Genomic DNA, 72,089 nt, shown 5'->3' on the forward strand with positions numbered 1-72,089 from the left:
AATCTATCAATCAAACTAGAATCATTAAATACATTTAAAATCTGTAATTAGTATGTGTTTTGTAATTATTCTTAGATGTCTTGACGTCTTAGACCCTTATTTATGACCAAAAAGGAATTTTTTAAATGCGATAACATTTTACATTCTAGTGTTAAATTTACAATCTACAATATTTTGTAATCTCATTTATATGTGAACAAGTAACTTATTTTCATAAATATATTAGACAACATGATACATAAATGGCAAAATGACGATTAGAGATGGAGTACACAAAGTTTTAGAAAGGGCTCCGTCCCGGTCAACAATTTGGCCCCAGGGCGAAATTATGGCACTGAGTGTGGAGTTCGAGGGAATTCGATGTTAACGTTTTTGGTTCAAAAATAGAGTTCTATACGGATCACAACCTTCTACCATTTCTAACCAAAAGTGCACTGCAAACTATATGACTCCAAAGATGGGTATTCCCCTTACAAAGATATGACATAACTATCAAACATCGCCCTGGAGCTAAAATGCCCGCAGATGTTCTAACATTGTCTATTTTAGTGTTTCTACAAATTTTTTTTTTTTAGCTGTACATAATGAACAATTTTAGAGCTTAAAGAACATTACCTTTACGCATTTAAATATATTAATTTTGGTTCATGGTTAAGATATTTATTGATAAGATATAGATACTGATTATAGAAATATTCAGTGTTCATTTTAATCTTAATTATCAGATAAAAAAATAAAAGTAATATCTCTATCTTGGTTGGGGTGTAATGATTGGCTCACCTTTAGAGGACGAGTTAATCACGTACCTAATTAAAGAATTAAGAGAGAGTAGATGAAGAGGAGCCGGCGCGTTACTCTGGCCCTTCCTCTATTAGAGTATATTTTTATATTTCTTTATTTTGATCGCTGAGGGCCCTTATAATCTAAGAATTGTTTCGTTTAGTGTTTTAAGTGTTAATTAATAAATATTTTTGCTGCTGTTTACCTTATTGGATTTATTTCAAAGGCAATAATGCTCGTCACACGATGTTTGGCCTATTCGGGTCAAAATTAACGAGCTTGAACCTCTTGAAAGAAAAAGAAACATTATGTTATGTGGTTTGGTAGAAACTTTCTACTAGAAAGAAACCTATTATGAATGAAAATCTAGTGTCATTTGTCGATGAACTTTATAAATTACAAAAGAAAGGCCTAAAATGGATAGATTCTAAACATGGGGAGAAAAAGCGTCAAATCACATTATTTACATTAATATGTAGTAGTGATGCGCCAGCTCGTTGTGCTATGCAAAATTTTAAGCAATATAACGGACAATTTGGTTGTGGATTTTGTGAAGAGGAAGTAGAGAGGGTGAAGGTCATTGCAGAATCTATCCTTTTAATGGAGAATTAACTGCAAAAAGAACCTTCGAAAACTGTATTGAAAATGCTGAAAAAGCATTATCTATCGGTAACGCTGTTAAAGACAAACTTTTAAAGATTCAATTTATATTTCAACAAGGAATCTTACCTTGTTTCAGTTCCAATCTATCAGTCTTCACCAATTATTCTCTTCCGGATCTTTGGTTGTAGATAACTAAATGAACACCTATACTGAAAAATACTTTGAACAAAGACGTTTAAGAACGATATTTAATAATCATAATAAAATAAAAATAAAAGCTATTTACAGATGAAAAAAGTTGTAAGCTGTTCTCAACAAATGCTAGGCTACACCACACTGGAGGAGAAAAAGTTCGCAAGTGAATGTTTCAATATTTGTCCACTAAGGGAAGATTTTCAACAGTATTAAAGGTGCGTCTATTTTTTTTTCGATGCTCGACTGAACCGAGAGTAGGTCGTTCATCTTAGCTGCTCCTGATCACGTACCGAAGCTGAGAGTAGGGCGTGATCAGAGACCCCTTACAGGCGTTCCTGTGCCGCATACATGCGGTAGCTGTTATCGCTGCTGATCCTGAGTTCCTGTTACATGTAGTCGCTCCGAATTGAGAGTAAGACGCTACATTGTATTCCAGTTATATGTAATTTGTCCCGAATTGAGAGTAGGGCGTTACATTTTATTTCAGCTTTATGTAATTTGTCCCGAATTGAGAGTAGGGCGCTACATTTTATTTCAGCTTTATGTAATTTGTCCCGAATTGAGAGTAGGGCATTACATAGTTCTCATTTTTTATATTTCTTTTTTATTTGATGTCTCCTCTGGTAAGTATTGACCGACTCGTGGTGGAAACCTAGAGCCCTCCATAGCTTACCGGTGTCAACTAAGTCACGAGTTCGGTGTTTGTTTTTCTTCGTCGATCAGACCAGAGATACGGCTCCAACTCGTGAGATAGCATTACCGAAAGGCCCTTTTAAGGGCCATAAAATTATGGCTACTTCCGAGGCTCCTATGGACGCGGAAATTGTTAGTGATAAAAATAGCGATCAAATGCCCGAGATTATAGAGATCCCCCAACCCGTAAATATTATCCCAGGGTTAACTATCGTTAAAGCAATCAAAAAGAAAAAGTGAAAAAATCGCAAAACTAAACAAACGCAGTCCACCGACGATGACTGCACAGATTTGGAATCGGATTCACCGATAGACCAAAACCACGAACACGAAGACTCCGCTATTATCAATTTAGCCCAACGCTTCGATGATGTGATTTTTCACACTTTACTTTTATTAAAGAATGCCGCCTCATTTGCTGATAACGGCGAGAAAATGAACGAAAACATAAACCATATTAAGACTAGTTTCAATAACTTTCAACAAGAGCACCGTGCACTAAAAAACCAAATTGTTAATGAATCCAGACTTTTTAGTGAATTATCAAATGCAACTGCTAAAAAACTAGATAACTATGCTAGGGACCATCCAGAGCAATTCCACTCTTTTATATTAGAAGATGAAAGTAAAACTTATGATAACATTATGGATACAGAGTTCCCAGATACTCTTAATCAAAATAGCAGAGATAATAATTTCCCCAAGTTCAAAATCAAAAAGATTCAAGGACACCCCACCTTCTCCCACTAGGGCAGCCCAAAACCACAACGTTTCCCCCGACCCAGAGAACGGGTTCACCACCCAACACAAAAAATCAAATAAAATCCCCCCCCCCATCGTCATTAAAGACGAAAATTTTGATTGGAAAGAATTTCATGAACTTCTGAAAGAAAAGAACATCAATGAATATTCAGCAAAAAACAATGGTGACTATTTCACCCTAAAAACCAACCATCTAGCAGATCGATGCACAATTGTTGGCTTGTTAAAAGACAGAAATATAGCTTATCACACCTACAGCGTCTCCGATGAGCGCACCTTCAGAGTTGATCTAAAAGGAGTCCCAAAAACCTTTGCCGGAGATGATGTTAAAACAGCGAATTTTGCAAGAAGGCATACCAGTCGAAAATGTCACACAAATGTTCAGATGGAACAACGGCAATAAAACACCAATGCCCACATTCGTTGTGACCCTTAATAAAAACAGCGAAAAATGCAAAGAAATATATGGTATCCGTTTCCTATTCAGGATGACCGTAAAAATTGAAGAGTATCGTAAGTCTGACCGCCCTTCGCAGTGTCACCGCTGCCAGGATTTCTTCCATAGCCAGCGGCTCTGCAACCACCCCCCTCGGTGCGTGAAGTGTGCGGGCACCCATAACACTAGTGAATGCACAAAAGAACAAAACGAACCAGCTAAATGCTGTAACTGTGGGGGCGAGCACCCCGCAAACTATTCAGGATGTCCTGCATATGAAAAAGTTCTCGATAAGATGCACAATAAATTCGATAAAAAGAAAATCATTCAACAACAATAACAGAAGAAACTACAATAACAATACCACCAGACCAGGGATGAGTTACGCTAATGCCGTTCAAAACCATAACATTATAGCAACTGTAAATCTAATTCCAGCATTACTGCTACAATAGGCAGTTGAAGCCAGCAATAACTTAGCTAAATGTATAAATATCTTTCAACAACAGCTCTTAAACAACCAAGGAACCAACAACCTCAGCTATGAATAGAAATTACTCCTCTACCCCCCTAACCATAGCTCTTTGGAATGCGAACAATTTACTTCTCAAGTTCGCAGAATTCTTAGATTTCATCGCAAATTATAACCCCGACATCATCGCAGTTACTGAAAAGCACACTAAGCCAAGTAATAGACTCAAAGTACCCAACTACAACACCTTCAAATGTGATAGGATCGTACGTACAGGCGGCGGGTTCATCCACAAAAAATACAATGCTTCAATATATAACATTAGTACCTCAGAAAATAGAGAAGAAACTTCTATCATACTGCAAATAAATAATAATAAAATAAAACTTTCCTGCATCTACAATCCACCATTTCAAATAAGTTCATGAAAAACCTATTCCCAGTCAACCTCCCAACTATTGCTCTAGGAGATTTTAATTCCAAACATGAGATCTGGGGGTGCAGAAAAACAAATAAACTCGGCAGGAAACTTCGTGAACTCGTTAAAGAATATGGTTTAACGGTTTTCACCCCCGAACAACCAACATTCTTCCACCGCAGCGGTACTCATCCACCAGATATCCTAGACTTCTTAATCACTAACATGAGCTCACCATTCGCCATGGCAACCTTAAATGAACTTAGCAGCGACCATTACCCGGTCCTGATAACCACAAACTTAAATAAGCTTTCAAATGACCAATACAGAAGAAAAACCGATTGGATCCTCTACCATAATATCCTTCACCTGACAGACTCCAACGATGATTCAATTCCCTATACTAACGAAGATATTGACTCCTCTATTGAGAAACTAACTACTGTAATGAACTATGCATTTAACGAGGCAACAGTACTCACCCCCACTAATCTGAATAATTTTAAACTACCAGGGGATATCAGGAACATCATTAAGGAAAAGAACAAGCTAAGGAAAATACTACAACGAAGTTTCAATCCAGCCCTCAAAACCAACATCAACAGACTAAATAAAATCATCAAAGAAATCAACTTTGGAACGAAAAACTAGAAAATCTAAACACCACAAACAACTCTATCTGGAAAATGACCAAGTCGCTAAAAAAATCCTCCCTTGAATAAATTGCCCTTAAAAGGACCAAACAGTATTGCATACACATCTGATGATAAAACCTCGATTTTCGCTAATACAATGGAAAACCAATTCAGTAATAATAACGAAAATATTTGCTTCAACAATGAAAATGATATTAATAACTCTTACGACCATATTTTGGACCAAAGTAACACTGAAAACAATATAGAGTTGACCTCAGAAGAAGAGTTGACAAGTATCATCAAAATCCTCCCAAATAAGAAGGCACTGGGACACAATAACATCTCTAACATGATGGTCAAGAAACTATCAAAAAATAAAACCTCACAGCTCATAAACATCTATAACGCCTCTATCAAAAGTCTCTACTTCCCAGCCGAATGGAAAAAATCGGACGTAATCCTTATCCCAAAACCAGGAAAATCAGCCTCAAATCCAGAAAACTACAGACCGATAAGTCTCCTACCCACCCTCTCTAAGGTTTTTGAAAAAATCATTCAGAAAAGATTATATGCCTATAACCACCTCCTACCTGACCAACAATATGGTTTTAGGAAACATTTATCAACGACTAAGCAACTAGTCAATATCCTCGAATTTATAAGCAAAGTGAAATTCAAACGAGAAACAGCCCTTATGCTCATGCTCGACGTGGCCAAGGCCTTCGACCGAGTATGGCATAAGGGATAAATTGTCAAACTTCACCGAATGAACATCTCTCTCGATCTCATCATACTCATTAACTCCTTTATCACAAACAGAATGTTCAGAATCAAGTTTGAAAAATCCTACTCTGACTACAAAAATATAAACGCCGGAGTACCCGCAGGGCAGCATCCTTGGGCCACTACTTTATATCCTTTACACGGCCGACTTCCCTATGGACAACAATAACACGAATGAATTCACCGCACTATATGCCGACGATACCGCGGTCATTACCAAGTCAATTAGCCACAAACAAGCTTTCACCTAAATGAACAATAAAATTAGAGATATAGTGCTCCCTGTGGAAAATCAAACTCCACCCAGATAAATGCCAACTACTCGTTTTTAATAGAAACAAAAAAGTAAAGAAAATCCCTGAGATCACTCTCTATCAACAAACCATTAAACCATCCACTTCAGCAAAATATCTCGGCGTAACCATCGCCCCATCACTTAAATGGAATCTTCATATAAACAATATCATAAAGAAAGCGAATGGCGCATTTTGGGCCCTAAATTCTATTTTGAACTATAAATCCTCACTTGATATTAAATGCAAAAGAACAATCTATCTCATGGCTATTAGGCCAATCCTCACTTATACTTGCCCAGTCATTACAATCCTGAGCAATAATCAGAAACAAAAACTCTCCTCAGCTGAAGGAAAATTCCTCAGAGGGCTTTTAGGCGCACCCAGGTGCATAAGCAACAGAAGTATCAAAAAAGATCTAAAAATAGAAGACATAAACGAATTCATTCATACCCTAAGCAAAAACTTTTATAAGGATGCACAAACATGTACTACTAGTAATTTTAAAGCACTATTAGATATCGACCTTATTGAAGACAACGCAAATTTCAGCCCTATCACAGCTTTTTTTCTTAAGGACGCAACCCTTTTTTAAATTTTCAACTACTAAAAATTTTAACATTACTCCAGCCCAACATGTTAATGTTTTACGCAGCATTTCACAAATATTACATGGACCGAAGAGTCGAGCAACTCCCCCGGGGGTCGTCTCCTAGGAAAATGCAATACTTAAACTTAGTGTAGTGAGCAACCCAGAAAACGAGTGGTTTTACCAGGACGCCTGGGTCACTACTTCCTGAATACTATTTTCTCCCTACTCAAATTCATGTGTACTGCTCTTGTAGCGGGATTATTAGCGTGTGATTTCCTATTACCCTGACAATCCTATTGTAAATATCTTTATTACTTTTATTATCGTTATTCATTCCATTTTACTTCTCATGCCCGTACTTAGTTATTTCACTCATGTACTTTACTCTAGAATTATTATTACGATTGCACTCTTACGTCATGCAATTAATTAACACGCGATAATTTTATCTTTGCGATTTACTTTGTTTTTGTATATATGTAAATAACTTATATAATCAAGTACTTTTATTATTGCGCTTTTATTATTATTAACCTGTTTTCTTTATAGTGCTCATTACACTTTCGTACTACCTTATTACTGTCTAGCATTAACTTATGACTGACTATTTAAATTTTTTCATGTTCTCCTGGCCGCTTTACTTGTGCTATGCACCACCCCCACCCAATTCTTCCCTCCTACCCACCCCGAATATCTAACTTACAAATTCGATGAATGGGTTAAAGCCGCTTCGTGGCTGTGTACCCAGGTTCTAGTTATTTCTACCAATGAACTTATATCCCAACTTTTAACATGGTCGAAGGCTTTATTCCGGACTATATGCAGTGTGTGCTTCGTGGTGTACCACGTCAACTCGTGTGTCTTTTCATCGAGAGTTCAGGCTATCAGTATTCTATAAGTGCCAAGAAGATTCGAATACTAGATGCACGTAAAAAAGATCTGAAACTCCCACATGAATCTTCACGTAGATTACGTAAGACTAAAGATAGTTCCTTCTGGAAAGCTTCAAAACGGCGAAAATTATTTTTACCATAGCCAGTACTTCTAAAAAATCTTTTGAACAATGTTATATAAAAGCATTGGCTTCACTTTGTTCATGCCATAACTCTTGGACACAAATATCACAGCTAATGACATCACGAAAGCAGATGATTGTTTAAGAAGATTTGTGTCAAATGTGAAAAATATTTATGGTGCAACAGAACAATCGTATAACATTCATCTTTTACTGCACCTGCCTGATACTGGCTTGGGGTCCTCAGTGGGACAATTCATGTTTGAAGATAGCATTGGAAAACTAAAAGACCTACATCACGGTACAAAGAGTTTACCTCTGCGAATTACTTCAGGTTACACCAGTAAATCACTACTAGCAGTTCTCATATCTAAATAAGAGATAAGAAACCATCAGGTATTAAAATTTGTTGATGAGATGCAAACAAACAAAACTGTAACCAAACAAGACATGGATGCACGTTATTTGGAAAACCAATATATCAAATTTTGTTTAGACCATAAGAAAAAGCATTTAAAGAAGTAATATTATCCAACGTACAATTTTATAAAAGGATAAGTTATTCAGGTCACACTTTTAGTTGCAAGGAGTATTGCTCAAAAATTTATTCACGCGGATTATGCTGTAGCATTGTGAAACAAAAACTGTGTAGAAATTCATCCACCAAAAACTGTTCGCAGTTTTTATTGAATTGAATTGAATGTTGGGTTTAATGGCACAAAGTCCACAGAAGGACATGCTGCGCCAAACAAACGGTTTTAAAATAAAATCCTACTTAGATGTATACTACAAGTTTTTCCCATCAAAATCACACGGAATTTATAAAACTGAATACAACGAAACCAACGCATTCAAGAGTGAGTAAAACAAGATAAAATTTAAATGTAGTTAAGTATCATAAAACAGTTACATTCAAAGCTGAATAAAATCACATAAAATTCTAAATAGGATAAAAACAGTTATATACAGTATAAGAGACCAACTGCGCGTAGAAACGCAAAAATGTTAGGATGATGGCAGTCACCTAACAAATCCTGCAGTGTTAAAATGGAACTACCATAAAATTGTCACAGGAACCAAAAAAGGTTAAACGATGACGGAAACATGGGCAATAAATTAAAATGTGATGGATTGTGAGTAAAACGTTGCAAGTATTGCAGTGAGGAGAAGGTTCATCAAACAGCAAGTGAAGGTGGGTCAATCGAGTGTGGCCAATTCGAAGACGAGTAAGTTTGACGTCTGCCCTACGATTACGTAGCACAGGCAATGGATCTAAATCAATTTTTATAGCACGCAATTTATTATTAATTTGGAGGTCCCACTGCTGCAACCATAGTTCGCAGTTTTTAAGCCTGGCTTCACATTTTGTAGAGATCTTTATGTTAGATTTACCAAGAACAAGAGAACATACACAAAGATTTTAAAGTACTTATGAACTATCTTGCAACCAGAGCTAACATTTTTTTTTTTTTTTTGAATATCTGGATTTAACAAAAATGTGCCACTTTTCATGGAATTTTCGAGCTAAAACGTGTTTAAAACTTGAAATTACAGATGATTCTGATAACATAAAATACAAGTTTAGTGTAACAAAATAATAATAAACGCTGACCATATATTTTTAACACAGTTTTTCATACTTATAACCACAAATATTAATATTTAGTATAGATAGAAACACAACACATTTCACAACAATTAGGTTCATATATTGAAGAAATCTGTTAAGTTCAACAAATTATTGCCCATATACAAATATATTCATATTTTGAATATATTTGTTGAATGGTATATTCAATAGTGATACTGATTGCCTACAATAATTGTTTAATATTGATTGCCTACATACAAATTATTGTACTAGTTTTATGCATGAGTTTTTCATTATCGATTGTTACGAATAAATGTCAAAAACATAATCATGTGCATCTCATTCCCCTAAAAAAAGAACACGTTTTTATTGTTGTGTCACTTTATGTAAACATTTCAATATATTTGAAAGAAGTCGAACTGGCGAAAAGTGATCAATAACAAAGTAAAAGTTAAATTTTATTGAATACACTAAAATACAAGGTATAATTTAGAATATGTTAACGGACTTCCTAATGTATTATTTGACAATGGGAAGGTTTGTGTGGTATTAAACAAACCGATAAACCACAATTTGAAATTGCTCAGAAGAGTGCTTTTATTAAAGACGATTTCCATGTACGCGAAATCAAAAAGGCGGAAGCGGATTTATTGATACTTAGGTTGTGTCTTCTTTCTACAAAGAATAAACCAAACTTTTTATTAGGAATTAGTATTATTGTTAGGCGACGAACGATTAAATTTCAAAGTGGCCGGATTATGCTATTAGTCGAAAATGACATCACACTTTTGGGAAGGGAGATTGTTTGCAATATGAAAAAAATTAGTTATTGCATGCAGGCCTGTGTTACTTCTCAATCTTTTTTCATAAACTAAGTGGCAGCTATGTATACCTGCATTATTTCTATCACTTTATTATTATCTTTTAATGATGTATTAATTGTTATTTATTTTACCTAATATTTTCAGCAGCAGTTAATTTTTTTACGAAATTATTTTATATTACGATGTATCGAAGCAGGTGTCGACTATTTCAAAATCGGACTGAAAAATGTAATTTTATTCACTTACAACTTACAGAAGAATTTTTATGATGTTAAAAAACTTACTTTTCGGACAAAACTGGTATATAATGTATAAAAAAAGTATATTTCTCTGGAAAAGTTATAGATGAGGCATTATCTAAGATCAAACCAGCTTTAAAAATGTGGGCTAAATATATTTAACTGTTTTGAAATTCAGCGAAATATTCTGTTTTATATTTTAAATTGTATTTTATGATTTTTTAAAGAAAAAGATAAATTAGCAACAACTTTATATACACTCTACTCACTCTTAAGCTGGTTTAAAATTGGCAACGAATATCATTACATGGAAAAAGCGAATTATTAGTTATAAATTGCACGAATCGATTTCGAAAGCTCTACTTTTTCTTAAAAAATGAATGTTAAAAAAAATAAGCAGATAAAATTTTTTTTTCTTTGTGATTAAACTTAATCCAGTTTTGCATTCAACTGTAATTGATTACGAAAGAATCCATTATTTACTCGTAACAATCGTTATAGACACATTTATCTAAGAATTCAAAAAGCTTAAATGAGCAGTAAAATATTATGTTTAATGCATAGTATATAAACTCATGCGTAAAACTCGATTTTGACTTCGATGTAGCAATAATTTGTTGAATATAACTAACTAATTTCTGAATTTACATAACATGAATCAATTTTTTGTGAAACTGTTAATATTTTTGTCGATTCTAAATATCATTGTTAGTGATTCCAGGTTTACAGAGGAATGGGAAACATATAAGGTAATGTATCTGTATGTTGCTCAAAATATTTACATAGTACTTCTTACGATAGTTCAAATTTCCTCGTTAAATTTCTCAATTTTCACCCTATATTGGGTAAAGATATTCTGTACAAAACTATAAATCATAAATAATGAATATTATAAAAAAAAAATTCTTGCTACTTCAAAAATGTAACTAATGGATCAGCCTCTAGGTCGTGAACGAATTTAGGAGAGTTCTGACTTACGTGAATCCCGGGGGGGGGGGGGATATCAGAAAAAAAAAGCCCTTCGTTGGCCATAATTTAAATTAAACGTCCAAAGGTTATTTAAAAAATATTTGAGTGGATATAGATATTTTTTAATAATTATTATTAAAAAAAATTACCAAATTTTTTTCTTGCTACTTCAAACATGTAACTAATTCGGTAGGCGGAAAAAAAGGTCCCGGTAAAAAGGTTCCTGGAAAAAAAAGATCCCGGTAAAAAAGGTACCTCCATAGGGAAAATCTGTAGGGATATTTCCCCTCTCGCTTTCTGGGCAGCATGAATGTTTCTCGCTGTTTCAATGAATATTCTTTTTATCTGTAATAATTCAGATTAGATCATTGAGGTAAGGAGAAGGGTAAGGGGGGGGGGACTTATGGGCTGGTTGTATTACGCTTTTTTTTTTAAATTTTATTTCATTTATTTATTCTTCTTTGATTATTTTTTAAAGCGGGAAGATACTATTTAAATTTTTCAATAATGTTTTACTTTTTTTTTGTTAATTTTTTTAAGTGAAAAATGTGTTATTTTCTATTTTAAATTATATTTTGTGAAGAAGTTGCTAATGTGAGGCTTAAAGTAGCCAATCGGGGAAGTTGGTTGATTGATTGATTGAATGTAGAGTTTAATGGCACAAAATCCAAATGTGGACATGCTGCGCCAAACAATATGTTTATACATGTCAAAATATGCATACTTATTTTCCTAAATATAATTAAAAATTGATAAAATCATATACAAACAATCAACGGTAATATTGGAATAAAATCACGTCAAAGTTAAAACACAGTAAAATAGTATAAAAGTAAGAATATCCTTCTAAAAATGAATAAATTCACGAATAAAATAAAACTTATATACAATTTAAAATGCCAATAGCACGTAAAAATGCAAAAATGTTCGGATGATGAGAGTCACCTAACAAATCTCCCATAGATAAAATAGAACTGCCAAAAAAGGCAAGACGATGTCTGTTAAATCTGTTAACCCGATTCGCAGACGGGTAAGCTTAACATCTGCACTACGTAGTCGCAATACAGGGAAGGGTTCCAAATTTGACTTACGAGCGTGCAACTTATTATTCACTTGGTTATCCCACTGCTGCTGCCATAAAGATTTTATATACTTTTTAATATGTATTTTTACATCTGAGAATGGTATAGAAAAATTTAAAGTAGTAGTAGCAGATCGCGCTGCTGTATCGGATATATCTGGATACGGATATATCTGGAGTGTAGCCAATGCAGCCTGTTTATTTAAACAAGAGTTTTACAGTCAGCGGATATTATTTGATTGTTTTCAATAGAATGGAAAATTTCATGTAATTTGTTATCATTTTGTGTATTCCATGTGCTTTTTATGAACTGATGATTTACAAATTTCCTTGATGTTCAATGAATGTTTGAAAGTATTCATCAGTATGATTATAATTATTTTAAATTTATTTTGGAACAAATACATTTTAGGTTTAATACATATAAATTTTCTGTTGCATTATTGGTTCAAAAACTCAAACTTTGAACTTAGTCATTTAAAAATTTTATATACAACTCTTTAAATTTTTCATAAACCTACTCGAAAAAATCAGGGAAATTTTTAAATCCCTTAAATGATCTCTGATGTAGCGTTTAATCATAATCTGAGAAACGCGCCAAAAATATGAATAGTTTTTTTAATAATTTAGAATTTTTGAAAAGGGGACGCATATTTTCTATAGAGACCAATGGATCTTGAGCCATAAAAAACCAACATTCAATCCATCAATCTATAGAGACCACTATTAAAAGTGTTACTACTAGCCATTGTCCCGCAACAAAATTTCTTTATTCTGCCCTATATTTATTTTGCTCAGACATAGTATACAGCTTGTTTGATGCGGTATAGGCGATTCTCCTGCCATTTAACTCTACATTGAATATTTGATTCTTTTTTAAATTCAAATTTATTAGGAAATATTGTTTTATAGAAATTCTGATTTATGGTAATTGGATTTTTAGACAGAATTTGATAAGTTTTATGATCCTGATGAAGAGAACTTTCGAAGAGAAATATGGGAACGGAATCATTTAGATATAAGTCAACACAATAAAGATTTCAAAAAAGGTATTTACCTCTACAGAAAATCTCACAACCACAAGTCTGACATGGTAAGCATGTTCTTTACACATATGTTAATAGATGCTATAGTTATGGTAAAGCTGGGCGATATGTTGTGAAATATTGATTTTTTTTTTAATTATCGCTATCACGATATTTTAAATGCATTCTCTCGATATATTGTGAATACGATACACATCGACAATGACTATATCGTGATCCAATAAGTAAATCCTCCCTCTAAGACAAAAACCTTTTAATTTGCCAAACGTTCTAGAACAGAAGTACTTACACGAACTATTATCCAACTTGCATGAAGCCGGGGGCCGCAATTAAAAACACCAGTCAAATGGTAGGCAGTAACTTTATCAAAATCTTATATACAGTGGCAGTCAAAAGTATTCGTACACTTAAATTACTAACTTCAAAAGTGAATAAAAATTGAAATTGCGTAAAAATTAATTGAAATTTTCAAAAAATCTTAATGTTTTTCAAGTTGTTGCATGAATGATTTGGGAGGAAATTTTTAAATTTGGTCATAAAGAGCTCCTCGATAGAGTGAGAATTTGAATCTCACCACTGAACCTCGTGCTTCAAAAGTATTCGTACATCCACATTTCAAGTTGTAAAATAATAAAATTAAGACAATTTGTGCGCCAAATATCGTTTGTGGGAATATATTTGGCGAGATTTTATATTATTCTTACCGCTTTATCTGTTTCATTCTTTGAAACTCGTATTTTTTGTTGTCAGCTTTAAATTGAGATGGCTCGGAAGGGAAAAGAAAGAAAACTGATAATGAAACTCCATAATAACTCTTTAAGAAAGATATCACTTGCTATTGGAAGATCTACAGAGCAGAGTGTTATAGATCGACATTGCCAACGCAATACTGTTGAAAATATTCCACGAAGTGGACGCCCAAAAATTCTCAGCATTAAGCTTACTCGTAAGATTGATTAAGAAAAATCCAAAATTGAGTGCAGTAAAAGCAGAACTCCTCAAACAGGGAATTTCGATCTCGGTAAGTACTATACGCCGCACTTTTAACGAATCAGGATTCCATGGTCGAGTATCTCGAAAAAAGTTTTTTGTATCGGAAGTTAATAGAAAGAAACGAATGTCTTTCGCCAAACAGCCTTGTTAATAAAAATCCTGATTTCTGGAACAGGGTTATATTCTCGGATGAGAGCAAGTTTAACGTGTTTGGATCTGATGGCAGACAAATTGTGTGGCGTAAAAAGAATACAGAGCTACAACCAAAAAATTTGAGTGCGACAGTAAAGCATGGCGGTGGTAACATTCTAGTTTGGGGATGTATGAGCGCACATGGAGTGGGTAAATTGCACATCATTGATGGGATTATGGATCACAAAAAGTACATTGACATTCTAAAAAGTAATTTAAATTCTAGCGCTTCACAAATGGGTCTTCAAACTAACTATATATTTCAACAAGACAGCATTATAAGCTGTATGCTTAGGGTCGTTAAGCTCTGGGTATTATATAACACTCCCGAAAGACTCAACACACCTCCACAATCACCAGACATGAATCCTATTGAGCATTTGTGGAGTATTTTAGACGACAAAATCAGAAATCGAGGAGTAAAAAATAAAAATCAGCTGAAAACCGCCATATTGGAAGAATGGGCATCAATTACACAAGATATTACAAAGAAGTTGGTAGATTCAATGCCAAGTCGAATGAAAGCAATAATTAAGACGAAAGGGTATCCTTCTAAGTATTAAACTGTGATATACTATATAATTTTAGGGAAATTTCTTAAGTGTACGAATACTTTTGACACAAAAGTTTTGATAATTAATTTCTATTTTTTATATTTTTTTTCTGTAATTGTTTTACAAGAAAACTTCTTTTGATTAAATTGCTCAAAAATAAAGGATACAAGGCCTGGTATCTGTGTTTAATGACGTAGTATAATTAATAAAATACTATGAAGCGATGAGCACTTCAAAATTCATTGTACGAATACTTTTGACTGCCACTGTAGGAATCTTTAATGCTTGAAGGAACATTAAATATTACTGTCAGACTTTTATCAAGTTGTACAAAACAAAAGTATTGAATTACAAATTAAAATAATAAGTAGATTTTTACCCGATAAATTTTTTTTTTACACCGTTGGCATTTTAAATTTCACAGAAACGAAGAAATGAGATTCTTTTTTGACGAAAGAAAAGTACTTTAAACTCATATAGATTTTTTACGAGAATAGTTCGCTAAAAAAATGACAACTAATATATTTTAGTGCACGAGCCGTGGCCAGCCGACCGCCAGTTGGTAACCACTGGTCTAGAACATATCGCTGGTTCAAAACTAAAACGACACATCTGCAGGCATAATACGTTTGCAGATGTGTCGGTTTAGTTTTGAACCAGCGATATGTGCTGAGCTCTGCTTTTCTAGATGCTATTTCACTTGGTGGAGTTGACAATAAGCTATTTTAAGCCAAGACCGTCAAGTAATCAATTCTCTTAAGTGACACATTCTAAATTCTTTCACTCTTATGTTTACAAAAAGACCTAACACAAAGTTGCCAGGTACACAAAACAAAAAAAATATCACGGTTACAATAAAATACATAAACAATACATTTACGTTACTATACAGCTGTATAATTTTCACTCGGATGAAACAGGTTTGCATTTGTTTACGCACCTGTATCAATGGGTTAACATTGTAATGCAAGGCGTTAACTGCAGTGAGTCTAATAATTTGATCTAATTATTATGTAATATAATGCTTGATATAATAAATATTCTATTTATATATAATATATCGTCTCTCTAAATTATACTATCGTCAAATTTATATTATATATCGTCTAATTTAACCAATTAATACACTAACGTAAGCAAGTGCAAACCGGTTTCAGTCACATGAAAACAATAAAGCTGTATAGTATCACCTGATAATTAAGATTTTACATAGAATTTAGAGTGCGTTTAATAATTTGGCCAGGAGAGTAACTTAGAAGAGTATAAACTTATGTAGCTCAACTTTAATACGTCATTTTACTGATAAAGATTAGATGGCGTTGACGTAATAGATTACACGTGTGGGGTATTGTGATCTTCTTCTTCGTAAAGTACCCTATTTTATTGTTTAATGATAATGTGTATTGAAATGAGCGTTTGTTGCAGACAGAGGGAGAGCTTAAACGTCACCATCATTGTGCATTCATGTCTAGGCCACAGGAAAGCGATTACGTTGAATTTAAGAGCGATTGCGACAGAAAATGTAGACGAAATATTCCAAAAAAACATGATTGGAGAAAAAAAAATATAATTACATCGGTAAAAAACCAAGTAAGTAAAAGTATTTATTTCATAATATTAAATTTTTTTATAACAACAATTTCTAAAAGGTGTTACAGGGGTGCGTAAGTGAGAACTATATTTTTAATCAGTAATGATTTTTTTAAACCTGTAATAGGCTGGTATCCAACCAGTAATGCATTATTTAAGTAAAATTAATATAGGGAATTTAAAAAAATATTTTTTTTCCATTAACGATATATTGAATAAATTGCTAAAAGATATGCATTTATAAATTAGTGCATCAGTATTTTTCATCGAAGTTGAAATTCAAAATAAAATAATCAAATTCAAGAATAAAGAAATATTTTTCTTTGATAACCTTTCTTACAATTTATAATAGTTATTTTTCAAAAATTGCCGACCAGTTTACCGGTTCGAATCCCGCTCAGGGCATGGATGTTTCTCTGTCCTCTGTTGTGTGGCGTGGGTAATGTTGCTCGCCTCCGTGACTTTAGGTGCTCAAGGTGGTAACGATAGTTTAGGTGGTAACGATAGGGTTTAGGTGGGTAACGATAAATGAGCAGCTCTTCCGGCATCTTCTAAGGAACGAAAGTTCAGTGCCTGCCGTTATTTAAAAAAAAAAAAAATCAATTCAGCTTATTTTACACAATGTTCAATTTAAATGGCAAAAATTACTAGACCTAATATATACAGAAGAAACTCTCTGCAGGATCGGATTGGATTGAATGTACGGTTTAGTGGCACAAAGTCCAAAAGAGGACATGCTGCGCAAACAATACGGTAAAAACAGTTCAAAAGACATAATGCGTGCAACACTTAGTTATTTGTATAATTATAACTGATAAAACTGTATAAGTTGATGAATAAAATCAGGTAAAAGGCACGATTAAAATCAGATAAAAGGTGTGAATACGAATTGAATGTAGGGTTTAGTGGCACAAAGTCCAAAAGAGGACATGCTGCGCCATACAGTACGGTAAAACAGTTAAAAAGGCAAAGTACATGCACCACTTTATTTGTCGTACAATTATAACTGATAAAATGGTATAAGTTTGTAAATAGAATCAGATAAAAGGTATGAATAAAATCAGGTAAAAGGCATGAATAAAATCAGATAAAAGGTGTGAATACGATATAAAATACATGAAGTAAGTAAAGTGTTTGCGAAAGTGAATAAAATTGCAAATGTATTAAAACATTTATATACAGTTAAAAATACCAAGAGCACGTAAATACGCAAAAATGTTTGGATGATGAATGTTATCTAACAAATCTTGCATGCATAAAATAGAAGTTCTAAAATACGTTAAACTGGTTAAAACATGGGCATGTTATTAAAATATGATGAATTGTGAGAGGAACGTTACAACCATGGCATTGAGGAGCGGGTTCTCCTAGCAACAAATGGAGGTGTGTCAACCGGGTATGACCAATTCGAAGACGGGTTAGTTTTACATCTGCTCTACGCAACCGCAGTACTGGGAAATGGTCTATATCAGATTTGATGCTGTGGAGTTTATTAAAAACTTTGAGGTCCCATTGTTGTTGCCATAATGATTTTACAATTTTTCGAACATGTAGTTTCATGTCAGAGAAGGGTACGGACAATGGTAAAACAGATGTGGCAGATCGTGCAGCTAGTTCATTACCTGGAATACCAACATGACTCATTACCCAGCAAAATAAAATCTCAAATCCCTTCTTTTGAAGAGTAGTTAACAAATGGAAACTCTCTGCAGACTTAAGAATTCAATTGCCTAACACAAAACTTAATTTTAAGGCTTGTTTATGAAAACATTTCATTCACATTAAAAGTTTCTGAATTCATTTGAATTTTTTTTTTTCTCGCCTGCATATTTACACCGACTCGTTCTTTAAAAGTATGGATTCCACCTAAAGAAGTTCGATCGTTTAGGGTTCCATGGCTGAAGAAAAAAAATTGGTAACCGTTGCTTTGATGGATGCAGAAATGTATTTCTCACCTACAAAAGAAATGAAACAATCGATTCGCCTAGAAAATAAGCTTGAAAGTGAAGAGGACTAGATGTAAAAATCCCAATAACATCATTGTTTATGGAATACCTTCTTCCCTACTTTCGCTTTTGCCATCACGCCAAGTCTTTAATGTTATCAAGAGTAAAAAACACTGAATATTTTATGAGTACAAAATCGATAACAATTTTTATATACCAAACATACTTCACATTTAATATAACTTTTTAAACTAAAATACATTTTCATTAATTTACCTGCTAATGTAGAATATCACACCTTTAGAGTAACTCATTCAAGAAAAAACTTACTTCTTACAAGAGTCGCGGTACTGGATTTTAAGAAGGCAAAAATACAAATTGCAATATTGAATTTTAAACTAGCGTAAATACGAATTTCGATATTTGGTTTTAAAAACGCGTAAATTCTAATCATGATATTGGATTTTTAAATTACGTGAATAGGAAGTGCGATGTACGTTTTTTGAATCGGGTGAATACTTGTCGCAATGCATAGCTTTTAAATCAGGTAAATACGAAAATCGATGTTTGATATTAGCATTGCGTGACTATTAGCACATTCCGGGGCAGTTCCATTCATTCAAAATGGCAAAAATCCGCCAAACCAAAAAAAAAAAAAAAAAAAAAAAAAAAAAAAATTTAAATTGGCGAAAGAATCACGTAAGACGTCCTTCGCGTAATTGGCGAAAAAAAGTAAATAAACGTCTCGTTAACGGGATTTAAAAGAAAAAGCTTCAAAATTTTGTCGGATTATAAATTTCTGAATCGCGGAAGTTCGCGAACCAATGGATGGTCTTGAGATACGCGGAATTCTGCAATATTCGAGCAAAAATCGCAAGCCCTGCTTCTAGTTTTTAGTCACGGAAGAAATGTGAAAAACTCGGAATAAAATCACCCCTGCGTTATGAAATTGTTTTTTTCGAGCGACTTGTGACATGGTATGCCTCCCCCCAAAAATTTATAATTTAAGATTAAGATTTTTGCCTTATTTTTTTGTAAGGAAGAGAAAAAATTTGTCTGCGGCATCCGAAAAGGAAAATAATCTATAATAATAATTAAGAACGATCCGAATTCGTTCATTAAGCTGATACCATTTTTTTTTAAAGCAATCATCACATCCCTAATTTGTGAATTAGTTTTACATTTCCAATTTGAAGACGAGTTTTTATTTTCCACGATTTTAAATTTGATCGAAAGTATTACTTTTTTACAGGGTCATTGTGGATCTTGTTGGGCATTTGGAACAGTTGCAGCTCTCGAAGCTCACTTAGCTTTAAAAACTGGTAAATTGGTAGAGTTAAGCGAACAAGATGTTATGGACTGTTCCAGGAAATACGGTAATCTTTAATCACCGATCTCTTTAAGTTACTGTATTGCTGATACAAAACAACCATAGACTCATAATATAAGTAGACTGCTCTCGCAATGGTACTACTACTCACTTTGAAACCAACATCTGTATGATTCACCCACAGTGAGGAATGATAAGCAATGTTAGATGAAAAACAAATTTTCACGATGACATAAAATGCTTTTTAAGAAGGCACATGGCATTTCGCATAGAGCCGAAATTTAAGACAAATAATGACGAAAATACTTTTTAAAAAAATTAAAGCTGGAACAAATATTTCCAACATCGATTATTTAGCTTTCATTCATATTTTTTATCACTAGCAATTAACAAGTTGGGCAAAATTTTAGGATATTTCAAGCAAAGTTAAATAACTTCTAATAAACACTTCACAACTTAATGAACAATTAACTTAACTTTGAAGTACATGTTATTGGGTACATAAATATATTTATATTTTAATTCGCATCTTTTAAACTCTAGCTATTTCGCTTAACTTTTTGTAAAGAATAACAGAAATTTCTTTCTACATTTTGTGAAATTCTTACTTTCTTATTGGCAAATTATTTTCAATTCTATAATTATAACGGTTCGTAATCGTTATATCTATTTTAAATCACACCGAATATACTATTTTTGATGAGCTGTATCGGCGTAGTATGATTTTTGTTCTTTTGGACCTAATGCCATTTCATTTAATCCGTAACTTAATTAATTTTAATCGTTTAGTAAAACAAATTGTCTCTCACTATTCCTGTGAGTGGCGCTTTCTAAAAGTGCAGATGATTTTTGCTTAAATCAAAACATTTGGTACAAAAAGAAAGAATTGGCAACACATTTATTGCCACATGCTGACAGATTGTATCCCAAAATCAATTGGATATTTCGGCAAGGTTCTTCAAGCTAAAACAAAGCAGTCATGTCAGTTAGTTCGAAATTTATTAAGTCAGAAGAGCCTTCTTCACCGGATTTAATTTTTGAATATATAGTTAATGCTAAGCAGCACAGAAGATTTGACGCTCCCAGAGCTTCTTGATTGGGTGATAAATTATCTCTTAAAAAGATTCGTGCCGGCATCAGACAATGGCGTAAGAGATTATCTTTAGTAATCAATGAAGATCGTGAACGATTCGAATAATAAAAATTTTAAGGTAAACTTCTATTAAATAAGATAATATCGGGTCAATACGAATTCCATTCCCGGCTAAAGTAAAATATCTTCAGTGGTAGAAGGATCCTGGGTTAGAGTTCGGTGCCGTTAGGCTAACCGTGGGTTAGTTCCATCAAAAGGTCCTCCACGAAGGCAAATTTCTCCCAATACTTGATCCAGGAGTTGAACATTAGTAAACCCAAAATTAGGTCGGCTGTTCAACGACGGTTATAAAATAAAATAAAAACTATGTCTAACTTCAGGGTTAGTAAGTGAATTCGCAGAGACAACAGTTCTGGTTGTTCCGTATCAGCAATCCGAATAACCTCTAGAAATTAATGATTCTGAAAATTTGTTTCGATGATAAGTTATAAAAGTGTTTCGTAACTTATTTTGCCCACTCTACATAAACATTAATACATTTTCTTCAATACTCGAAAATAAATTATATTTTTTATACCTTCGACGACAGGAAATCATGGTTGTCACGGTGGATTTACGGATCATGCTTACCATTATGTCAAGACAAATAAAGGAATAAACAGAGCAAAAGATTATCCGTATAAAGCCAAGGTAAGTGACTGACACAAGAGTGATATATATGTAATTAATTATATTAAGATGGATATCATCGTTTAGTTCTTCTTAAACGTAAATATTTCCCGCAAAAACACTGAACATTTTGGTTTCAAAATATGATAGCTCTATGTTAGAACATTTAGTTAATGCATTAATCGTAGCGAAATAGACAATTACCTAGATTTCGAAAATGTATCATCTGTACCCGAAAATTAACCTAAGGAATACAGATTCTGAAGCTCAATAACGATAAATAAATGTGAAGTAATTTTACTTGAAGATATTTATGACAATTTAAACAGGAAACTGTTTTGATCTAACTACGTTTTTACTGTAACTACAGTTTTTTTTAAATAATTTACTCTGAAAGTTAAAATGTATGTCTGATAACATGTAATCTATCTCTCTTTAGATTGACATCTACTCGACCGCGAGGAATTAAAATAAAGATTTTGTGCGGAAAAATAGATTTTCTTCAGCAATGGATAAATAAGTCAATATTTAAAGCAATGAAAGCTGTAAAAAATCACAAAAAAGCAATTGCATCTGCAATTTCTTTCGAACAAATAGGAGTTAAGAATAAGTATTCCTGTTAAAATATTAATATAAAAAAATTTTTAATACAAAATGGTACTTATCAGCACGTCAAATTTCAATTCTATTGTTACATTTCAGCAGACTGACCAAAATGTGTGTTTTTTTTTTTTACTACAAGTTTAATAGTTATTAATTTTTGAACTAATTGACAAATCCGAATTTTTTTTTTCTTCCCTCATACTCCCTATACACCTTCGTAATTTCTAAGTCTTCTAGACTTCGAGCAAAAACAAAGCAATTAAAATTGCAAAACGTTCCAAAAAAAAAACTCATTATGTTCATAAACAAATATGGTTTTTCCGCATGCTAAATCTCAACTCTGTAGTCAAATTTCGATTTGTTCAGAGGCTCACCTGGAACTTTTCCCAAGATTAATTATCAATAATTTTCGAACAAATTATCGAATGTTATATTTTTTTGATTCCATCGTAAATCCAACAGTTTTGGCGCAACAAAATAAAATATAACTTTTGAGTAGAACACCCGAAACGGCGCATTCGCTTTAGCAGGATCATAATTAGGACATTTAGAAAGGTTGAAACTAGGTGAAGGGGTTCCGCTTTTGTTTCGGCACCACCCACCACGGAATGCAACTTAGGGGTGTTGGTATCAGACATAAATCTGTTACTTAAATACCGATGCTATCTAATAGCTATAAGCCCGAAAGTCCCCCCTGAAGCAGCCTCCACCCTTAACGAGGTGCCTAGTAAATGACCCCTCAACTACCAAGATCTGCTTTTCCAAAGACATGGGTCTCCACGCACGTGGCTTCTTCTCATCAGGGTCCAATATAACACCAAACCAAGACGAAAAATCCTTACCAGTTAATCTGGAAACCACAAAAATGAAGAAAATCGTTAACAAATAAGGAATTGCAACAAAATAAGTGAATATGTCAACGTAACGATAAATAAAATAATTAAGAGCCTAGAAATCCATATTCTGCAAATCATATTCAGAAATTGTATAAAATAATATTCGCTCACTAGGTCAATGTAATTATTATGTAAAAATCAGAAACTCAAAACAGGACAGTCGCAAGAGAGAAATGGAAGTACTATAGTGTTCGAATTAATTGGTTACAAGCCAGATTTTTTCATTCGAGTTAGTATGGGATTGCCAGTGATGTCCCGAACCGCTTCAAACCAGTTATATCTGCTTTGAGCTGCTGTGACAGATAAACCTTCACTATAATTTACTCGTCTGACTGGTTTTAGTGTATTTGTAGTTCAGTTGTGAGCATTTCAGTGTGGAACCTGGTGGTTATAATTTTAAGTTTAGTCTAACAGAAGTTATGTGCTTATAAAAGATGGATATTAGTCCGAGGAAGCGCTCTAAAATAATCGCTCTCAATGAACACACTTCTATGACTGTAAGAGACATCGCTACAGCAGTTGTAGGGAAATTTTACGAAAGAAGCTGCAAATGAAATCTTAGCAACTGTAATTAGACCCGATGGAAGTTAGTTAGCAATTTTGTTCAGATTTCCAACAGAATATAGATTAAGATATGCCTCTACAAGAGGGTTCCACTCACATAAGACAAAATGTTGAGTTAAATAAAGACTTCTTTGTGCTCCACAGTAAAATTTATGAGCCTGTATATTACAAATAAATCCTTAATTAATATGCCCTTCCTTAATAAATTTTGGACGGAGAAATTATGAAGTTAATAAATTTTGAATTTCGATTAATTCTGTTCATTATCTATGTTAATTAATTAATTGAATTTTGAGTTTCTGTTATCATTTTGCGAATATGAACATTGCGTATTTTACTAATTAAATTTTAGACGCGAAACATTCTATCTAACTAAAAAAGAAAAATACAGTGTGACAAAATGTGTCACCTAGAGAAAATATTAACAAAATTTGATTGATATATCGAAAATATTAGAGTTGCTCATTTAATTTAAATATATATACAGTGGTGGCCAAAAGTGTGGACACTTTTTGAAAGTTTCATGTTTTTCAACTTTGTGTGCTTGTAGAATATATTAATTTTCACTTAAATGCAAACGTTTATATATCAAATTGAAGGTAATTTAATGTAGAATTCAATAATAAATACAGTATTGCAATATCTGTATTACAAAAAAAGTTATGCAACAAATAGTCAGATCTATCTTAGATTTGCATTTTTTTAAAGTGATACTTACACAATCAATACTTAGTAGGATAACCCTTATTTTTTAAGACAGCTTCACATCGTCTTTTTATCGAGTGAACGAGTGTTTGGAGTTCATCTTTCGTAATCACATGGTGCCAAGAATCAATTATAGCTTCAGTAAGTTGTCTTTTATTGGATGGACGTTTTTTTCGTACAAAAATTTTAGAACGTCTACACAAATTTTCAATTGGATTGAGATCAGGGCTGTTTCCCGGTCATGGTAATATATCTATGCCTTTATTTTGAAAGCATGCTTTGCATACTTTTGCTGTGTGGCATGGAGCTGAATCCTGCTGAAAAATAAATGGTTCGTTGTTGGGGAAGGGATCCCTGATGGAAGGTATCAATTTTGGTTTCAGGACAGTTTCGATGTATTTCTTGGCATTCAGGCTGCCATAACAGGCCGAAAAAAATGCACAAGTACTACTACCGATAAAAAAATTAAATGGCTATGCCTTCCAGATAGAAAAAAGTCATCAGATGCCATTAGATGTGAAATGAATGTAGCTGGTATAGCAGTAAGTTCAAGAACAATAAAAAGAAGGATATCAGGATTTGGACTACAAGCTAGAATTCCAAGGAAAAAACCATATTTAAGTCAAAAGCAACGCAAAAAACGAGTTAAGTCGGCAAAAGAACACATTAAATGGTCAGAAAATCAATGGAAGCAAGTAATCTGGAGTAATGAGAGTAAAATATCGCTCTCTGGAAGTGATGGTAGAAAATACGTGTGACGTAGAGTAGGTTAAGCGCTTCATCATGATTGCATTGAAGCAACTACAAAAAATCCAACAAATGTCATGATTTGGGCATGTATGTCTGCAGATGGTGTGGGCCAAATTCAAGTGATTGATGGCATCCTGAATGCCAAAAAATACATCGAAACTGCCCTGAAACCAAAATTGATACCTTCAAACAGGGATCTCTTCCCCAACAACGCACCATTTATTTTTCAGCAGGATTCAGCTCCATGCCACACAGCAAAAGTATGCAAAGCATGCTTTCAAAATAAAGGCATAGATATATTACCATGACCGGGAAACAGCCCTGATCTCAATCCAATTGAAAATTTGTGTAGACGTTCTAAAATTTTTGTACGAAAAAAACGTCCATCCAATAAAAGACAACTTATTGAAGCTATAATTGATTCTTGGCACCATGTGATTACGAAAGATGAACTCCAAACACTCGATGAAAAGACGCCGTGAAGCTGTTTTAAAATATAAGGGTTATCCTACTAAGTGTTGATTGTGTAAGTATCACTTTAAAAAATGCAAATCTAAGATAGATCTGACTATTTGTTGCATAACCTTTTTTGTAATACAGATATTGCAATACTGTATTTATTATTAAATTCTACATTAAATTACCTTCAATTTGATATATAAACGTTTGTATTTAAGTGAAAATTAATATATTCTACAAGCACAAAAAGTTGAAAAACATGAAACTTTCAAAAAGTGTCCACACTTTTGGCCACCACTGTATATATATATATATTTAATAAAAAGTACTTTGTAGTAAAATCATAGTTTTCAGTTATTGAATAAATAGGTTAATATGAAATCATTATACTCTTACTAATTTCTGTTACAAAAGAGGGGAAAATAGTACTAAAATGTAAAAAAAAAAAAAAAAATTATTTGGGTCCTGGAACGCTGTAATCAACTAAATCTAGTGGTCTCATCCTTATCAATTGAGTCTCCAAAATTCCATGTTCTGGAAGTCAGAAATATGGTCTATCTTCTTCACAAGTGAGTCTCTGTTTTCTACAGAACAATAAACACTCCTCATGTGCTTGAATAATGGAGGAAATATTGCGGTTTCAATATTGGGATTCGAACCCAGTTTAGCTAGTTATTACATTAGCCCTCTCAGCTTGAGTATATAAGCAGCTTCATCACAATACTATCTCTATAGTGAGTGGAATGAATGTTAAGTCGGTCATGACCGTGTTTTTGAATGCTACAAGTGCAGTTCAGTGACTTAACATTGCGGTTTTTTAAAATTTGTTTTGTTAAGTGAACCGTTTAATGTGGCTTAATAAGTTGATCTAGTGGCATCATTTAGCGTGAAGTGGAATATTAGATTTTTGTGATGAGCACACTTGTGGTGTTGTCATCTATGTTTGCCCACGAGAGTTGCGTGTTGCAATAGCCTAAGATCATCATTTAAGAGGCGAGGCGTAAGAAAGTGGAAATTCTTCATGTGTTGAAGGAATGGGGGAAAGATAGTGGTGTCCACGCTGGGAATTCAGCCCGTCATGCTAACCCTCTCAGTAGATGGGATATCTCATTTACTTTACACCACACTTTTCTCAACAATTTTATACCGAAGTTGTATCACCTTTCTCATGATCAATTTTGTAGCCCTAAATTTTGAAAAACTTATAGTGTCGGTTGTTATTACATTTTTTAAAATTGATAAAATTTACTTCTTAGGATGCTGGTCGATGCAAGAATAAGAAAAGAAAAAATGAAGCAGCGATCAAATACTATGGGGTACTACCAAAAGGAGACGAAAAATTATTGAAAGAAGTCCTTGCTACTCATGGACCAGTTACTGCCTTAATTCACGCCCCGAAAAATTTACATCATTACAAGTACTGAAATAAGTATTTAGTTTTAAATAATAAATATTTGGTGACGCAGTATGCTGAGATCGGCCTTAGCTCTTTTCAAGTAACTGTCAGCTGTGACGACATAACACCATATCAGTTATTAATGTCTGTTACAAAATAAGAGGCCATGGAATATTTCATATTACATGGAATCGATGTCATGGAATATTTATTCTCGTTACTTAGAAATTTCATTTAAAATCTACCAAATCATATTTTTGCCAGGAATATATTTACATTTAGGAAAAATAAGCTTTTAAAAGAATAGTAATTATTATATACGATTAATTCGGCAAATTGATAAGATTTAAGAAAAGAAAAACGTTATTTTTGTGGTACGTCAGGGAGTCGAAAAGAAATGTGTTTCTTCCTCAAGTATCTATATATTTTTAATTCCTAATTATTAGCATAAATTTTTATAATAAAAAATTCTTATATAAATTCAGATCCAACAAAACAAAATTGTCAGACACTGAGCCAAAGTTTGAATTTCTTTGTTCAATCAGACAACTGAGCCATAAAAAGTACCTCAATAGTTTTGAAAATTTAATTAATAATGTTTGAAATAATATAAAAAAACTGGGTTTTTTAATATACATAAAATGTGTTTGTTTACCAACAGATCTGGAGTATATCATGATAAGGAGTGTGAAAAAAATCATCACATCAACCATGCTGTTTTAATTGTTGGATATGGCGAAACATCAAAAGGCGAACCTTACTGGATTATCAAAAACAGGTATATAAAAATACAAAAAAAAAAAAAACACAGGTTTTCATTGCGATAACAAAAACTAGCAAAGCAAATAAAACCAAACCTGGCCAAAATATTATCCAATATTGGATTAATATACCGGAAAAGAAAAATGGGCATAATTTGCACCTTAAATAAGGAAACTGGTTACTTGTCCAACACAGCAACTGACGGACACCCTGTCAGCCCGATAAAAATATGCCTAACAATAAACACACCATAACCAGTCAAACGACCGGTTGTTGTATATATATATATATATATATATATATATATATATATATATATATATATATATATATAGGGTGTCTCAGTTAAGCGTTTCAGAACTTCTAAGAGGGGTAGGGGGCATCCTGACGACTCAAAATCATATAGCAACGTGGGGTTGGAAATGCTTTCCTGACGCGGTAGATGGCGTTGTTCGAAAGTTCCGACCGAGCTTTCCAGTGCGTTGGCCTCCTCAGTCACCCGACCTATCATGTCTGATTTTTATTTCTGGGGTCATATGAAAACACTGGTTTATGACACCCCTGTTAACAATGCTAAGGAGCTGGAATCACAGTAGCTCCCGGAGAAATTCGAGATATGCTTGGAGTATTGTAGAATGTTCGGATGTCCATGCACCGGAGATGTGAGGTGTGCATTGTAGCCGGTGGCAGAAACTTCGAACACTTACTTTGACCCATGTGCGTTATGCTTTTTTCAATGTATTATTAAAACGATTTTTCACTTACGGTCTCATTTCTTTATGGTGCTTCTGTGTACGCAACCGCTTCAGGAAAGGATTTGCGACCCCACATTGCTATATGATTTCGAGTCGGCAGGATGTCCCCTACCCTTCTTAGAAGTTCTGAAACGCTTAACTGAGACACCCTGTATGTAATATATATATATATACTGAATCGTGTTTGTGGGCGCCTACGAGACTAGGCCAGTTATCAAAATGGAAGCGTCGATGGAACAACGTTATGCGATTAAAATTTTTGTCTTCGTTTGCAAAAATCAGCATCGGTGATCTTTGTCATGATACGTGAAGCAATGTCGAGGGCAAGTATTTTTCGCTGGCATGAAGCTTTTAAGCAAGGAAGGCAAATGTGGAAGATATCGAACGCAAGGGACGACTTTCCACTTCCATCAAAGAGACAATGATTAACACCAGGGCTAAAGAGAATAGAAGGGCTAGTTCATTTCGCTCTTAGAACTGAAGCTACGATTTCCCTGCTCATGACGTGACGCTGCACACAGATATCGGAGATCGCAAGAAAGATATTATGAAAACTATGTATCATTCTCTCTGTAAAAATTAGTTGGACTTTTTCTTGATATTAGCTTTCAAACTTTATGCAATTAACATATTATTTCCCTGCCAAAACATAGTTTTAAAAAATTTTCTTGGCCAAAATATTAAATTAAATATCATATTAAACAAATAAAAATATTTTACTAGTTGTCGTAAATGACGCTATAAATACTTTATTTTAAAATTTTCAGTTTTAACTTTTATTATGAAAAAAAATCTAATGCATATATCGACACTTTTTTAGCTACATATTGTTCGATAACAAGAATTTGTAAAGTTAGGTTAAATTTAGAATCTTGATTTTAAAATATGCTGTTAATAGCAATTTGTTTATACTTAATCATTAGGAAACAACAACCTTAAACGCTAATTATTCGAACAAAATAATAATTTAGGTTCATAAAAATATTAGAAATTTTACAATTGTTTATAGATATTTAAATTTAAAAGAATATAATTATATTAAAAAAATAATTATAATTAAAAAAATGATATTTAGAATAACTACGTCAAGAAACTAGGAGAATTTTAACTATTAATTATCTATATTCTTCATTTAAGTTTTTATTTTCTTTGACTTTTTAATTTTTTCTTCTGCCTTTTTTTTTTTTTTTTGAAGTAGTCAGATGGCGAATTCTTGTAAAAGTTCTGAAATGCAAAATAAGCGTATTGCTTTTTTATTCACTGCGGGATATCGTCCCTCTAATTCACTTATAAAGTCTTTGATAACACTTTGATTTTCTGTCTCATGCACACTTTGAAAAATGTTCTTAAATTCCTGACACACTTCCATCCATGCTGCTGACGGAACAATTAGTCCTCCCTTAGATAAGAGAGCACTTGGTAGAGTTACAGCAATTTTAAAATCATTCTAATCGGCAATCCATTCTCATTCATCTACATAATCTTGTTTCAAGAAATGCTTACTGCATATTTGTTCATATTTAATATAACCTGGGTCATTTCGTTTGCAATGTTGAAGCCATTCTTTACATAGTTGTTCATTTACTTTAGGGAACACATGGAAAATAATATTTTCCCCTTTTGTGTTTCTATCAGAATTTTTGTAAGTTGCAATCGCACAAACTGGCATTTGTTAAATAATTTTAAATTTTTGTAATTCACTGAAAACTGAAGAAAAATCATTATAGGAAACAAAGAATGTCTTGGAACATGTCACAAAAAGCAATGCTCCAATATTAGTTAAAGCTAGTTAGACCGAACGCTTCGTTCTTGAAGTAAAAGCTCAAGCTTTGCTCCACCGTGATGTCACAGGCGAAAGTCGGAGGTTGGGAACGGCGAGAGTTTCTACAAAGTAGTGAACTAGCCCTTCTATTCTCTTTAGCCCTGGATTAACACAGCTGCGGCTATCCACAGGTAGGACTGCAGAATGACAGTGCGTCAGCTGCATGCTCTCCTAAATATTTTTGTAGGAAGTGTTCACTCAATCATGGCAGAACATTTGCAACTGAAACGTGTTTGAGCACTATGGATTCCGAAATTGTTGACACCCGAATAAATGCAGCATCGAGTGGATGTGTGCACAGAATGGAAAGAAAGACCAGATCAAGAAGGCGACAACTTCTTAAAACGCATCATCACAGCTAACGAAGCTTGGTTGTACCACTATGACCCAACCATAAAACAACAAAGCAGTGAAATCAGCTGGTAAAGTTATGACCCTAGTTTTTTTTCTTATTTTTTATTATAGAGGAATTGAAATTATATATATATATATATATATATATATATATATATATATATATATATATATATATATATATATATATATATATATATATACAGGGTGATTCCAAAAAGATGGGCAAAATTTTAGGAAGTGATAGTACACGCCCAAGCAAACAGTTTTTATCAAAGAATGCTCGAAAACAAAGCGCAAAGGTGCTGGCGCATTTGGAAAGTTGTTTGAAACAAACGTGAAAGCTCCATTCCTGTTGCGAGTTACTGCGCTGCGTTACTTGTCGCCAAGCTTTCGGCCGCTGCTGGGAAAGTTCGTGATATGCCTGGTGTGTTTCAGAATGTTCGTCTATCTCTTCTTCGCCGTTGTACTGCATGCATAGCCGCTGCCGGCCACTGTTTTGAACACTTATTGTAATCACATGCCATTAAATTTGCTTTTATAACTTAACTTCATCGTTCGTTGTGTGTTTTTGCCTCATATAGGAACATAAACTTTGACGCCCTCTAGCTGTTCTGCTTTTTGTTTTCGACCATGCATTCTTAGATAAAAATTATTTGCTTGGGTGTGTACTATCACATCCTAAAATTTTGCCTATCTTCTTAGAATCACCCTGTATATATATATGAAACTTAACATATAATGTTTCTTATTATTTTGCAGTTGGGGTGAGAAGTGGGGAGAGAAAGGATATTTCAGGCTGCTAAGAAATAAAAAAAGCCATTGTGAAATTGCTAAACATACAACGTTACCAATTCTGGCCTAAGAACCAATAAAGATTTTGATAAATATGTTATTCTTATTATTTGCATTTTTTAAACTCATTTTATTCACTTCGTATGATTTTACCTACGTACACAGTCCCTAAATTGAACGGTCGTTGAGAAAATAATTTCTTATTGGTAGCTGCAACTATGCGTTTTGTCGTTTTAATTTAAATTTGAAAAGTTAAATCTTAAATTGTTATACCCACTATGTTAAATCAACCATGCCGTTCAAACGTATGTATGTAGAATGAATTAGTTCGGCAAATATGCTTTTAAGTGTTGACGAAGTAGCTTTTCTTCTTCTTTTTATGAGCTTTTTTTTAATGTATCTAGCATTAAAAAAATAATCCCAAAACAATAGTGATAGGATATTACTTTATTAAAAATTTTCAATCGCGCTTCGAAGATATATCGCTCATGGACTGCAATAGCAGAACTCCAAAAATCATGTTTTAAGATAAGAGGTTTTGAAGTTTTCATTGCAAAGCAAAATGCACAAGAAATGCTATCGTTTGCTTAAACAAAGATTATCTTCAAGCTAAATTATGAGTTCTGCAAGCATTGCTGCTGAAAGAATGAGCATTTTCATATTTAAACCTGTTCTTTGACCAAAACGCGTGTTTGAGCCACTATTACAGCCTATGAGCGATATGTAGAGGGGAAAGAACAGTCATTATGTTTCGAGCGTTTAAAAACAGGCGCTCATTTTAACGACTTTCCAAACGTGAATGAGAAGAAATAAAAGTAATTTGAAATATAAAACGTAAAGTGGAAAAATAAATGTGAAAAACAAATCTAGAAAAATCGCAATAGCCGAGAGAAAAACAGAACAAGAAAGGTGAAGAACTGCGACTTAACTTTTCCGTCCCTTCGCTAGCTAGCTTGGTCAAAGGACGACCAATAATGTTTGTGAAATAAATGTAAAAAATGAGAGAAATTAGCACTTCTAACTCTCTTCAGTGGTGAACCAGTTCGCTGTAGCACGCTAAAATCAAATTCTATGGAAAAATTATTCGATTGTATTACATGAATTATTGGACTGCAAACAGCGTGGTGACGATTCAAGCTGTAAAGACGATTCGTTGGTGGTATTGATTTTTATATGAATTTAATTCTAAACTTAAAAGACATCTCAAAAGAAAGTTTGTACATGAATTAGTTTCCTTTGTTTCAGCTTGTTACTATTTTCAGTTCAATATGCCAAACGAAGCTGAGCAGAATCGTACTGAATCTCAAATTGCACGTATAGCTGTTAAATTACCACCAACATGGAAGAATAATATCAAATTTCGGTTTGTTCAGGCGGAAAGTAATTTTGATTCATCAGGAATTACTAACGACCAAACTAAATATAACAATATTATTGCAGCTATCGACCCAGAGGCATTATCGGCAGTTTCAGATATTTTGATTATGGTATTTATTAGCGGCTGGAGAATTACTCTTAAAGAAAGGCTTATTGCGGAATTTACTGACTCTGAAAATAAACAATTTCTGAATTACAATTAGGAGACCACAAACTGTCACATTTGTTGAGGAAATTGCGAAGGCTCTGGCATCTTTAAATGAAGATTTTCTGAAAACCTTATGGCTGCACCGTTTACCATCAGAGATACAAACAATTCTTTTCGTTAGCTCAGAGCCGCTCGGAAATTTAGATAAGCTAGCTGATAAAATAACCGAAGTTAGCACGGCAAATCTCTCGCATTCTCGGCAAATATACCAGAAGATCCGTCGACATCAATTTGAAAGATTAACACAGACAGCAATTTGAAAGACTTTCTCGCGAGATCGTTGATATACATCCAGCTCTAGGGAAAGCAAAAGATCGTCTGAATTTTGTTTTTGTTATTCGAAATTCCGTCAAAAAGGTAGAAAATGTTGTTCACCGTGTTCATACAACAATAACCAGGAAAACTAAAACCGGCTGTCGCTGTTACAGAGCGACAAATAATCGGATAGCCGTACGTTCATGTTGCCTAGTTATATATGATAAAAAGACTTATATTAAAATTTTCAGTGGATTCAGGTTCAGATGCGAACTGCTTGACCGTCCTGAACATCCTGATCCATTGCAATTATTTGCAGCTAATTATTCAAAAATTTTGACCCATGGAACAAAGTTATTGAACATTAATTTAGGACTAGAAACTGACTTTAAAAGGAAATTTTAAGTTGCTTAAGGTGCTTACTTCAATTATTGGAGAGGATTTCTTAGAGCACTTTGGAGTGTTGATTGAGTTAAAATGGCGAAAATTAATTGATGGTGTGACTAATCTTTCTCTATATGGCATGACAGCCAAAACTGATGTTATTTAAATAAACTTAATTTCAGGTGACATATTATCATCGTTCCGGAATTAAAAGCAAAACTTAAACAGCCGTGTCATAAAATACTTTACATCGATACAACTGGTCCGCCTGTACACAATAAACCTAGGCGATTAAGTACAAAAATATACGATGCTGTAAAACAAGAATTTCAGCTTACGTTAGAGCAGGGTATTAGCCGGCCCTCGAAGTCATCTCCACTTCATGTAGTTACTAAAAGCTCGGGAAATATTGTCGACCAGTTCAGGACTACAGGAAATTAAACGCTTTGACAACACCGAATCGGTACCCCATTCCCCACATTCAAGCGCGATGATAACACTGGTCAACAAAAAAAAAATTTTTTTTTTTGGTGCCTGGGATTTTAGAACGGATTTTAGCTATATTTGGGTTGCTGAATCTAAATATGAATTCAGTTTTTCTCTATCAGCACTACATTTTTAAATAATTTCCCTTACTTACCAATGTTACTTTCTATTCAGTACTTTCAAGTATGTGTACCGTAAAATTTATACGAAGATTGGTTCTTGTATATTTGATCCATTGTCAGTCTCATTTTATAACAATTGAATAAAAATAATATTTATGAAATAATAATATTATCTATATATATATATATATATATATATTTCTCTTACACGGCACCAAAAAGAAGCCTCATTACAACTCCCCGAATGGCAACGTTAGAAAATCGACCAATGATTGCTGCTAAAAATGTCACATGAGGTGGCTCAACATATAGGGCTTTTAAAAACGGAAACAATAACCAGAGTTAGCATTATCAGGTTGTTCAATTCAGATTCATGCCCTAAAAACATGATAATATTTAATTCAAACTCAATTAGGAATTAATTAGGTTGGCCTTCTCCATGACTATAAATAAGTCACAAGGTCAGACTTTTGAGAAAATCAGTTTAGTATTGACTAAACAAGTTTTTAGTCATGGACAACTTTATGTTGGCCTTTCAAGAGTTAAGTCATTTGACAGCCTTTCAGTAATTGCTCCAAGATGCCAAATCTATAATTGTGTTTTCAAAGAAATTCTAAATGCTCAGTGTTAATTTCTTAGAGCTTTGCAGAAAAAAATGTTTTTTGGAAAAAATTTAATTGAAACTTCTATTGGCAGTAGGCAAGGGGAACTGCCAAAATCAAAACTCCCTGATCAGAAATGCAGCGTGCCGACCTCCACGTGGTATTTCTCGCGTAATGCTAGCAGCCATGCATTTTAATTTATTGTATGCAAAACACCCTTATTTTGTTCTAAAATGTTATGTACTTTATCACAAATGTTAATTAATATAGAAATTGATTTCAATAATGCTGATCACCAAAAAATATTTCATTTGGCGATAAAACAAATTTTTGTGTTCTTGAAAATGAAAGACTTTTTGAGGGTTATTATCTCACAAGGAAAAGTTAGGGTTTAAAGTTTATATTTTTAAAGAATAAATTTTTTTTCTAAAACTTTCAGAATTTCAAGCATTAACTAATTTATTATACACATTTAGTTGAATTTAGGTGAGTAACTGCAATATTTGATAATTTATTTTGCTAATATGTTTCCCATTTAGCTAATGTTTTGATTTTTTCACCATGTACAATCTAAATAGCTAATATAATTTTTTAAAAGCCATTAAGAACATTGATAGAATTCTTCTACATAAGTACAATACTATGTCTTTGATGATGAAATACTATGTCTTTGATGATAATATACTATGTCTTTGTGCTAAAACATTGTGTTCATTGGCGAGCGAGCGCAGCGAACCATGGTTCATGGCGTGAACCACATAGGATTGCGTAGCAATTCTCGGGGGTTGGGGAGCGTTAGCGAGCAGGGGGCGCAGCCTCCTAGTTATTTTATAAATAAATACTATTACTTTAATCCAATTGTTATAAAAAGAAGACTAACGCTATGGCAAATGTAACTAACTGGACAGCAGATTGTTAATATGTAGAATTTAACTTTCATATTAACCGTCTGCTGTCCAGTTAGCTCCAGAAAATTCCGATAGATAGAATCACCTATCCTGTATCTGAAGTTACCTACGACCCTGCCTTGGTAAATTTGATGAATAACGTCGAAAGAAAAGCCTGAACTTTATTTGTCGCAATTATCTGAAATTTTCTGGACAAATGCAAAGATTTTAGCAGGATATTAAAATTATGGTGAACCGCTACCAAGAGAGATGGGATATCCCTATAGTAGCAGATAACTGCTGGTCTATAAAACGGGATTGTACCAAAATACATTGAAGAATGTCACATAAAAGAAGCTTCTGAAGTGTTCAATTAGTAATTGGCTTAGCTGATGACTTTAATCTTTCTTTGTTAGAAAAAAAATTCAGTGTTTAGTTTGTAATTTTAATCCAAGGAATTTATTTAAAATAGTGCAAAGTATAGTTCATTAAAATGCTATATCTTCAAAACTCAAGCTGCAAGGCAAAAACTAATGCTATATTTGAATTCAGGGCATCAAATTCATATGAAATCACCTCAAAAATTCACTGAAACCGTATGATGAGCTGGTCAAAACAAGCCATAAACGAATTTCAAAACAGCAAAACCCTTTTACGCTGTTTGTGCACCCTATCCCCGATGCAAATTTAGTATTGCAAGTAAATGCTTCGGATTTTGATATTGGGGGAAATTATATCTCCTTTTTCACATGGTAGTGAAAGATGGGTGTTCTCCACACATACACTCCATTATTTTCAGTGTATCACAGTGGCTCGGATTTGATTATTCTAAACTATTTATAGCTAATAGAAGAAAAAAAATAATGAAAAATTAACCTTAAGGAAATTTTCTCACAAATAAACTGAAACAATCCTAAGACTGCTTACCCCTCCTACCCCATTTTTAGACTAACCAACCAATGTATTCCTTTTCAACTAGTATGATTGACTACCTGAAAAAAGGTGGTGTTAAACTGAGATAATCTATCAAGTAAACAGAAAAAGAAGTTGTGATGTGAAGGCTAGTTTAAATTCTTGACTATTTTTCGTTTTGAATCCCTTTCCTCGTAGATTGAATATCGGTTTGAGAACTAATTTTTAAATTCTGTATATCTGTATTACGTTGTTTGTTATACTTTAAGTTACGTCGCATTAGTTTTACTTTTTATTTACATTTTTGTTTGTTACTTATTATTTGTTAAATATTCGAAGTTTAATAGTTAATTCAGAGTGTTTCTATTTACATACATTTTTATTCTTTCATGAGCTCTGTGAAAAAGTCCAGTGAGATAATTTTTTTATAAAACTTCAACAGCTAATTTGAAAAAAAAAAAAACATCTAAATCGAGCTCATCCAACAGTACTACAATGGAATATTAAAAGGCAAGAATCCTCATCTAATGAAATAAACGACGTTGAAGTAAATAAAATGGCAATCAAAATCACCAACGAAACTCCAGCAAAGCAAAAATTTTCAGTTTGCGCCGAAAAAGATGTGCTAAGATGAAAGGCCGAAAATTGATGACGTCTTAATGGACATGTTCATTACTGATTTTTTAACCATTTAGCGTGGTTGAGGATTAAGGTTTTTAAAAAATTGTTAGAGCACTGAATCCTTATCAGCTACCGAGCAGTAAAACACTTTCCGGTTGTTTACTGCCAAAGAAGTACGAGCAATGCCTACATGAAATAAAACAGGTGATGACAAACGTTGAACAATTTGCCTAACTGCGGATTGTTGGACGTCATCGATATGTGAATCTTATTTAACCATAACTGCTCACTTCATCGATGATGAATTCAGGATGAAATAAATTTTGCTGGAATTTACAAGAATGGTGGACTCTCACATTTGTAGCAAGAAATGGAGAGAATTATTGAAGAATGCGGTATAAAGAGTAAAAGAAATTGCATTGTTTCAGATAATGCATTAAATATGAAACTAGCGGTTAAAAAATGTCTCAAGAAAGAATTGGGTGCTATGCCCACACCCTAAACCTGATTGTTCAGGACTCGTTAGAGATTATAAAAGAATAGCAGGATAAATGTAAAAAGATTGTGTCCCATTTTAAAAGAAGTACTACCGCCAGTAAACGCTTACTGAATTGTCAAAGTTCGGCTGGCTCAAACCAGCCAAAAAAGTTACTTCAAGACATATCCATTCATTGGAAGTCTACCTAATACATGTTTGAGCGATTAACAGAGCTCCGAAATGAAGTGAAAACTTCTATTGCTCTTCTAAATAAAGAAAACTGTCAGTCTTGATGAATGGGGAGTCCTAAAAGAAATGTGCAAAATTCTAAAACCCTTTGTTGACGTCACAAATGAAATGAGTGGTGAAAATTATTTTACCGTTAGTCAAATTATCATCGCAACTAAGGGTCTGATTAGCGTTTGCAAAAAAACGCTTGTTAAATGTCATTAGTGGAAATTGTTGGGCAGTTTCGGAGGCCCTGATAAAGTGACGGAAACAACGAAACAGAAATATTAAAAAAAAAATAATAATAATTCAGTAGCCATTTAAAGACGAGCAGTCAATCAGTTTGGCTAAAAGAACTGTTCTACAAATGCTAATGAGTGAAATAAATCACGACAATGTTGGAAGCAGAAAGCAAATTTCGATAAAATTCCCACCACAACAGCATCCGAAGAATTATCGATATGGGGTGACTTTGATAAGAAAGTGGCCGCTGCCCAGAAAAGAAAGAAAAAAAAAAGACTTTGTACCTTCATCTCGCTAAATCGGTGCGCAAGAACCGTGTATTAGCTACTTCAGTACCTTGTGAGAGAAGTTTTTCGAAAAGTGGGTACATTCTTTTAGAATGTCGAACTCGCCTTAGTAGCCGGATAGTACAACAACTCATGTTTTAAATATGAACACTAAATATATGCAAGATTAAGACATAATTTTTTATAATCATCATGAATCAATCATCATCATCAATTTTAGTTTCATTGTTTTTTTAATTCATATTTTTAATCTAATATTTTTTTGGAGCACCTCCCATCGAAATTCTCCATGGCCATCGGGCTCCAGAACTTGCAAACCTTGTTATCAAGACTTATGGAGGACTCTAATCTTTGCACTAGCATAGACACGACAACAACAACAATCTAATATTTCAATTTGATAAATGTCATGTTTTTAAAAGACAGCTTAGTTACTTAAGAATATTTTGAGCTCTCTTGGGACTTTTTTAATACATCAAGAAAAATTAAAGACATTTTTTTTTAACCTAACATTAAAAAGATTCATTAATATTAAAATGAAAAAAAAAATTCAAAAGCAAAATAATTCTAAGTTTTTCTTTTTTAAATTTTTATAATACTTTCAATAATGTTGCTAAATTGTTTCTTTACTGAAAATATTATTTATCTTTTTTTAATATGCATTTTAATTGTAAGCAATAAAACTTGTTGACTTAAATTAAATGCAGTAAATAAATTTGGCTTAAAAAAAACCGTTTCAGTTCTGCATAAAAATACATTCTGGTAATTTTGAAACATGTTGAGCGATAATGATAGTTTATTTAAAATATTATATGTTGACAAAATCAAAAATTTTAAATACTTTTTTAATTGAATATCGCTGTTTAGATGCATTTGATTTGTTCTACCATTGTAAAAACAAATTGTTTGATAACCTTAAATATTTAATTATTCAGGAATGATGATAGTTTAGTTGAAATAATTAGTAAATAGATAAAAGAATTTGTGAGTACTTCTCAAATTTATTATGCATATATGTATCATTTTGAGTATTTTTTTAACAAAGTTAATTGAGCTTTCTTTTGAATTAAAACTATTTCTTGTACCGATTACATGTTAAGTCTTATGCAACTTGATTATTTTTCTTTTATTTTAAATTTTTTAAAAGTCATACCATATAATGAGCATTTTTTTCTGCATTTCTAATTCATTCAATTTTTGTTTTAAAAATTGTAATTAATTTAAAATAATTATAAATTTGCTATCAGAGATGTTTCTAATTAAACAAAGATAATTGCATTTTATCTTGAATTAATATGTAATTAGGGTTAGAAATCGTTTTAACCCGGCAGGACGCGCCTTCCGTTTGAGCACAAAAACGCGTGTGGGGTCTTTATGGACCCTATAAGCTTACATTATAGTTAAAGCTCTTTTCACCATAATATTTGAAAACAAAATAATTTTAATTATAAAATTTAAGATTTTTAAAAATTAGTAACACACGATATCATTAAAATACTCAAAATAATCCAAAAAGTAGCTTTCTTTATTCATGCAGTTTTGACATATACTAAGAGTGTGTTCTTTGCACAAAACTTTTTCATATGCAGTTGATGATTTTTTGTCCTTATTACATGGGCAAATATAGAAACGTCGCTTAGATTTCAAAGCTTTCTTGTTTGAAGAAGGTTCACTTTTGTCTTTTTCGTTGTTGCATCCAGGCATCTCATTCGGTAGTCTTTGGGTCTTGAATTTTTCTTTTTTCCGCAATGTACATTATCTTTTTTAATAAAATTATCGGTGTTTGAAGCATCTTCTTGAGCGGAATCGTCATGTAATTCTGGTTGTTAGTCATGATCAATCATAATTTCGATATCAAATAATGATATATAATATGAGGCATAAAAAGTGAGTTTATGACACCTAAAAACTTTATTTCAAATACAACAGGCAATGTTATGAATAGATATAATGGGATCAAAATGCATTCTACTTAATCAACAAGAATGTCGGCAAAAGCTTTCAGAGGGTAAGAGGATTCGACCGTTTTGCTCACACCATTCCACAATTTTATTCAAAGTCAACTGCATTTGACGTTCAATGACCCACTAAATGGCGTTGTTTAATTATAAAATGAACAACTCTTTTTTACTTTCAGTTACACTGCGTTAAATTTAGAGTTTTAAAAAAATGAGCAAGCGTATGAGAGGTTTGATGCAAGAGGCAATCAACAAATTACTCTTCGCGTCTGATACTAGCGACGGAAAGTTATTAAGCGAGGATGACGGTTGGCCTCTACAATCTCTGTCAGAAGAAAGAGACGTAGAAAAAGACTCAACGCCCGTATTCACCATTGACCCTAACCCTCGGTCAGAGTTCAAAACAGGTTTTAAGAGAGCAACTGTAGGTTAGAGTCCAAAATTTCATTTCACCGTGTACGTAACTGCGAGTTACTCTAACCCAGAGTTAAGTAACTTTAACCTGAAGATATTCCAGGTCAGAGAAACCGCGCATGCGCAATAAACAAGTGTTTATTTACTTCGTCGGTATTTTTTATATTTCTGCTGTTCTTTTTTGTTTCTATTTGTTAATTGTTTTTCGATTCTTTGCAAAATGGAAGATTACAATTTACTTCAAGAAATAGTTTTTGGAAAAGCTCGAAAATAGGAAGCGTTGAAATATTGAGAAAGCTAGAATTTGTCCGTTCGATGAGTTGAATTTTAAAAAAGAATTTTGCCTGGATAAGGCAAGTGTTAGAACATTAGTGTCCATCGTAGAAAAAGATTTACATTATTCATCGACTCTAAACAATGCCCTGTCACCTTTGGAACAAGTGATTATAGCACTTCGTTATCATGCCACCGGAAGCTTTCAGCTTCTCCTGAGAGATTGTTTCCAGATGAGGCAGTCTACTATCTGTAGAGTTGTCCACAGAGTCAGCCAAGTCATTGCATCATTGTGCAAAGAATTTATTTCCTTGCCAAAGACCAAAGAAGAATGTGAAGAGGTAAGTGAAATTTATTTTATTGAACTTGCTTACACCTACAAAGCAATTAATATCTATGAAATTAAGCACCTGTTTAGAAATGCATTTTTGTAAAATTTTCCAATTTATAGTAATTTCTCTTAGTTAAAGTAAGAGGTCATTATTTAATTGAAAAACAAAACAACTATGTTCTAGTATACAGGGTCTTTATAATTAAATTCCACTTTGAAATGGCTATAAAAATAAAATTACCCGACCCAATATCATCAAACTTGGTAAATGTCTATAAGAGGTCATAAGATTTTAGTTCCCAGCACAAAAAAAAATAGTTCAAAAATTCACCACCAGCGGTGAATGGCGCTGTATGCAATAGTGTTAAACAAATGTGAAATATGCAAATTTGTTTTACACGTCATGTGACTTTGCAGTTATAAAATAAAGGCGCCTTGTCTTAGTTGTCAGTGTTCTGAGTCGACAATGTCTGTTACCATGCAAGACCGTGCTTTGCTCGTGAAATGTTACTATAGCCCCGTTTACATGCACAAAAATGCGGGGTAAAAGCTGGAATTTTCGTCATTTTCTACCCTTCTTCCCCTACGCAGGGAAAAATTGAAGGACTGAAAGAAGGGTATAATAATTCCTAGTAGGAGATGGAAATATGCAGGGTAAGCTCACCTCGCTTTCCCGAGATGCATTGCGAGTCACGTGATTGTTTACGTTCTGGGCCCATGTGTTTTGTTTTGGAATTGAATTGAATTGAATGTAAGATTTAATGGCACAAGGTCCAGAGAGGACATGCTGCGCCAGACACACGGTTTTAAAAACATATTAAAAAGTAGACTAGAGTACAATTACACAATAAGTATAGTAAAAATGATGAGAATTCTAAAACAGTGAAAATACAAGTATTTTTATATGTGGATAAAACTTGATAAATGATAAATCTCTTATATACTGTTTAAAATACCAATAGTGCGAAGAAAAGCAAAGATGTTAGGATGATGGTTTTCATCTAACAAGTCTTTTATGCATAAAATGGAGCTACCAAAAAAGGTGAGGCAAAGCTGGTTAAAACATGGACAAAGTATTAAAATGTGATGAATCGTGAGTAAAACGTTGCAATCGTTGCATTTGGGAGGAGGTTCTCCAAATAGCAAATGAAGGTGAGTAAGTCGAGTATGTCCTACTCGCAAGCGGGTGAGTTTGACATCTGTCCTGCGCATGTGCAGTGCAGGCCAAGGCTCCAAAGTAGGTTTAACAGAATGTAATTTGTTTTCGCCTTGCAGGTCCCAGTGTTGCTGCCATAAACACTGAAAAAGTTTGCGAATGTGGTTTTTTATATCAGAAAATGGGACAGACAATGTTATTGGAGAAGAGGCAGATCGTGCAGCAGAATCAGCTTTGTCATTTCCTTTGATACCTACATGACTGGGAATCCAGCAAAATAAAATTTTAAAACCCTTCTTGTATAGAGAAGTCAATACATGTTGAATAAAAATTAAAATTGGATGAGCTTCGTTTCTCACATGTTCTAACTGTCTTAAAACACTCAAACTATCCGAGTATATACAAAATCTTCTAGCCGAATGCGAAGAAATGAGTCTTAAAGCTAAAAGGATAGCAAATGCTTCCGCTGTAAAAACGGAGCAAATTGCAGGAATGTCGTAGCTGTAAGTAATGTCAGCCACAACAATCCCACAACCAACATGTCCAGGGAACTTAGATCCATCTGTAAAAACTGCTATGTATTGTATATACTGATGACGATGGAAAGTGAACAGCTGTTGAAAAATGCTAGGTGAGACATTAGATTTACTGTATGACACAAATGAACAATCAAGATAATATGATGAAATAGTCCATGGTGGGATGAGAAAATAATTTACAGATTGCGATGGTATATCACAAAAATCAAATGTCTGAATGAGTGATCGCATGCGAGAGTTAAAAGGTGGTATATATGAGGGTCGTGCATCATATAATCGTTGTAAACTTAGTGGAATAATCTCACGTCGAAGAGGGTTCGATGAAGATGACAGGACGCGAAAGTAAAATGTTAAAGAGAGCTGCATGCGTCTGAAATCGAGAGAAGGTTGATGACACACAGCATACAAACTCTCAACAGGAGAAGTGCGAAATGCTCCACTACATATGCGTAACGCCGTATGATGCACCGTATCTAGACGTTTTAAGTTAGATGCAGAAGCCGTTCCATAAACTGTGCATGCATAGTCAATGCGCGACAGTATAAGTGCTTGGTAAATTCGCAATAGCGCGGTACGGTCAGCACCCCAAAACGTGTTAGAAAGCACCCGTAACATATTTAGGGATCTCTCGCATCTTTTCCGCAATTGTTTTATGTGAGGCAGAAAAGTAAGCTTATGATCGAAAATGACTCCAAGAAATTTTGTTTCCATAACGACTGGTATAGCAATGTTATGGATATGAATTACAGGATCATTGTGAAGCCGACGTTGCCGACAAAAATGTACACATGAGCTTTTGGAAGGTGAAAGGGTATGGCCATTCTCATCACACCATTTTACTATTTTATTGACAGCAAGTTGTAACTGACGTTCGATTACTCTCATGTCAGATCCTGAGCATGAGACATTGAGGTCGTCAACATAAAGTGAGCCAAAAACTGCAGGGGGTAGAATGTTTAAAATGGAGGAAACATGAACTATGAAAAGTGTAACACTCAGAACACAACCTTGTGGAACACCTTCAGATTGGATGTAGAGATCAGAAAGTGTACTACCCAGTTTAACATGAAAATATCTCTGACTCAAAAAGTTTTTGATAAACATAGGTAGATGACCACGGAGGCCCATATTAAACAATGCCTTTAGAATGCCGTATCTCCATGTCCGATCGTATGCCTTCTCAATATCAAAGAAGATAGAGATAAAATGGTTACGTCGGACAAGAGCATTCCGGATACGTGTTTCTAATGCAACAATGTTATCAATGGTCGACCTGCCCTTTCGAAAACCACTTTGAAAGTCGGGGATGAGTTTTTTCTTCTCCAAAAAGTAAACCAAGCGAGAGTTGACCATACGCTCAAATACCTTGCTGAAGCAGCTAGTCAGAGCTATTGGGCGGTAGTTTGTTGGTTCCGTTGGATCCTTACCTGGCTTTAAAATTGGTATCACTAGAGCCAGCCGCCAACTTGATGGGTATATCTGCTCCGTCCATAATCTGTTAAAAAGTAACAGGATATTCTGCAAAGATGCAGAAGTCAAATGGCGAAGCATGTGGTATGATACACCATCAAGGCCGGGGCTCGTATTGGGTGCTTTTGACAGCGCTCGTTGCAATTCATGAAATGTGAAGTTACAATTATATTGAAATTGCCGTCGAGTCGTAAACTGCAGCGTCTGGGCTTCAACTCTATGCTTGTGAGCTTGAAAAGCTGAGCTGTAACTGTCAATGCTAGATACGGCAGCGAATGTTTCACCCAAGATGTTACTCACATCTACAGGGTCAGAGTGCGTGATACCGTTTATATCAAATACCGGAAGATGGAATTCACGGTAGATACCATTCGCTTTCTTGACCCTCGACCAGACTTGTCTGGAAGATGTTGTAGATGTGATGGATGAAACATAGCGTGACCAAGATTCTCTCTGGCTTTGGCGCCGAATCCTGCGTGCAATCGCTTTAGCTCGTTTAAAATCGACAAGATGTTCTGTTGTAGGATACCGACGGAAGATGTTCCATAGCCTCTGCTTCTCTTTGTGAGCTGCGGAGCATTCAGCAGTCCACCAAGGCTTGCGATGCCGGGGACGAGAAGTTGATGTTTTTGGTATGCTACTATGTGCAGCATTGATGATCACAGAAGTCACCGTTTCAACAGCAGCTTCAAGATTTTCATCTGATATCATATCTTCTGTAATTTCAGCAAGCTGTGCGAAAAGCCTCCAATCAGCACGATGGTAAATAAATGTAGAAGGTTTTGTAGTGATAGAAGCAGTAGATGTATATGAAACAATGATTGGGAAATGATCGCTACTATGAAGATCATTATCAACCGAAAATTCTGAAAAGGGTAAAAGCGCAGGTGAACATAAAGCAAGATCAATGCAATGAAAAGTTCGCGTTGGTTCATGAAAGTGAGTGTCTTCACCTTGATTCAGTAAACATAGATTATGATCATGGATGAGCATTTCAACTTGATGCCCTCTAGCATTGGTGTCGGAACTACCCCATAGTTCATTGTGACCATTAAAGTCCCCAAGCAAAATGAAAGGTGTAGGCAGCTGATGAATTAATGAGTTTAAATCATGTTGTGAAACTAAAGCATGTGGAGGTATATAAATTGAACAGACTGTAATCGTAATGTTTAGATGAATCTTAACTGCAATAGCCTGTAATGACGTTGACAATGAAAGACGAATTGATGGAAAACTTGTTGATGTTAAAATTGCGACACCACCATTAGGTCTACTACCGGCGTCATGGTCGTTTCGGTAACATGCATAATTATGAACATTAAAATTATCAAAGGATGTTAAATGAGTTTCTTGGATTGAAAAACATGATGGCTGATATTTAAAAATTATATCTCTGATGTCTGAGATTTTATTTCGCACACTGCGACAATTCCAAGAGATAATGGAACTTGCCATTATCTTTTTGATTTAGACGTAACATCCATCGGTGGGTCGTCGAAAACCGATTCGTCATCCGATGGATGTAGTGTTATTTCTGTGTCCATCTTCTGCAAGATATCTGAAGTGGACTTTTTAGCGATTTGTATAAATTTTGGGTCTTTATTCTTTTTAGGAATACCTGGTTTTAGGCTAGGTGGTAACTTTATATTCGAACGCTGCTTTAAAGCAGGACGAGGCTTTTCTGGGGATGTCATTCGAGATGTTTTTGGAGGTGGAGATTTGGATACAGATCTGTGAGAAGTAGATGGTCCGGTAAAATTAAATTTTGGATTTTGTTTTGCTTGTTGTGGAGTAGATGATATTGAGGAATCTGTCTGCGTACTTACTGTGCGATATGAAGTTTTAGCTGCTGCTGAATAGGACACACCCGGACGGGGAGTGCGGGCCGTAACTATTCTGCGGGCTTCGTTGAATGTTAAGTTTTGTAATACTTTAATTGACTGGATTTCCTTTTCTTGTGACCATTTCGGACAACTTCTGGCGTAAGCTGCGTGATCACCCTTGCAGTTGACGCAAAGAGGTGGCAGCTCGCAAGAAGTGTCTTCATGCTCTGTACTAGAGCAACGGGCACACACCGGTCGACCTCGGCAAGATGTTTTTGAATGCCCAAACCTTTGACATTGGTAACAACGTAAAGGATTTGGGATATAAGGCCGAACCGGGCAGTTAATCCAAGCCATTTTAATTTCAGTCGGTAATTTAGCAGACGCAAAAGTGAGGATAAGGTGCTTCGTAGGGATGAGTTTACCATCCCTGCGAATCTTAATCCTTCTAACAGATGTAACGTTTTGAGATTGAAGGTTATCTAATATCATGTCTTCTGTGTCATTTATAAATTCTGTTTCAGATATGACGCCACGAGAGGTGTTTAAAGATCTATGAGGTGTTACTGTTATATTAAATGAACACATGGTGGTGCATGTTGACAGAATAGTTGCCTGTTTTGCAGAGGAGACTTCAACTAAGAGGTCACCAGAGCGTAGCTTTTTTACTGAGGCAACTTCTCCCAGAATGGAAAGATTGATTGATTGAATGTAGGGTTTAGTGGCACAAGGTCCAAATGAGGACATGCTGCGCCAAACAATATGGTGGAACAGTTCAAACGTATGAGTGAATGCGGAATGTTAATTGCAGCACAATTAAAACTGATAAAACAGTACAAAGTGAATAAAACAAGATAAAAGTATGAATACAATATGAAACGCGCGAAATACTAAGTAAAATGAGCAAAGGTGATAAGAGTGTATAAAACAGTAGATGTGTTAAAACTTTTATATGCAGTTAAAAATACCAACGGCACGTAAAAATGCAAAAATGTTCGGATGGTGAATCCCATCCAAGAAATCTTGCATGCATAAAATAGAACTTCCAAAAAACTTTAAACGATGTTGATTAAAACATGAACACGTTATTAAAATATGATGAATTGTGAGAGGAACGTTACAAGTACTGCATTCAGGGGGAGGCTCTCCGAATAGTAAATGGAGATGCGTCAACCGGGTGTGACCGATTCGGAGGCGGTTGAGCTTCACATCAGCACTGCGCAAACGCAGCACTGGCAAACTGTCTAAATCAGATTTAATGTTATGCAATTTATTAAAGACTTTGAGATCCCATTGTTGTTGCCATATTGATGTTACAAATTTTCGGATGTGTATCTTCACATCGGCGAAAGGTATGGACAATGATAAGACAGATGTGGCAGATCGTGCAGCTGAGTCAGCTCGTTCATTCCCTGGGATACCAACATGACTTGGTACCCAGCAAAATATTATCTCGAAGCCATTCTTCTGAAGAGTGATTAACAAATGAATGATGATATATAAAATTGGATGACTATCATAGTGAAACTTTTCTAGTTGGTTCAAAACGCTCATACTATCGGAGTATAGGCAATACTTCCGAGTAGAGCGTGAGGAAATTAGACGTAGTGCCATAAGGATAGCCACAGCTTCAGCAGTGAAGACCGAGCAAATATCTGGGATTTTATAGCTAAATGTATCATCAGCGATGATGACCCCGCATCCTACATATCCGGCAGATTTTGAACCGTCTGTATAAATCGGTACATGATGTGAATATTGGTGACGATGTGCAGTGAAAAGTGTATGAAAAATGCAGGGTGTAACGTTGGCTTTATCGTGTAACTTGAAAAGGGAAATAGATTGGTATGGTGAAATGGTCCATGGTGGTATGAGAAAGTGATCCACTGATTGTGATGGTAATTCACAAATATCAAATGATTGGATAAGTGAGCGTGTGCGAGCATGAAGTGGGGGAATGTGTGATGGTCTAGCAATATACAGTCGCTCCAAGCTTGATGAAATAACATCATGCTTTAAAGGATGCGATTTAGAGGACATGATACTAAAGTAATATGTAAGAGACAGCTGGATGCGACGTAGATATAATGGTATCTGGTGACAAACAACATATAAGCTTTCAACCGGGGAAGTACGAAATGCTCCGGAACATATGCGTAAAGCAGTATGATGTACTGTGTCCAAGATTCGTAAGTTAGAGGTGGTTGCAGTACCATAAACAACGCATGCATAATCAAGCCGTGAAAGTATCAGGGCCCGATAAATGCGTAAAAGTGCTACGCGATCCGCTCCCCAGTACGTATTTGAGAGAACACGCAACATATTCAGTTTTTGCTCGCATCGCTTTCGTAATTGTTTGATGTGAGGGATAAAAGTTAACTTGCTATCAAAGGTGACTCCTAAAAATTTTGCATGTGGTACAACTGGTATAGCAATGTTATGAATGAAAATGACAGGATCATTATGAAGTGCGCGTTTCCGACAGAAATGAATGCATGCACTTTTAGAAGGTGAGAGGGTATGGCCATTATGATCACACCAGTCTAAAATTTTATTCACTGCTAACTGAAGTTGTCGCTCGATGATTCTCATGTCGGATCCCGAACATGAGATTTGTAGATCATCAACATATAGAGAGCCAAAGACAGCAGGTTGCAGTACGTTTAAAACTAGTGAAATATGAACGATGAACAATATGACACTTAGCACACTGCCCTGGGGAACACCCTCAGCCTGAATATATAGGTCAGAAAAGTTGGATCCAAGCTTAACACGAAAATAGCGTCGGAGCAAGAAATTTTTTATGAAAATTGGCAAACGACCACGGAGACCCATATCAAACAGTGCCTTCAGAATTCCATATCTCCAGGTCCGATCATAGGCTTTCTCGATATCAAAAAAGATAGAGACTAGATGATTGCGCCGGACAAAAGCATTGCGAATTCTAGACTCAAGAGCAACGATGTTGTCAATTGTGGATCTTCCCTTACGAAAACCACTCTGAAAGTTTGGTATGAGGCGCTTTTTTTCAAGGTAACCAGAATGGAAAGAAGAGCCTTGTGTATCAGAAATGGAGATACGTGGGTAAATGAAGTATTAGGTAAGTTTGGGTTTGTCAGATTCATCAAAAAGTAACGAGCGTATTCACATGGTGCTAAGAATGTTCCGCTGTTTTTGCATTGGTGTGCGGAACTCAACACCGTACTAACTTCAGCCATAGAAAATAAAAACAGTTCTACTACAAGCGGCATCACCCACCACGGAGTCCTACTAAGGGGATGCAAGTAACATAATTCGTTACCTGACACCGATGCTAACCAATAGCTATACGTCCGCGAGTCACCCCTGAAGCAGCCTCCACCCTTAACGAGGTGCCCAGTAAGTGACCCCGGACTTGACCCTAGACAACAGTTGACGGTCGTGACTAGCCGGTTGATGCATACAGGCCAATATGCACCTCCAGTTTACCTGAAGCAAGGGCCAAAGCAGTGTATTGGGGTACCAGGATGCCCCTCAACTGCCAGGATCCCCTTTTCCAGGGACACGGGTCTCCACGCACGGCCAACACGTGGGTGGTCTCTTCCCATCTGGGTCCGATACAACAGGGTGGTAATCGAACACAGACAAAAAACCCTTACCAGTAAATTCGGCAACCACGACAAGGGGGAAGAGAAAGGAGAAAGTAGTAGAAAAGGGAGAAGAAACGGAAGGGAGGACAGATCACTAGGGTACCCCGGGGCGTGACTCCCTGTGTCTACCTAAAGAAGGTAAACCCCCTCAGGGGGTGTTTTGTTTTGGAACTCGGAACGTGAAAATATTTTAATTTGTTTCAAATAATGGCGGAAAAAAAAAGAAAAGAAGCCAGCTGATCGTTGGAACGATCTTGAAACAAAAGTCTTACTAAGCATATATGAAGTGTATATGATAGAAAAAAAATTTGATGGTACGGTCCGCGACAACGAGACTTATAAAAATATTGCTATCGAGTTGTCGCAATCAAACATTCACAGATCTACCGATCAAATAAAAAATAAATTGAAAACCATAAAAAAAAATACAAAGAAGTGGTAGATTCAACTAGAAAAAGTGGTGCGGGAGCAATATCTAAATGCAGGTTCCAGCACTATGAACAGCTAAATAGAATTCTAGGAGACAGAGATAATATAAATCCAGTGATAACCTGTGATATTGGATTCAGAAAACCAAGTAAGTTGTATACTATTTTCATTCTACTTTTTATGCTCTTGTGAAATATTTTTGTAAATAAATTACAGACAATGTCACAACCGATATGCTATTCAAATTACATTTAAAAATTATCGGGATTACAATGATTTTACTAAAAGCACTAATTTATTCATTAGAAACTTATTTCATTATAGGGTCACAAATGAAATTATAAGTAAGGTGTAATATTTTAAACATCAAACCTAAATAAACTATCACTTTGTTACTGTGAATAGAGAAAAAAAAGCTCTTTTTTTATGAGAAATGTATCTTTTGAGCTGTATCTTTCATTGAATGATAAATGTGTCTAACTAATTTTAAGAGCTAGTTTTATTTTTCTCGGGTTAGTGTTATCTAAATTGTATTTGTTCAAACTTAACATTTACAATTTAAAAATTCCTACTCATTAATTATGAACGTTAACATCACTACAAGAAGAAAACATTACAAAAAAAAAAAAAAAAGAATTATACCGTATTGGTCTATATCAGAGCTGTCCAACTGCAAAGAGCCGGCGGGCCAGAAATCCGGTCACTGATCACCTGGCGGGCCGCAGTTTGAGAAAGTTTAACTAAAACCTCTTATACAATAAAAAGTAAAAGTTAAATTATTTATTATGTAAGTAGTATGTATAAAGTTAGTTTATAACATGTTATGTATTAATCGATGACTTTTTTAAAAGTAAAATATTAATCTTTAGGTTGTTTAAATATATTACAGCAAGCAAATATATTTCATAAAAAAAAATTACTTTTATAGAAAAAAAAACACACTTTTCTGGAATTTTTTTTTTAATTTTTTTTTTATAAAAAAGAACATTAAATATTAAAAAATATATGCATTATATTTTTCATAATCAATAATTTTCTGCTTATGTTAACTTTTCTTCAATCACGAAACACCAAAGTGGGCAAAATTAATGTGAATTAATATACAAAAATGTCACTTATAAAACAAAGTATTTATGAGCATCTTTGCATATTTTTTTACTTAAATTTAACCAAAAAAAATCTTTTTAAATAAATTTTTTTTGTTTAAAATTAGTTTTGTTTAATTTAAATATCTTAAGAACACAAAACAATCAATAAATATTATAAATCATAAGTATGATCTTTTTCATGATCAATAACATCGGCTTGACCAAGAATGGTTGACCCGGATGCTTCTTGATACCCTAAAATTTCGAAAAAAGAAATATGCTGAATAAGAAGCTTGCAGGGAGCACAATATAGGTTGGCAGGCTGCCTGTTGGACAGCCCTGGTCTATATTATAAATAGCTTATAGCAGTTAATAATATAAAAATGAAAGATTTAGAGACTCAATAAAATAATTGGAATACTAAAAAATTTTGTATGAACATCAATATACATATAGTTTAAGTATATATCTAAACGTTACAATTTTTCACACAAGTTTACCTTTTTTTAATGTCATTCGTGTATTATTACTGTTTGATTTCTTATTCTAAATTAAATTTTTAGTTTCTGACAATACTCTAAATGATGATGAACCAGACATGGATGGACATTTACATTCTGTAATTCTGAACGATGAAGATGAAATAAATACATCTGAACAAACCAACCAGGATGAGGCCGAAAAAATTCATTCACAGGAGATTGATTATGAACCAATGTAAGTATAAATGAGTTGTATTTTTTTTTTCTTTTTTAATCACAGTATTAAATAAAACTAGGTATATGATTAAAATATGAAAAAATTATTCAAATTTAGAGTTCAAAATTGTACTATAATCCATCAGTAAATAATTGAATATTAATTTTTAGTTATTTTAAATAATTATAATTTTACACAATCATAATAGTTATTTTATTTAAATAACATTAAAGAAAATTGTTAGAAATGTTTCAATCTGAAAAATAATTGAAGATTTTCATAGGATATTGTTTTTCTGTGAGAAAGGAAAACCTAGAATGATCTCACTATCACAAAACTTCCTTATCAGTGATTAAAATGAAGTAATTGAAAATACAAAATTACAGCCTGAAATAACACAAATGTAGGAAAGGCAGCCACATGGCCTTTTAATGAAGAATGCTGCCAAAGCACTACCTTATAATGCAAAAATCACACCTACTCTAGCAGCCATAAAATTTCTCATAACAAAGTAACAAAAATATTGCACTCTTGTACAGCAATTCCCGCCGAAATCTAATAAGTCCCAATTTAGGTCAAGATAAAACTACATATGAATTTTGGTGTTATTCTCCTCAATAGTGCTTGAAAAATATTGAATGGCAGCACTACCTGTCCCCCCAAAAATTTTTCAGCTCCGATTGAGGTCAAGCTACCTGTAATTATCAATTTGTTTGTTGTTTAATATGTTTGGATAAACAGTGCTTTTATTTATTTTTTTAATTTCAGAGATGAAACAGACTTGGTGGAGGATTCTTTTTCTGAAAATTTAACTCAACCAAGTACATCAACACCAAGGGTCAATAACCAGGTTAAAACAATAAAACAGGGCCGAAAGCGTCGGCGCATCAATGACTTTGAGGAGGCTCTACGCAAAGTTATGGAGGAAACGACAAACAAAGTCCTGGAATTCGAAGAGAGGCTTGAGATCAAAGCCGAAGAGAAGAGAGAAACTTTTCGCAACACCATTATTCAGCAAAATGCAGAAATGTTAAAATTATTAAAAGAAAATATAAAAAAATAAATTTTCTATCATGATGAAGTTAATAAATTTTTGCCTTATATATTTTGTCATTATTCTTGAATTAATTATGATTTAAAAGTAAAATTATTTTTTCTAATTTGATTTTTTGATGATTGTCTAATTAATGATTTATCAGTATTTTTTTAATAGATTCATTTATAACATGGAATTTATTTTGCAATATAGATTTATTTTGAAAATTCAATTTCTTTAAAACAATAATTTAGTACATTAGATTTATCTAAAAAAAATCAATATTAGCAGCACAACATTCAACAAAGGAATACCATACATAAATTATCCATAATTTTGTACCCAAGACATAAGCAGATTTCTTTTTGATTTACTGTCATTGGAGTATAGCACAGGATAAACAGTTGGGTCATTACATAATGTTGAGTTATCGTCCCATTCGTAAAGATACTCATCTTGAATATCTTGTGCGATATTGTGCAACATGCAAGTACTTGGTACTTTAAATTTTTCAGCTGGGAGTCATTGGCCTTCAATAAGCACCTCCAGCGTCCTTTCAACATGCCGAATGCATGCTCGACATACACTCGGCACCGACTAAGCCTCTTATTGAAGGTAGCTTGCTGCCCATTTAAAGCACCACTAAATGGCTTCATCAGCCACTGTTTTAAAGGATAGGCTGGGTCAGCAACAATGTAAGGGGGAATTTTGGATGCAGCACCAGGCAATTCACAAAAATAATTGTCTAAGATGCCTGATTCACACTGCACGAACAGCTCAGAATTTGCCAGAACCCTTGCATCGTGTACAGATCCTGGCCACCCAAAATTTAAATTTATAAATTTCTTCTAGTGGTTCACCACTGCTTGTAAAACAACACTGTAAAACTGCTTTCGGTTAAAATAGTCTTTTTTATTTCTAATTGGAGCTTTTATAGGAATGTGACAGCCATCTAAAGCACCCAACACTCCTGGTAGTCCACAGACACCAAAGAAGGAGTCTGTCGCAATGGACACTTCATCTCCTTCAGGAAATTTCAATTCCTCCATGTAGCAACTCACCACCACTCGAGTTGTTTGTTGCACAATAACACACACAGTGCTCCTTGCCATTCCAAATAACTCAGCAATATTTCGAAGTTCAGAAGAGCTGCTGAGTCGCAGTAACATCACAGCTATTCTTACTTCAACTGAGAAAACATCTCGTACCACTTTCTTCTTTTGGAGATGAGGGCGAAGGAAGTCACAGATGATTGTAAATGTTGACCTATAAAGAGAAAAAATAAAATCATTAAACATGAATAGAGAAACAAGTAATTAAAAGTGAATGATTTTGTGTAAATGAAAAGACACCCATAGCTCATGTAGTGTATTTTGACATAAAATATATTGCCAATTATCAGGGTATAGCAGAATTTTAAGGGGCGAATGTGCCAATATTTTCATACAAAATAAGGGTAATGGGTTTGAAAAACACATCATTTTCTATCCGAATCAATAATTTATGTTTAAATATTTAAGCCTATTCTTTGAACTTTTAAATTAAAATATACACTATTACAGAAAAATAGGATGAAAAAAAATTACTTAAATGTCCTGCATATATTAAGTATGTTAACAATTGTTATCTTAATTTTTGGCGAAATTACATTCTTTTTTGTTGATTGATCAGAAAAGCACGAGTTACATTCAGATTATAGGAGTTAAATAAATATATATTAAATAATATAATTTATACAAATAAAATATCCAAACATACCTGTTTATTCTAAAAGTTTCTTTCTATCTACTATCATCATAATGTTGGAGAACTGTCTTTTCAAACCATTCTGAATGCTGTATTTGTTTCCACATTCTCCTGTGCGGAAATGCTAAACTTAAGGATGAAACTGCTGATCTGCACAGGATGTTTAACATCCTTTTAATACGCCTTTTCCGAGCATCATTTATGTCGCTCAAAGCATTTTCAATATTTTGAATGAATAACAATGATATTATTTGAATATTATCCATTTTAAATGAAAAGTATAAAAAACTTTACCTCAAAATGTAAACAAAAATATTGCAAGGAGTGATGGGATATATTTTCTTACTTCCGATTTATCATGTGACCAATGACGTAGAGGAAGTTGTTTGAAAATCCGGGGTTGAAATTCTTTTGCGTGTAAACGGGTTTTCTTACCGATTATACATTGCCCTGTAAAATCCCTGTACCCTTCTTTTACCCTGGATTAATAGATTGCTCATGTAAACGGGGCCTATGAATGCGACAGCAATGAACGGAGGGCTTTACAAAAATTCCGCACTGTAAGAGGAAAACGCCGAGGTCCAATGACACCAAATGATGGCAAAATTTCAAGCCACAGGTTTGTTATCTGTTGCACTTGGGCGTGGACGAAAATCTGTGTCTGTGGAAACCAAGGAGGCTGTTGCATTAGCAGTAGAGGAAGCAGCAATAGACACCAGACAGGGGACCTGCAGCGTAAGTGCTGTTGCACGTCGACTCGACTTACCATTGAGTACGGTGTACAAAATCGTTCGGAAAGTGTTGCAATACTACCCTTACAAAATCAAACTTGTTCAACAACTTCAACCTAGAGATCCGGCTTTAAGAGAAACATTTGCTTTGAGTTTTGTGGCACAGATGGAGGTGGACATCAAATGGCCATGGAACATTATGCGGAAAGATAAGGCACATTTTTACTTAAATGGGGATGTCAACAGCCATAACTGCAGGACTTGGGCCAAAGAAATCCCTCATGTTATCCACGATGTTCCATTATATTCGCCTAAAGTCACCGTTTGGTGCGGTATGACAGCAAATTTCATAATTGGACTTTTTTTCTTTGAAGAGCCATCGGCAGCTGGATCCGTGACATGCACTGTGACGGCTGCTCGCTTAGAATCGATGCTCAGACGTTTCGTGATATCTGAACTTCAGCAACGGGGCTTTTTAGCCACCACGATCTTTGTGCAGGACGGGCTCCACCTCACACTGGTAGGTGTGTCAAAACAGTTACTGCAGCAACATTTCACGAATGATCGTATTGTAGCCTGAAACTTCCCTATTTCTTGTCCACCCCGATCACCAGACCTCAACCCCTGCGACTTCTGGTTGTGGGGTTATCTCAAAGCCATTGTTTATGGTGATAACATAACCAATTTAGTGGAATTGAAGAATGCGATACACAGACATGTCCGTAATATTTCTCCAGATATGCTAAGAAGTGCTGTTGAGAATGCAATATTGTGATTTAATTTGCTTTCAGAAAATGGCGGATGCCACATTGAGCATGCTTTGTAGCAACAATAAAAGTGTTTGCAACTGATGTTTCCTCTGTTATTTCGTTTAACTTTATTGCATACAGCGCCATTCACCACTGGTGGTGAATTTTTGAACTTTTTTTTTTTTGCGGGAACTAAAACCCATATTCTGTTATAGACATTTACCAAGTTTAATGACATTTGGTAGGGTAGCTTTATTTTTATAGCCATTTCAAAGTGGAACTTTAATTATAAAGATCCTGTATTGTAACATCAATATATGGATAATATAGGGATACTTCCTTATCATGATCTTTTGCGTCAACTACAATTGCTAAGGTGCTAATTAGGTTTTAAACTTGAAATTTTTTTTTTATTAACAAATGTTCATATTTGCCCAGGGTTGGCTAGGATCTATACCTTTCGATGGTAGACGGAAAAAAAGGTCCCTGGAAAAAAAGGTACGGAAAAAAGGGTCCCTGGAAAAAAAGGACCCGGTAAAAAAGGTACCTTCATAGGGAAAATCTGTAGGGATATTTCCCCTCTCGCTTTCTGGGCAGCATGAAGGCTTCTCGCTGTTTCAATGAATATTCTTTTTATCTGTAATAATTCAGATTAGATCATTGAGGTAAGAAGAAGGGTAAGGGGGGGGGACTTATGGGCTGGTTGTATTACGCTTTTTTTTTTTAAATTTTATTTCATTTATTTATTCTTCTTTGATTATTTTTTAAAGCGGGAAGATACTATTTAAATTTTTCAATAATGTTTTACTTTTTTTTTGTTAATTTTTTAAGTGAAAAATGTGTTATTTTCTATTTTAAATTATATTTTGTGAAGAAGTTGCTAATGTGAGGCTTAAAGTAGCCAATCGGGGAAGTTGGGAGAATTTATGTGTTGGATGTTTATTCGTGATTGGAGGTGAAAGTATTGGTCATTTTTAATTAGTTAAAAACGCGCGACACGAAAAAAAAAAAACATGCACGGAACAGCAAAATGCGCTTCAATGTAATCTTCTCATTTCAAATATTTTCCCCTACAGAATTTTCCCTACACAGGTACCTTTTTTTCCTAGAACCCCTTCGAGCTGGTCCCTCTCTGTGATGTTTTTCAAGGGCCGTTCCCCGGAGATTGCCAAGACTTGGCAATTATTGTGCCACAGATCACGATACATAAATCTCCCTGATAATATAGTTTGTGCCTCTGTGAATGATATTATTTAATGTGTTTGGTTAACTTTTGTTTATTGGCAATTGAAATGAGCTACAGGTGGCATAAAACAGAACTGTCCACCTATGGGAGCAATTCGTATGCTTTCACCATTGGCATGTGGAGAGTAATAGGAGAAGGGAGTTCAGTAGTTTCTACCTAGATTTTCAAATAGATTAAAATATGAAATTAAAATATGAAAATGAATAGATTAAAATATGAATACATCTGATGAAAGTGGAAATCAAGTCAAGTGTACAATTGATAAATATTGGTCTAAAGTTTTTAATTTAAAAGATGATTTCACAAATGATTATAAGTATCCTACATTGGCTAAATTGGTCAAAGCCTGCCTTAGCTGCTTCCATGGCCCATTAGTGGAAAGTGCATTCAACTTAATGGATACACTTGTCACTGACTATAGAACCTCTCTTAAGATTGATTCCCTAGATGCAGTGCAGACTATTAAATATGATTTAATGGCTTCTAAAGAAACCTCATGTGAAAAATATGGCTCAAAAAATCCAATTCACAAAGATCGCTTACTGAATATGAACAGAAGTTGGAAAACGTATCAAGAGGACTTAAAAACATGTATTTCAGATGAGCCACCTAAAAATGTCTCTGAAAAACCTTCTACATTAGCAGAAAAGCAAACTGCCTCTACCTCTGCATGTGCAGTTCTCGAGGAAATTTCTTCAACTGTAAATGAGGAAAATAAAAGTCAACCTTCCTGCAATTATGAAGTTCACCACAAAAGAAAGACAAGCACACAAACATCAGAAAATAAAATAAAAAACAGCAGAAATTAGATATTTTTTTTAAAGAATTAATTCAGGTAATTTAAAATATTTACATAAAATGTAGTAGTTTATATGTTTGAAAATTTATGGTTATTAATTTTGCAAAAAAAATAATTCATTGAACTTTTATAATTAGGTCATTCAATACTTCATAATTGTAATTTTTCATTTCTCCCCCCCCCCTTCTTGAAACTCCAAAATGTCGGTAGTAAGTCCGTAAAAGTTTCAGGGGATTTTTTGGGGCCCACAAACACCCCTGAAGGGCCAAGCAAAAGGGCCCTTTGCTGTTCCTGTGGGGTGATGTTGATGCTGAAAAGAGACCTACTGTCTTGCGGAATGTTGTCTCTGATATCTTTAAAAAAATTTTGAGATCTTGTTCGAGATAAAAGTTTAATGAACAGATGAACTGATGTTTCTGAAAGCCAATGATTCCCATGAGATAGTCTTTCCAGGAAATTCACTACAGCCTGAGTTCCAATGGTCAAAAATGGAACGTCCAAAGCCTACCTATTGCAAAGCAGCGTAAATTCCGAAATGCTCCTTGTAACCTGTCTGTTGAGCACCCATGGGAGGGCGATCTCTTAATTACAAAGGAAGGTTGCTACATGGAAGAGAGCAGGACACGCTTACACACATCAAGAATCATCCTGACACACACACACGGAAATGTAAAACACGTGAGACCTGCTGCAGAAGGTCTGACATGGAACTTTGACACATAGACAATTTGACTCTTCGAATGGACATTTTGAATCCCGGTTCTGGGAACCGGTGAAGAATTGAAGAAGATATTTTTTTAATATGCAATTTGTCCAACTCAGTATCCACCACCCTTCCTATTATTCCATCCTTAAAGCTAGAATTATGGCTGAAACTAAAAAAAAAAAATTCAATATCTCATCAAAAAATTTTCATCATCAATTTTTTATTGTATTGTGGATGTAGAAAAGCAGTCAATGATGCTGTACTTGAAGAAGACATAACGTTGAATGTAGCAACTAGTTGGTAAGTGAATTTCTTTCCATCCTACTCGTTTTGTTTCTCTTTTATAACTCAGAACTTACTCTTATGAGATATATTTATCTGTTTCTTTAAAATTGTAAAATTTCTAAAAGGTGTTAATTTTACTGCTGTTGATAAGTTGTGGAGATATAATTTCTGGGTTATTGTTATTATTTTTTACTCTTACAATATGTGAAAATGTGGTTCAAAATCTTTTGAGTTATTTGCTGGTTATACTATATGTGTCAATTATTGATTTCTTATTTGCGTTATTTTTGTATTTAGTTCAGAAAGTGTGGCAGTCAACTGTAAAAGGGAGAGATCGTAAGAGAAATGGGAGTTTGAAGTCTAAGTGCTTAGTTAATCGGTAAGTTTTTTTTCTTTTTATCTACTCGTTATCTTGTGTCCAGATTTTTATTTCACTTCTAGTTTTTTTTTAATCATTGTATAGTGTGTAAATATATATATTAATTTCTTGATGTAGAAGGGCAGTGAATGATACTATGGTTGAGGAAAGAGAAGGTTTAAAAATAGTGGTAGAAAGTAGCAGGTAAGGGAATTTTTTTTCATTCTAGTTTGTTTTGATTTTATAACCCTTAGCTTCATTTATGTTATAAGATTACTCATATGTTTTATTACACTTGTTTCGTTATAGTTGTGACTTCTCTAATGATAGTTATAGTACAGTTAACAAAGAAGAGGATGTAAGTTGTGGAGGTACAATTTCTTAGTATTATTATTTTTCGAATTTTACCATAAGAGACTGTGATACAGAAGTTTTTCAGCTATAATAAGAGTAATTTTTTAAAAAAACTTTTGTTTTTAGTCTACCTTAGAATATAGAAGTGCTGTTTTGTATTTCTGTTCGATTGCTTTCTTCATATTTAATTGTTCCCTCTCTAACTCTTGGCTTTTATTGACCTAGCTAATCATTAGAGAGTGTTTTGTTTTCAGATTTCCTCATTCCCTAGGGGTTTTTGCTTTGAATTAATGTCTATATTAAATTTCTCATATCTTTAAAATGATTGGTTGAGATGTAATCGCAGATGTAAACTGTACTCAAACCTATATCTTAGGGAAGACTGGGTTATAGAATATGCACGTTGTATCAACTGTTGATTTTCTATTTATGTGCTATTTTTCTATTTTAGTAAAAAAGTATCTGTCTCTATGGCAAAGAGGTGTTTGGCTAGTTGCTCGAGCTGATTATTGATGATATAAGTTTTTTTCAAGCATTAGCTTTTAAATAATTTATTTTTTGAAATTTTATAGGTGTAAATGTAAGGGTTGCATTTGTTAAAAGAAAATGGTTGCATGGATTCTATTCAGGTAAATCCAAACTTGTTACTTTTTAATAGTTATAGTCTAGTTTATTCAGGTGATTTTAGCTATAGATTATTGTTTCACCATTCTGCAAGTCCAATTTTTATTTTAAGTAATACCAAGCAACGAGTCTTAGTTGTAGTTTAAGTTATATTGATTACATAAATCTGTCATTTTTTTATTCCCTCTTTAAAGTATCCCATTTGGTCAGTTTCAAATAATAATCTCAGTTATTTAGATTTCTTTACTAGATGTTTATTCACTAATGACGTAAGTAGGCATTCTTGTGGTGGCGGTGCTTCAAAGACAGAATATCAAAAAGTATGTGCTGTGTGCAATAAGACTTACTATTCTTCATCTTCTTTTAGTAATCATGGTAAACATTGCACTTCTGTTCTTCCTACAGATTTGAGTGTACCAGATAACGAAACAGGAGAATGCCCATTTCAAAATTGCATTGCTAGGTTTTGTTTCCTTACACATGCTGTCAAGTATAATATTGATGAACATGATATAGGTATGAGTGTAACTACGTTGAATTTTAAAGACATGTTAAGTTTTAATACTTGGATGGATGAAGAATCATCAAGAACATATTCTAGTTTTAAGAAGGATCATGGCACGCAACTTCACTGAAAATTCTTATTCAAATTATTCTTGTCAGTTTTCCAGAACGGAAATAAAATTTCATGAAAGAAAGACTAGTCGTAAAAATATAAAAGGAGTTTTACCTACAGATGTAGGTCGTATTTCCAGATCACAGGTGAAATTAATGTGCAGTATTTTTCTAAACATAATATTTTCTTCTGTTAATGCGTGATGAAGTTCCAGCCACTAAAGAAGACTTTTCGTGATTACGTTAATACAAATGCTCAACTAAGTGTCCCAGCAGCAAGAGTTATTGAGAATGTTAGAGGTAACAAGAACCTTAGAGGTGAAGACAATATTTTTATTAAAGAGTCTCTTCTTACAAACAAAAATTTAAAATAATATTATGACACTGTCAAATCCTCTTCACTGCTGCATAGAGAGGATGCAGTTGCTGTTCACAATTTGGTTAATGATTTGGTTCAGTGGCAGTGTAACTCTGTACTATTGTATAATCCTCAGTTTCAAGAAATTGCTTTTGGTCCTTCAAATCAGGAAATCTATTTACCGGAGGATTCATTTGTCATGGGTATACAGACGGCTCAACAAAAGGAGATGCTAATAGCATGTGGTGGAAAAATTTTATGTATTGATTCTACACATAAAACTAATGAGCAAGATTTTTATTTACTTAATTTATTAGTTCAGGATGAATATGGGTGTGGTTATGCAGTTGCTCATTCAATTATAAGTAAACTAGATAAGGATATGATGACTATTTGTTTCGCTAGCATTAAAGACAGGATCCAGGACAAGTAAACAATATTATGACTGATGATGACAAAACTACTGGCCCCGCATTTCAGGCAGTTTTTGCAGATAAAGTAAACTATCTTTTATGTAAGTTGCACATCCACAGGGCTTGGAATAGAAAATTAAATTCTTCCGTTTCTGATGCAGTTTTGAGGTAAGAGATATATGCATGTTTAAATGCAATTTTACAGGAACCATCAATTGATAGATTTATTCAAATGACAGACAATTTTAAAGGAAGATATATTGGAAAGGCGTCTATATTTGTAAATTATTTTGTTGACAATTATTGCAGTAAGGACAGAAAACCTCTCTGGAGTATGTGTCACCGTCAATTTCCGCATCCTGATACTGACACAAATATGTACTGCGAATTTTTTCACAATAAATTAAAGACTCACTATTTAAAGCGCACTGTAAAGCGTCGAACGTGGAAAGTAAGATAAAGGGAAACAATTTTCTGTTAGCCAAGTTAGGTAACTTAGTCCAAGATAAGGCAGTTCAGAACACCATTATGCCATACATTAACAATAGTTTAAAGAAATTAATTTCTCTATGTGAAGGTTCGAAGGGAGAACAGGCTCTTCAACGCGTGCACAGTTTTTCTCATACATTAAATATTTCTTCAAATCAGCATTTGACAAAACAATTGGTTTTTAAGCGATTTAATGCCTCTAGGGAGCCCAAACGAAAAGCCACTGAATATTGTAATGATTTTCTCAAAAGATTAGCTGAAGCTCAAGATTATTTAGAAGAAGAAAATTCTGTATTTATTGATAATAAGGACGACGTTAGCAGGAAACTAACCGATTCATTCATGCCCAAAATGGATTGTATTTTAAACTCAAATGAAGTAGTTTTACGTGAAATACCGCTGCGTTTTTATGAAACTAAATCTTTAGACCCGTTTTTGCCTAAAGCAGAGGTTGGGGCACTAGTAAAATCTTCATCAATTTTTGTAAAGGATTGGTTATACGACGGTATTGTTGATGCTTTTAATTCAAAGATTTTGCAAGGTAAAAAATTCATTAGCAGCCAGTTGTATGCATACCGAAGTTATTATGGGCGGGAGTTTTCTTGCCAATGTTTTTAATCGTGATAAATTACTGGGGAGCCACTTCTTATACAGGGTGTCTCAGTTAAGCGTTTCAGAACTTCTAAGAGGGGTAGGGGGCATCCTGACGACTCGAAATCATATAGCAATGTAGGGTCGGAAATGCTTTCCTGAAGCGGTGACGTACACAGAAGCACCATAAAGAAAAGAGACCGTAAGTGAAAAATCGTTTTAATAATACATTGAAAAAAGCATAAGGCACATGGGCCAAAGTAAGTGTTCGAAGTTTCTGCCACCGACTACAATGTACACCTCACATCTCCGGCGCATGGACAATCGAACATTCTGCAATACTCCAGGCATATCTCGCAGGCAGCTACTGCGATTCTTGCAAACCAGCATTATCAACAGGGGAGTCATAAACCAGTGTTTTCATATGACTCCAGAAATCAAGACATGATAGGTCGGGTGACCGAAGAGGCCATATAATTTTTTCTATGTATTATTATAGCGATTTTTCACTTACGGCCTCTTTTCTTTATGGTGCTTCTGTGTACGTCACCGCTTCAGGAAAGCATTTCCGACCCCGCGTTGCTATATGATTTCGAGTCGTCAGGATGCCCCCTACCCCTCTTAGAAATTCTGAAACGCTTAACTGAGACACCCTGTATATACCCATAAATTTATTTCATGATTGGGTTTTGTTAGTTGTTAAATTGGGGGAGCGGAAATTTAATTCTTATGATCCCTTAGATTTAGGCAATGAAGATAGGTATGTAGAAGTTTTAGGTCTGTGGAAGGCATAGCTCAATGTTTTATTGTCTGAAAAAAAAACCTGTGCCCTATACCTTATCCTTTACATATAAAACAGAAAGATGCAATTGTGGCGTATTTATTTCTTATTTTACTAACCGGATTTTAGATAATAAAAATGTTACTGATAATTTTGATGCTACAGAATTCCGTCGTTGCATGTATGCTGTAATTTCAGGTAATTGTTTAAATAATGTTAAGTATTCTGCATCACTCGATTCTGGTGCATGCAATTCATGTAGGTTCATTACTTTTTAAACAACATATCTGGAGGATATTTCTGAAAATTGGATTTCAATGAAAACCAATTTTTACTGAGGAGGAATTAAAAATTAGATACATAGACAGGAATCAAGTGTAATAATTTGAAAATTAAAACATAATTGTTTACCGGCATATTATTTATAGAATATTAAAGCAAACCAAACTTTATATCTAAAATGAAAATACGATAATTAATAACAAAAGAAAGGTTTGCATTTAAGAAACACCTGAAACCCGAACTAACTGAAAACAATTACTTGTTAGTTCTTTCTCATGTATAGTTTTGTATTACTGAGAAGATAAAATCAGTAGAATCGAATCGGTTGAATAAAACTCCGTATTTAAATGTTCCTTTAATAGTTGTTTGAATAGTATATTACAACAGAATGCGATCTTAAAGTTCATTCTGTTAAAGGATTTAAACTTCAAATCAGTATTTAATCTTCAAATCAGGATTTAAACTTCAAAAATAAGATTATTAATAAATTTGTTCACGATCTGTTTAAAGTGATTAAATTTTTCAGTGCTTTAAATTAAACTAAATCGCAGTGAAGAGACCTTAAAAAAGAAAGGGAAAAATATTGGCAACGAAAATGTGAATTTCTTGTCATAACCACTGAAATTCAAAAGTTGTTGTCAACTTCCCTGTAAACTCGACGCTTGTTACAAATACATAATAAGTTACAATGAGAGTATCTTTTCGAAAATTTTATAGTACAATATTTTGTCAATACCCCGTTTTTGCTAAGAAATATTTTATGAAAAATCAGTTGACGAACCAGAATGCTAATAATTAGTAAAACTCATACTAAGGCTTTAAGGGGCGGCGATGATGAAGATGAAATAAAGAAAATCATCAAAAAGCTAAAAAATAAGAAAGCCCCAGGGCAAGATTGCATCACAAACACAATGCTAAAAAATCTCCCGCTAAATAAAGTTAAACAAGTCACCAATATTATAAATGCCTGTATTCAAAATAGCTATTTTCCAAATTCCTGGAAAAATGCTCTTATTATTTTATTCCCCAAACCAGGAAAAAATCATTTAAATCCAGAAAATTATAGGCCCATAAGATTACTTAATACGCTCGTCGCATATTGGAGAAGATCACCCTTACAAGACTCCTCCCTTTTTGGACTTCCTACCCAATGAACAGTTCGGATTTCGAAGCAAGCTTTCCACCAGAAACAACGAATTCTTGAATTTATAAGCCAAGGCATATATAAAAAAGAGAAAACCGCAATGGTCATGTTAGACTTAGCAAAGGGTTTTGATAAAGTGCGGCACGTCGGCCTCATTCAAAAGATGATAAACAATTAAATACCAGACGATTTAATTCATATGATCAACAACTATCTCTCAAATAGAACCTTCAACATCAAAACAAACGATATCATATCCACTAACAGAACAATCCAAGCAGGCATGCCACAAGGCTCGATTCTAGGATCTATTTTATTTTTAATCTATACTTCAGACTTCTCAGTAAACAGGGAAGATCCTAATATGAATACAGCATTCTATGCAGACGACACTGCAATATTATCTAAATCCATGAAACCAAAAGAAAAAAAAATCCTACAAAAAATTCAGATCAACCTAAATACGGTAGAGAAGTGGTGTATTACATGGAAGATCAAAATCAATCCGACCAAATCAAATCTCCCTATTATTAAAAAATGTTACAAGAAAAAGGACTGCAACTGTAATAGCATTAATTAAATAAAAGATATGGTACTGAATTGTTGAGTACTTGTGTTTTTTCCTTGATAAGTTTTAATGTGATCATGTAAATAAGTTGTGTTGAAATCGAGATGGGAAGTAAATTTTTTTAAGTGTTAAAAATTATATGTTTTGCTCAGAAAAAATACCTAAAACAAAATAAATGGTGAATGGAAGATTTGTGGTTGATCAGTGTGTTGAATTTTGTAAACAATTAGAAATTTTTTTTTGTTTATTAATGATGTAAATATATTTAAGGATAATTTGTCTAATCATGATAATGCTGTGAGTAAAACTCACATGTATGATGATAAATTTTGACATGAATTATAAGTTTCTTTTCTTCTTATCCTTAGCAAGAGAGTAATTTAAAATTTTTTTCAATGTTTTATGTTTTGTTGAGAATTGGGTTGTGAAAGGATATAAATTGTAGGAAGTGTTGCTATTGGATTTATGATTAACTGCAAAGACTGTTAAACTGAACAGACTGTCAACGTACTAAACAAGCATGCGCCTTGTGGACATTTTACTGTGCTCAAAATATGTGTTGCCAGTTCACGAGTGTGTATAGTTTATTTCCAAATCAGTGACTCACCAGCATGTGTGTTAAAAAATACAAAAATGTGACTTCAGAAAAATTAGTTACGTGAGTTTCCTTAGGCAAGGTATACTCAGATGGTTACTAAGCAAGAAGAAACATGACAGCCTGGGGCAGCAAAAGGGCCCCTTGCCGTTCCCTGTCGATTGATGAGATTCTGGAAAGTTCCATCATGTATCGAAAAATGCCAAATGGTCAATTAAGCTCTTATTAAAGAAAGATGTTTGATGGCAGAAACTTCATAAGCAATTCTCAATGCTGTGACGTTTAGACAAGAGTGACACCTGATCAGCTGAGACAACATAAACAGCCTGTGAGAAGCGGTAAAAGATAGAGTACACGGATTGGATGATCCTGAAAGAAATTCCTAATGCTGACACATACAGACGAAAAATACATGTCATAGGTGACAACGAAAATTTTCCTCCAATTAGATTTGCTGCAGAAAGTCTGTATTCAGAAACTTTTGAAAGATTTTGACTGGTTCAGAGAACCGAAGATATCCCTGTGACTTTCAGATTGCCTTTAAACAACTCAGTTCTCAAATTCATACCTTCAAAATTTACCATCGGATCATTATGTTTAGGATTAGTTTAAATAAATGATAGTAATAAACGCAAAATTTAAAAAATTTTTTTTTCTTCTTCTCCTTATTGGGATGGAATGTTATGTTTGTATGTCTTAATGTTATGTTTTTAGTTTCTTTTAATATGATTTATCACTAAAGGTTGTATTATTTCTATTAATTAGTTATGGGCACAATTTATTTTCCTTTCGGGCAAGCGTTTCTAATTTTAATTTAATTCTTTATTTTAATTGATTTTCATTTTTACTACACTCAATAACTCCATCTAAATGCTTCTCTTCATCCCTGCTTAAAAGTGGATCAAATGTTGAAAGTGGTGATGTTAAATTAATGGTAAAAAAATAACGAACACAACGCAATAAATTTTTAGATTCCTTAATTATATTTTTGTTTATCAAACCTAGATACAACACATATAAAACAGAGAAAATGCCTCAGTTGAGTACGGAAAAAATTAAAGCAGAAATTTTTGATGGTCCACAAGTAAAATAAATTGGTAAATTTGATGAATAAGGTTGAGAGAAAAGCCTGGACTTCATTTGTCGCAGTTATCCGAAATTTTCTGGGCAAACGCAAAGCTCAAAACTATGTTGAACTAGTAAACGAGATGCTTAATAGTTTCAGATCTCTAGGGTGTAACATGAGCATTAAGGCGCACTATTTATGCAACCACTAAGACCATTTACCCGATAATTTAGAAGACACTAGAGAGAAACAAGGGGAAAGATTTCAACAGGATATTAAAATTATGGTGAACCGCTACCAAGAGAGATGGGATATCCAAATGGATTTGGATATCCCATGGATTTTACTTAAAATAGTGCAACGTATAGTTCCCAAAAATGCCATATCTTGAAAACTCGAGCTGCAAGGCAAAAACAAATGCTATATTTGAATTCAGAGCATCAAATTCATATGAAATCACCTCAAAAAACCACTGTTGACCAGTGTAACCGTATGATGAGCTGGTCAAAACAGGCCATAAACGAATTTCAGAACAGCAAAACCCTTTTAGCGAACGCTACACTGTTTGTGCACCCTATCCCCGATGCAAATTTAGTATTGCAAGTAAATGCTTCGGAATTTGATATTGGGGGAGATTATATGTCCTCCTTTTTCACATGGTAGTGATAGATGGTTAATTTTAATACTAAAAGTTCACTATTTTTTTTGCACCTAAATCAGCTTAAGGGTACAAATATTTTCTTAGAGGTCATTACTGTCTTCCGCCTCTTTATTTTATTCTAATAAATGATATAGTTCATAATTATAGGCAATATACTATTTTTCAATTTTATTATAGTATCAAGAGGAAGTTGTTTCAAAGTTTTCTCCACACATAAGCTTCATTATTTGCAGTGTATCACAGTGGCTCGGATTCGATTATTCAAAACTATTAATAGCTAATAGAGGAAAAAAAATAATGAAAAATGTACCTTAAGAAAATTTTCTCACAAATACACTGACACAATCCTAAGAGTGCTTACCCCTCCTACCCCATTTTTAGACTAATCAACCATTGTGTTCCTTTTCAACTAGTATAATTGACTACCTGAAAAAAGGTGGTGCTAAACTCAGATAATCTATCAAGAAAACAGAAAAAGAAGTTGTCATGTGAAGGCTAGTTTAAATTCTTGACTATTTTTCGTTTTGAATCTCTTTCCTCGTCGATTGAATATCGATTTGAGAACTAATTTTTAAATTCTGTATATCTGTATTACGTTGTTTGTTATATTTAAAGTTACGTCGCATCAGTTTAACTTTTTATTTACATTTTTGCTTGTTATTTATTATTTGTTAAATATTCGAAAGTTTAATAGTATATTCAGAGTGTTTCTATTTAAAAAAAAAACTTCTTTATTCATTCATGAGCTCTGTGAAAAAGTCCAGTGAGATTTGGTCACATTTTACTGCAAGTGATTAGTTTATTACAAAGGAACATTTTATGAAAGTTTATGACGTCTTAATGGACTTGTTCATTACTGATTTTTAACCGTTTAGCGTGGTTGAGGATGAAGGTTTTAAAAAATTTGTGAGAGCACTGAATCCTACTTACTAGCTACCGAGCAGAAAAACTCTTTATGCGAGCAATGCGTACATGAAGTACGAGCAATGCGTACATGAAATAAAACAGGTGATGACAAACGTTGAACAATTTGCCTAAATACGGATTGTTGGACGTCATCGATATGTGAATCTTATTTAACCCTAACTGCTCACTTCATCGATGATGAATTCAGGAAGACATCAATTTTGCTGGAATTTACAAGAATGGTAGACTCTCACACTGGGGAAAATTAGTCGCAAGAAATGGAGAGAATAATTGAAGAATGGGGTATAAAGAGTAAAAGAAATTGTATTGTTTCAGATAATGCATTAAATATGAAACTAGCGGTTGAAAAAATGTCTCAAGAAAGAATTGGGTGCTATGCCCACACCCTAAACCTGATTGTTCAGGACTCGTTAGAGATTATAAAAGAATAGCAGGATAAATGTAAAAGATTTGTGTCCCAGTTTAAAAGAAGTACTACCACCAGTAAACGCTTACTAAATTGTCAAAGTTCGGCTGGCTCAAACCAGCCAAAAAAGTTACTTCAAGACATATCTATTCATTGGAAGTCTACCTAATACATGTTTGAGCGATTAACAGAGTTCCGAGATGAAGTGAAAACTTCTATTGCTCTTTTAAATAAAAAAAAAACTGTCAGTTTTGATGAATGGGGAGTCCTAAAAGAAATGTGCAAAATTCTAAAACCCTTTGTTGACGTCACAAATGAAATGACTGGTGAAAATTATTTTACCGCTAGTCAAATTATCATCGCAACTAAAGCTTCGATTAGCGTTTGTGAAAAACGCTTGTTAAATGTCATGAGTGGAAAGTGTCGGGCAGTTTTGGAGGCCCTGATAAAGGGACGGAAAGAACGAAACAGAAATATTGAAAAAAAATAAAATTAATTAGCCACTATTTTAGATCCAAGGTTTAAATGTTGGCCATTTTCAGACGAGTAGTCAATCAGTTTGGCTAAAAGAACTGTTCTACAAATGCTAATGAGTGAAATAAATCACGACAATGTTGGAAGCAGAAAGCAAATTTCGATAAAATTCCCACCACAACAGCATCCGAAGAATTATCGATATGGGGTGACTTTGATAAGAAAGTGGCCGCTGCCCAGCCACGAGGAACAATACAATCACGGGCAATTGTTGAATTTCAAGGATAGTTAGATTACACGATTCTGCCACGGTAACAAAATCCTTTACGGTGGTGGAAAGAAAAGAAGAAAAAAAAAGACTTTGTACCCTCATCTCGCTAAATCGGTGCGCAAGAACCGTGTATTAGCTACTTCAGTACCTTGTGAGAGAATTTTTTCGAAAAGTGGGTACATTCTTTTAGAATGTCGAACTCGCGTTAGTAGCCGGATAGTACAACAACTCATGTTTTAAATATGAACACTTAATATATGCAAGATTAAGACATTATTTTTTATAATCATCATGTATCAATCATCATCATCAATTTTATTTTCATTGTTTTTTTAATTCATATTTTTAATCTAATATTTTTCTTGGAGCACCTCCATGGCCTTCGGGCTCCAGAACTTGCAAACCTTGTTATCAAGACTTTTGGAGGACTCTAATCTTTGCACTAGCATAGACACGACAACAACAACAATCTAATATTTCAATTTTATAAATGTCATGTTTTTAAAAGACAGCTTTGTCACTTAAGAACATTTAGGATAACTTTTGTTTATTGGCAATTGAACAGGGCTACAGGTGGCATAGAACAGAACTGTCCACCTATGGGAGCAATTCGTTTGCTTTCATCATTAGCATGTGGAGAGTAATAGGAGAAGGGAGTACATTAGTTTCTACCTTGATTCTCAACTAGATTAAAGTAGAAAACTATTTGGGACTGATAGTAGAACATTGATATGCAACTGAGGTGAGGGAAGAGGAGGAAAGTCCTAGAGGGGGTCAAGGAACACTCAGGGCTGTCAAGTCAGTGAAGAAGATTAAAAGAGATCAATAAAACTTAAAAATTTCAATACCTAAACCTAAGGGCAAAAACTAATTTCTCTATTTTTAAACAACCGCAAATTCGCAAGTACCTTTTGTATGAACATATATTTCTTAGAAGCATATTTTAAAAAATATCAGCTACATATATATATATATATAATTTTTTTTTTTGCTAATCATATATAAATCACAAAAAATTATGTCATTAGAAACTATAATTGCTACATTTTGTTCTTTACACACCATTTATAATTAGCCATAAAAGTTGTTACGAGCATTCTTAACATCCAACTATAAAAAAAAGTTACAACGTTACAACTAAAAAAAAAGTCTCAGCCACTTCATATATCTGAATAATAGTGCAAAAAGTTCTCAATCACAATTGAGAGCTACAGAAAGTACTGAGACTTCACCAAAATAATTAATATAACTTAAATT

At 34.0% G+C, this 72,089-nt stretch overlaps 3 protein-coding genes across 3 annotated transcripts; all 3 read left to right on the forward strand.

The window, feature by feature from the left end:
- The first annotated feature begins 10,933 nt into the window (after window positions 1-10,933).
- On the forward strand, window positions 10,934-31,760 carry LOC110282821 (cathepsin L-like). Its single transcript, XM_043056122.3, has 8 exons — window positions 10,934-11,083; window positions 13,328-13,477; window positions 16,595-16,759; window positions 19,958-20,081; window positions 21,718-21,818; window positions 27,031-27,191; window positions 27,832-27,948; window positions 31,626-31,760. Exons 1-8 carry the CDS (start codon window positions 10,988-10,990, stop codon window positions 31,726-31,728), a joined length of 1,017 nt encoding a protein of 338 aa, XP_042912056.3. The 5' UTR covers window positions 10,934-10,987; the 3' UTR covers window positions 31,729-31,760.
- Window positions 31,761-42,406: 10,646 nt separating this feature from the next.
- LOC147803153 (uncharacterized) lies at window positions 42,407-53,660 on the forward strand. The gene is made up of 4 exons (XM_087153489.1): window positions 42,407-42,443; window positions 50,494-50,918; window positions 52,422-52,575; window positions 53,326-53,660. Exons 3-4 carry the CDS (start codon window positions 52,457-52,459, stop codon window positions 53,618-53,620), a joined length of 414 nt encoding a protein of 137 aa, XP_087009615.1. The 5' UTR covers window positions 42,407-42,443; window positions 50,494-50,918; window positions 52,422-52,456; the 3' UTR covers window positions 53,621-53,660.
- Window positions 53,661-57,925: 4,265 nt separating this feature from the next.
- LOC139425104 (uncharacterized) lies at window positions 57,926-58,874 on the forward strand. The gene has a single exon (XM_087153490.1). The coding sequence runs from the start codon at window positions 58,281-58,283 to the stop codon at window positions 58,872-58,874; it is 594 nt and encodes a 197-aa protein (XP_087009616.1). The 5' UTR covers window positions 57,926-58,280.
- The last annotated feature ends 13,215 nt before the right edge of the window (window positions 58,875-72,089 follow it).

The sequence above is a fragment of the Parasteatoda tepidariorum genome, chromosome 10 (assembly GCF_982258835.1).
Source record: "Parasteatoda tepidariorum strain Cologne lab strain chromosome 10, Ptep-v5.0, whole genome shotgun sequence".
Classification (NCBI taxonomy): domain Eukaryota; kingdom Metazoa; phylum Arthropoda; class Arachnida; order Araneae; family Theridiidae; genus Parasteatoda; species Parasteatoda tepidariorum.

Coding starts and splice junctions, on each gene's coding strand:
- LOC110282821 (XM_043056122.3), top strand. CDS start 10,988: ATGAATCAATTTTTTGTGAAACTGTTAATATTTTTGTCGATTCTAAAT. Junction 16,760..19,957: donor TTACATCGGTAAAAAACCAA/GTAAGTAAAAGT, acceptor ACTTTTTTACAG/GGTCATTGTGGATCTTGTTG. Junction 27,949..31,625: donor TACTGGATTATCAAAAACAG/GTATATAAAAAT, acceptor ATTATTTTGCAG/TTGGGGTGAGAAGTGGGGAG.
- LOC147803153 (XM_087153489.1), top strand. CDS start 52,457: ATGGATGGACATTTACATTCTGTAATTCTGAACGATGAAGATGAAATA. Junction 52,576..53,325: donor GAGATTGATTATGAACCAAT/GTAAGTATAAAT, acceptor TTTTAATTTCAG/AGATGAAACAGACTTGGTGG.
- LOC139425104 (XM_087153490.1), top strand. CDS start 58,281: ATGAATACATCTGATGAAAGTGGAAATCAAGTCAAGTGTACAATTGAT.